We start from the raw sequence: 60,948 nt of genomic DNA, 5'->3' as shown, positions 1-60,948 counted from the left end.
TGTGCCCCCCAGAAGGGAGACCAGGCTCCCAGCACCCCAGGGACTCCAGAATGGCAGTTCATTTCTGTCCTTGGCGTGTTGTGATGGAAAGGAACCCTGTGTTCTCCCAAGAGATCACAGCAGGGTCAGAAAAATAAGGAATCATGCCTCCACTCCCACAATCCAGGCCTACAGCAGACACTGGGGATTGAAATATGATGCTCTGCCCATGGGTGTGAATTTTCATGCTCAGGTGGCTGTGACGACTTGACCACAGTTAGCAGGCATGATGACATCTGTTTGTCATCCAGCAGTTGGCACTGCTAACCAACAAGTGGCCTGGTACTGTATGGCCTTTATCATCACGTCCTGCTCCCTCTGGCTACACTGACTTCTCCTTGGCTCAGACGGAGCTCCCTGTGTGTGAGAAGACTGCAAATGGATGGCACACGTCTGTCAAGCCTCCCTTCCCTGCCCAGAGCAGACATCGCTAATCAATCATGACCTTCCCCACAGAGCCAGAGTGAGGCCTCAGTCCCTCTCAACAGCCAGCTGGTGTTGGCATGAAGTGTCCTTTAGTTGGGTACAGTAGGCAATGGGAAGACATTGAGGAGTTTTAAGTCACAGGAGTATGGTGACAACCCCTCCCCTTTCCCCCAGACTCGTCCTCTAAGCCATAGGTCTCACAGCAGTGAGACCCCATGACTGGGAACAGCCACAGTACCAGGTCCCTGGAGGCCAAGAATGGACCTGCATCTTAACCTCCATCGATAGCAAGGCTGCTCAGCTTCCAAGATGACCCTTCCCTTGGAAATAGTCTGTCCCTTTCTCTCTCTTTTTTAAAAAGATATATTTTTATTGATTTCAGAGAGAGGGAGAGGGAGAGAGAAAGATAGAAACATCAACAAGAGTCATTGATTGGCTGCCTCCTGCACACCCCCTACTGGGGATCAAGGAGCCCACAACCCCAGGCACATGCCCCGACTGGGAATCAAACCTCAATTTCCTGGATCCTAGGTCGATGCCTAACTGCTGAGCCACGCCCGGCCTGGCTGTTCCTCTCTCTTAATGACGGATGTTTGGGAGGGGTGCTTCTCTTCCCAGGACCAATGGACGGACACATGGATATTCTGGACTCAACTGCCAGGACCTGGTTTTCATCATCATCAACCACAAGGCAGAACTGTTCAGTGAGAGTCAGAGCACGTATTCTACTTCCCTGTGCCCCAGTTAAAATATGAATACATTCATCTTCAGTGTCTGCAGAAGAGAGAAACATCGCCGCCTTTCGCAAACTGAGCTTTGAAAATCCTGCCTCTCCCTGAGGGTTCCATCTCCACGTGAGCAAAGGCATGATTGTTAATCAGCATACAGGCCCAATGAGGTCTAACTCTCCTAACATTCATTCCTCTTCTCGTTCAGCAGTTTCTCTGATTTCTAGAATATGCCTTAGAAAGATCACAGGTATCTAGGTCAGTGTTGGGAGGGTGGATTTGCAGTATTTCAGGGGTCACACCACTGTTCAGAGTTGATTTCCCCTCTTAATGCTCTGCTCTCCACCCACCCAGTGCCGACAACACTCCTCCCAGAGGATTTTGGCCACCTGGGAATCCAAGGAAGGGACCCTGCGACCACTCACCAGACAAAAGCTACCCCTCTTGGGGGCATCTCAGATGCCAAGGTGGTGGGGGAGGAGGGGCAATTTAATGTGGAATGTGGCCAGGGTGGCACAAGGATGGTGGAGGGAGTGGCCCAGGAATCAAGACCTCACCAATTATAGAACCTTGGAGATATTCCTCCCAGGAGCACCAGGGCCTTTGGCTGTCAGATTCCCCCTACCTGGTTCTAGATCTTACCTCCACCACTGACAGCTGTGTGGCCACCGACAAGTCACCTGGTTCCTCTGAGCTAGGTTTCTCATGGGTCCGATGGAGAGATGGACACTGACCTCGTAACTTAGGAGGAGCTCACAGAGGAGAATATGTGACATTAGCTAACACCGTGATGGTCACACAACAGGCTGGGGTGTGAATCTGACTGTAAAAACATACATCGTCACATGGTGTGAATGACCCAGAGAAATCCTCAAAGGATCACAGGGAGGCTTAGTGTGCAATGCAAATTCAGAGGCCCAGCCCCATACCCCTGGACCAGATTCTCCCTGCACAGGGCTGGCAATGCACACTTTTAAGCATCTCTGAAAGAAATTACCAGGCACTCTAAACCTTAGAGCATAAAGTTTGACAATCACCGACTCTGCTTAGGAAATGAGCACAGTCTGCACGTGGGCTTGACTTAAACTCTGACTCTCAACGTCCACAGCTCAATCTGTCTGAACGGGAGCGTGCATGCCCTCTGTCTCCTCTAGACCTAGATAGAGACGCTAACTCCCACATGGGCTTCACACAAGGGTGCCCCCTATTTTTGTTTTCCACATAAGTCACAATGCAGTTGGCTGGCAGCACTGCCTGCAGCCAAAGCTCCACTGGCCAGGCAGACGTGGCCTCAATGTTCATTGCACACACCCCCTGGGAAATCACAGAAGGAAAAACAGCAGAGAGACCTGTGCAAGTGCATCTGATGCAAGTGCATCTTCTACCCATGACCCTCTGACCACAGAAATCTAGAACTGCTCCAGTTTCAATCTGTACGTCAGGGAGAGTATTACTATTCACCTTGGATCTGTCTTACAGTATTTTTTCACCTTTTTATAGAGTGACTTTGGAGTGGCAGACAATTGGCTTCTTTGAAGGGCAAAGGCTTTAATAGCTGAACAGCTGAGTTTTTAAGATTTGGGTTCAGTACAAGAAACATTTACCATCTAGTTTTAAGTGTATTTGCTCTGGGGGAGAAAAAATATCTTTCTGATTGTTCAAGTTATAGCTGTACTTTGTGGAGGGTTGGGGGGAAAATACTGAGGAACATAAAAGAAGGAACTGACAAGTACCTATGACCCCAGCTATAGGTAACAATCATTTTTGTGGTTCCTTCAGTTTTTCCCCCCCTATACATACCTCTTTGGTGTTTTTATTTGCTTATTTATGTAACTGGAACCCATGAGAAGGAAGCCCTGTAAACTGATCACAAACATGAGACTATGGGGTTCAGTGGCGACAGGCAGGAGGGACGAGCAACTGGAGCAGCAGAGGTAGGCAGGTGGCATTTCAGGTACAGAGCATGGTGGCAGGAAGGAGTCCTGGCAGCAGGGTCAGAGCCCCAGGGTGGTTTTTAACTATACGCCCAATTCTTTGACCCTCACTCCATTGAGAGGTGGAGTCCATGTCCCCTCCCCTGGAGCCTGGTGGCTGCCTGAATGTATAAAGTGAGGCAGAAGTGACATTTCGTGACTTTTAAGTCTAGGTTAGGAAAGGCCACCCGGCTATTGCTGGACTCTCTGGGACACTCGCTCAGAGACCTTTGGGCCAGCGTGTCAGGGGTCAGCTGCCCTGAGGCCGCCATGTGCAGAGGATGGTGCCTCAGCAGCCTGTCTGTCCAGCCCCAGCTGCAAACTCAGCCCCGACCACCAGCCAACTATAGCTGCAGGTCAGGACCCCAAGAGAGTGACAGCCACCCAGCCCAGCCTAGTTAAACCAGATTAGTGAGCAAAACGATGATTTGTTTATGAATAAATAACCAGAATTGCCTTTTCAGTCTTGAGGTAAACACACGATTGCCTCGGCAACATGCCCGGTGGGCTGGCTGGGGTCTGAGCCGGGAAGACCTGGGTCCCTGAAGCTGCCGGGCCTCTAGTCCCTGCGTGCGGAGGGGAGAGCAGCAGCCACCAGGTTTGCGCTGTCACCTCTGTGGGACAGCTCTTGTTCTTTATAGACACCCCTCCTCCAATCCCCACCCTGACTCTGCGATCTTGGTGCTTTCACTGTCACCCCCATTGCACCTGTGGGGAAACTGAGGCCCAGAGAGGGTAAACAATTTGCCCAAGCTGCCTTGCTAGTAAATGCGATTAGGCTCAGATCCCAGACCCAAGCGCTTGTGCAGCAAGATGGTGGCGCAGCACCCGTGGCCCCGCCGCCTCCCGCAACCGCATCAAAATCACAACTAAAATACAGAACCACCGTCACTCAGAGCCTCCTGAAATCTGGCTGAACAGAAGCCCTACAACCAGGGGACTGAAGCAGCACTGAGACCGGCAGGAGGGGCGGAGACGAGAGCGAGGCGGGGCTGGATCCCGGAGACTCTGGGACAACTTTAAGCAGCCCAACACTTGCATTATGGGGGTGAAAGAGGGGAACAAAGAGAGCAAGAATTGAAAACCTATTTGAAAAAATGTTGACAGAAAACTTCCCCTACCTGGTAAAAGAAATAGACTTACAAAGCACAGAGAGTCCCAAACAAGAGGAACCCAAAGAGGCCCACAGCAAGACACATCATAATTAAAATGCCAAAGGTTAAAGACAAAGAGTGAATCTTAAAAGCAGCAAGAGAAAAGCAATTAGTTACCTACAAGGGAGCATAACTGTCCGCTGATTTCTCAACAGAAACCTTGCAGGCCAGAAGGAAGTGGCAAGAAATATTCAAAGTGATGAAAAGCAAGAGCCTAAAACCAAGATTGCTCTACCCAGCACAGCTATCATTTAGAACTGAAGGTCAGATAAAGAGCTTCGCACACAAGGAAAAGGTAAAAGAGTTCATCACCACCAGACCAGCACTACAGGAAATGTTGAAGGATCTTCTTTAAGAAGAAGCTAATGAACAAAAGAATCTGACAAACTGAATAGATCCAGAGACAATGACACATGCAACAGATGGTCATATTTCAGGGGGAAGAAGGAAGGGGGTTGGGGGTTGGGAAGAGATTAACCAAAGAAATTATATGCATACATGCATAACCCATGGACACAGACAAAAACAGGGTGAAGGCCTTGGGAAAGGGTGGAAGCAAGGTGGAGGGGGTCAAGTGGGGGGAAAAAATGGGACACCTGTAATACTCTCAACAATAAAGATAAATTTTTTAAAAAGACACACAAAAAAACAAGGACTGGCACCAGTCCCTCCTCTCACACCTACACACTATCTCCGCGGAGGCGGCTAGAACTCAGAGGACAATGTGTGTCTGGAGGGGTCAGTGCCTCACAGCATTAGCACTGACCTTGCTCTTGTCTGAGGGGAAAGATCCTGGACCAGCAGCAGCAGCACCACCAGGAGACCTATTAGTAACACGATTCCTAGTCACTGTGTCACGGTTGCTAGAGCAGCAGAGGGCAGCATCTGGGTCTGACTCACGGCCAGGACTGTGCATGGCCCCCACCTAGGGCCTTGCCCACTGTTTCTCCTGCATCCACCTTTGTTGCACAGACTCAGGAGAGAGTCTGCCTGATTTTCAACGAGGCCGATGCTTCCCTTCTCCTGAAACGGAGGCCTTCAACTAGGCTGCACGTCTTCCTGGGAGCATACAGCGACCTCTACAGGCCCAGCTCCCTTGGTTCACCCTGGGCCAGGCAGCCCCTCCTTGTGGTTCTGTTTATCAAGATTAAAAGGATGCCTGGCTTCTGTTGGTTTCAACACATCTGGCACTGGCATCCCCCACTGTCCTGAGTGTGGGGCTGTGCGCATAAATCCTCAGGCCTCATCTGTTCATTTGAATCTTGCTTGCTGGGCTCAGGGGAGAGGAAGCATTAGCAGAGTATGAGTGGGAAGGCTTTATGCTCAGCAGAAAACAGGCAGACACTTTCAAGGACTCCAAACAGAGAAGGGTAATTAATAATATCACACAGTATTGATCTTCCCAGCCCCACAGCCTTGGTGACTAGGATGTGACATTCAGCCAGGTGCTGAGTGACTGGTCTCTGCGGAGAAGACGGAGGACGGCAGGGTGGCGCAGCTGGTGCACCTCGATCGACTCCAGCAGCCCTGACTCCTCGCTCCAGATGGCCCAGGGCATCTCTCCTCCACACCCACTGCTCTCTCCTGGGGCTGTCCGTAGAGCCCTTTCTGCTCATGCACAAGAATCTTCCATATTTACTGCTGTGCCGGAGACACCACCTGGGGAGACAAGTGTCACTGCAGTTAGCAGGAGAAGGCCCTGGTGACCCGTGGGCTAAGCCCAGTTGGAGAAGGCCTAGTCCACATGCTCTACCTCGCCTCGCTGGCTCTCAGTGGCATCATTTACCCTTGAGGGTCAAGGGCAGATATTTTTGCACCCAGAATTTTGCAGGAAAGAAGGGAGATGATGATACTAAAGAATCTGGATTCTCTTCATGTGTCCTACCTGCCTCACCCTAGAGAACAGCTCTGGCCTCTAGTCTGAGGCATTTTCTGCAGCCGTTGGACACAACCTGTGAAGAAACTGCTATTGCAGGTCCCACCACCCTCCCCTAACACTCACATCTCAGTCGGCCACCATGCCTCCCCTGGGAGGGCTCCTGGGCCCAGTTCAGAGAACACCCCAAGGTGGTGGTAGGCGAAGGGCATTCCCTGGGTGGTAAAGTGTCTTGGCACCATTGGAGTAGTGTAACTTCCACAACACCTTGCAGAAATCCAACTTTGCAATTACCAAGCTTACAACAGCCCCCAACAACCAGGTCACCTAGGAGGCCCCAGAGGCTCCCAAATCCAGGCCCTGCTGGCTGTGCTGACTGACATCTGTTCAGGGTGGCAGGTCAAGGGAAGCGGGCGAGGGCACTTGGCACAGCCTCTTTCCTGAGTGAGGAGGAGGTGGCGGAAAGGACTCAGAGTGTTGGCAGATGGAAGCTGCAGTGCCTGTGGTCACAGATGACATCTCTTACAAGTCCAAGGCTCACGACCTGCCTGTGTGACAAAGGCTGCATGCTCCCACTCGCGGCCTTTTCTGCTAGGATCTGCTCCCTCCTACTCTAATACTGCAGGGTCTGCCCAGCGGCCACTTCCCTTGGGGGTCATTCACTCGCCCAGAACAGCATCCCTGATTCTGAAGGAAGTTCGAGTCCGGCGCCCCAAGAAGCTGGCAGATGGAACATGTGGCTCGTGCAGCCTCAGTGCTGAAGGACAGTGCAGTTATGTTGGGGAACACGGGGCTGGCCCCCCAGCTCCCAGGGAACGGCAGCCGAGGGTAGAGCTGTGTTCCCGCCTGGGTGTCGTGTCCTCACTTTCAAAAGGAGCCGGATGGGACTGTGCCTGCCGGGTGATTAAGATTAGTGGGCACACTCCATCTGGAGCACAGGACGGGGTGTCTGTTCTCTGAGTTTCCATTCTTGGCACTCACCCTGGAGCCCGGAAGGATCTGGAAAACACTGTAACTCCCTCTGGGGTCTGCAACCAGGTTACAGGACCAGAACCTGGTGCCATGACAACAGGGGAGAGTCGCCAGGCAACCTCTCTGGGTCTGACCTGTACAATCCGCGCAGGTGTACACCCCACTGTGAATCCAAGGCACACCCTGGACCTGGGGCTTCAGAGTCAGGGTCTGAGAGGCCAGACCAGTCCTGCTCTGAAACTCAGGAGCATGAAACTCTGGCCCATTCAACCTTCCCTGAGAGCCCCTGATAACCCTGTGGAATCAGCATCACGGGGCCCCAGGCACAGGCCTGGCTGGGGTCAGGAACATGGGTTCACTCCAAGTTTGGCCACGCCATAGCTCTGAGACGCTGAGAAAAGCCCTCCTCCCCAACATTCTAGTCTCTCCATCTATGAAATGGAGGGAGGGGGACCAGGCCTGTGTTTTTTAAGTAGGGTCTAAGGAACCCAAGAAGTTGTGTGGATGCCCACAGTGAGAAACGCAGAGCACAGGGTGAGAGGAAATGGCTCTGCAGGGCAGGAGCTACAATAGGATGATATAGTTCTGAAAAAAAAAAAAGCAAAAAAAAAAAAAAAAAGCAAATAATTGTTGCAAATTCTGCACAGTGGAAGTGCAGACACTTGTTGTAATATTGCTTGTACTTTTCTACATCTTAAATTTCTCAATTACAGCAGCAGCGGGTCTTTGACTTGACAGGGAGAACATTACCCTCCCACCCCACCACATGCATATGCACAATATTGAAAATCATTCTGCAGGATGAAGAGAGTTCTAGAGACGGATGGTGGTGATGGGCGCACAATACGGATGTACTTAATTCCACTGAACTACGCACTTAGCAATGGTTAGAATGGTACATTTTGTTATTCACGTGTTACCAGAATTTTTAAAAATATGTCTTTATTGATTTCAGAGAGAGGAAGGGAGAGGGAGAGATAGAAACACCAGCGAGCTCCTGGGGATTGAGCCTGCAACCAAGGGAATGTGCTGTGACTGGGAATCGAACCCCAATCTGTTGGTTCATGGGTTGACGCTCAACCACTGAGCCATGTCAGCTGGGCTAGAATTATTTTTTTAAGTTATCATTTTTAAAAGAAAAAAAAAACAGCATTAGAATAAAGTGTGTGGCTACCCCTACCGTGCCCAGGGAGGAGCTGTGCAGCCCAGTCCTTCCTGCCAGCCCAGGTCATATCCAGGGCCAGACATCTGGGGCGGTGACTGGCCTTCTGTCCTGCTCTGTTTCAGCCCCTGTGCTCTGGGTGAAAGGTCACTGCTCTCACCTCTCACCGGCTCCCAACTGCGATGTCCAGCCACTCCCTGTCCCTCCTGCTGCAGCCCCACCCAGGGTGCCAGCCCATCCCGTGGCCAGTGTGAAGAGGTGACCACTCCAACTAGCAGGTCAGTGCCCTCCAGGGACAGGTGAAGAGGGAGACAAGGCCTGGGTAAGGGGACAGCGTGGTCCCCTGTAGTGAGAGGTATGCCAGGACCTGCCCAGGCATCATCCTGAAGCTGCAGAGGCGGTGGGGGAGGTGGATCCCCACTGCCTCCAGCAGAGGAGGGAGAGGCCTGCAGGCGCCTGGGGTTGGGGATGTGGGACTTTGGGTACCTCATTTCCCCTTCCTGGGCCTCAGTTTTCACATTCATAAGGTGGTCATTTTGATACCTGGCTAACCTGCCTCCAAGGCTGTCATGAGGATCAAATAACTAACTGGACGGGAGGTAATATACAGCTCAGTGCTCCAAGAATTCAGGGCCGGAGGTGGTGACGATGGCTCCGGGAGTGGGGTTGGGGGGGGGGTGAGAGGGAGCAGCCAGCTGTTACTCCAAGGGGCAGAGGCAGATAAGGAGGGGGAATAGGTGCCCTGCCTCTGCCCCAGGCCAGTGAGCATGACCCTCCCTGCCCGTGTCCAGAGCTTCTGTTCCATGTTGCAGCCGTGTCCAGTTCAGCATTCAGGCTAATTAAAAGTCCATTTGTCCACACAGCATGCTCCCTGCAACGGGAGTCCCAAGAGGGCCAAGAGCCAAAGGCCAAGAGCCAAAAGCCCACTCCTTTGCTCAGAAGTTTAAATATTCAGGTTCCCCACCCTTGCAGTGGCCACGCCTATCTTGGCCACTAATTTGTTTCCAGGTGTGACTGTCAGACAGGGAGTCCCTTTTCCATATTACTCAGACCTTGCTGGACATGTGTCTATTGTCCAGTCCCTTCCCCTATCAACCAACAAAAAACAGACTTGGAGGATGTTCAGTTACCAAAGCTACATCCATGGCATGCCTATAGCATCCAGCCCTTCCTTTCCTCCTTTCCTATTAAATAGTAGCCAGATTAGTGCAGTGTCCCTGGCGTGGCTCTCCGCAGGGGTGGAAGATGGTAGCAGCCAGCCTGGAGCCCGAGGAGCCTGCAGCCGCCGCCCGGAGATGGAGGCGCCCACTCCCGAGCCCGTCTACGTGGATGTGGACAAGGGGCTGACCTTGGCCTGCTTCGTCTTCCTCTGCCTCTTCCTTGTTGTCATGATCATCCGCTGTGCCAAGGTCATCATGGACCCTTACAGCGCCATCCCCACATCTACCTGGGAGGAGCAGCACCTGGACGACTGAGGCGAGGGCGCAGGGCTGCTTGGGGTGTGCCCCCATGTCCCCTGGCCACCGGCCTGCCAGCCCGCAGACGCAGAAAGGGCCTCGGTCCCCGGGGGGTGGGGGTGGAGAAGACTCACTTTAGCCTCGCCTGCTCCAGAGTGACATGCTCGGGGTGCTGCGGGGGTTCCGGCTGTGGGCAGGTCTGGGGATCATGGTGACTATGGGACAGTCACCTTTCCTGGCTCCAGCACAGACATCCCGCTGGAACTGGAGCCCCGCCCAGGGGGCCAGTGTGAAAGGGGGTGGCGGTGCCTGCCCTGGGAACCCAGGGCAGGCACAGAGGCTGCTTCCCAGCCGTATTTTTTTAAACTGAAATAGAGAGGGGTATATTTTTCCTGTTATCGATAAATGTGCATTTTAGAAATTTGGGGAAATACAGAAAAATAGAAGGAAAGGCATGAAACAGCCCTTAGAACCCCACTTCCCAGAAGCTGCCGTTCGGAAATATTCTCCCAGCCTTTTTTACACATATTTTTTATGTAGATTCACACCGCATGCGTGAAAATGTACCATTCACACTACAGTGTGTGTACATAGCCGCTCCGTCAGACTCTCTTCACACCTGTCACACCGTTGGTTGCTGCAGAGAATCCCACCAGGTGGCTAGGTCATATTTAATAATCATCTTCTTTGGTCATACATTTAATTCTTTTGCTGATTTTTCCTCACACAAAATTATTTCACCCAGGCACGTCTTGAGAGTGCACAGTCTATGACATGAGTGATGGATGGATGGATGGGGAGACCTGGGTTCTGGTCCTGTCAGCTTCTCCAAGGCTGTGTGACCATGAACAAGTCACTCCACCTCTCTGTGCCACAGTTCCCTCGTTTTATCACAGAGAGGAAAAGCCTGGGTTTTTCTGTGCATAGACCTTGTGGGAATGAAAGAATAGGAGGGGGTGCTTTGAATGAAAGGAGATGTGTGTGTGGGGGGGTAAGGTCTAAGTTATTGCTAATGAGTTTCTTGGCGCCTTTCTACCCCCTCCTCGAGCTTCCCCCCTCCCCCCCGCCTCTCGCCCCATCACTGACATCTATGATTTTGCAGGAGGAAAGTTGGAGCAGAGCCCACAAACCTGGTCCCAAGTCCCAACTCCTCTACTTCCTTGTTATGTGACCCCAAATAACTCAGCCTCTCTGAGCCCCAATTTCCTCATCTGAAAAATGAGGCAATAACATCTACCTCACAAGGCTGTTGTGAGGATGGAATGACAGAACACGGGCAAACCTTAGTGTCCCGTCTTGATTTCACCACCCCAGGAGAAGCCACAGGTCTGAGCTGGGAGGAGCCGAGGCTGTGGGTCCCCCCGCAGAGGCTGGAACCTTGGTTCTCCTCACCTTCCCAGGACCACTTCCAACAGGCCAACCCTGCCAGCCAGGGCCCCCGGTCAGAGCCATGCTCACAGCAAACTGACCTCAAGAGAGGCGGTGTCTATTAATTTATGTCACTGTGATTGTCATCAGTTCTCACTCACTAGCTATGAAGTTAAACAAGATCACCTGAAATCCCAATCCTCTGAAAGCATTCAGTCCATCCCTCCAAGGCACATCCACTGTCCATGACAGAAGAGACTTGCCCCATCACCTGTGTCCCAGGTGTGGGTCCCACTCCAACCCAGGCCACCTCGGAAATGGGTTTTCAAAGCACCATTGCCACCAGGTGACTCCTGAGAGTGAGCAAGGCCCGAGCTGTTGGTCAGCATTCCAGGGCACATCCAGCTGTCCCCCTCCACCCTGTGGGGTACACAAAGGGGCAGCTGGCAAAGGCGGTGGACCAGGCTACACTGGAGGCTCTGTGCAAGGGGAGGGTGGCAAGCAGGGCCTTGTGCATTGTCTCGGGCCCAGCAGAGGCCTTCGCTCTGCAGCCTACCTCAGAAATACCAAGTACTTCCCTGAAAAGGCCATCTGAAGCAGCTCCCAACCAGTCCTCGGGAGATCCAAGGGACAGGAGGGATCTTGGAGACTTCACCTGGAGATGCTTTAGACCTCTCAGGAGCGAAAACCATGATTCCCTAGGGCCAGGCTACTCAAATGGTGATGAAGGAACAGCAGTATCTGAACACTGAGGAGCCTGTTGGAAATCCAAAATCATGGCCCCATTGCAGACCTAGAGGTTCAAAATATCTTGGGGCGGGGGCAGAGAGGAGGCAGAAATCTACCACCAGACCCACTTTAAGGTGATTGGCATGCACCTTAAAGTTTGAGGCACTGCTTCTAGGCTCCTGTGGTCTCAAAAAATTCTTTTCCACACCTAAATTTGCTAATATTTCCCACACTATCTTGACTTTTTGTGTGTGTGTGGCAAGGGGAAATATGATTTCAGAAAGGATAGAAAATTTAATAATAAATTCCAATCCAAGCCACCACCAAAACAGTGACATTCATTATATGTATGTTCCCTTTTAATCCCTGTCTACATGCAAGATACATTTTTTTCTCATAAATGCCATCAGTTACATAATTTAAATCATAGTCTCTCCTAAAATTACATCATAAGCATGTTTCCCCAACAGTCTTCCTACATCTCATTCCAGGGACTGACTATAAGCAGTGCCACCCAGAGCATGCACACAATTATTCAGGCTCCTGTTAAGCATGTTGGTGGTCTACAAACGCTGCTTAACATATGTAGAGTGTGTAACTCTCCAGCACTGAATACACACCTTAGAGCTCTTTTAGGAAGCTTAAAGCAAATTGACATACAAAGACATCTTTTTCTTCAAAGTCCTTCTTCAGGGCACATGGAAATGTAAGGATTTCATCGACAACATGAAGTAATTCATGCTTTAGCTCTCTGCAACCTATAGAAATGATCTTTTGTACATGCTCGTCTGAATTTCACTGCAAAATGCCCTTTTCTGCTTTCTTGCATCTTCTGAATGTATTAGGTGTAAGACCGTGTTTGAGCAAGAGTTATGGGTGCGATTTTCTCAGAGCACCATTGGAAAGGGCACACTTCCAAAATCAAGTGTGGGCCTCTCCACGTGCAGGGTTTATGCCATAGCAGAGATGCTTCCCTTTCCAGGAGGAAGTCTGAAATCTCCCTTCCAGAACATGGGGTTCCCCTGGCACACAAGTTGACTTCTTCAAGGGTTGGAGGAGCCAGGTCCCCCTTTTGGGTCCTGGGTTTCGTTCTCTAGCATGGGGTTTTCCTCTTTTGAGTGGGCATGAGGCTACCCCTCCTTTAGGCTTAGGGAGTCTCACAAGTATTAAGACAGCATTTTCTACATAGAAGAGGGTGTGGGGTGGGGAACATGAATAGAAAGCTTGATGTTTTCAAAGCATTGCAGGGGCCAGGTCTCTGGTGCCTGGGAGTGGGTGCGATGCCTCCATATCAAGGGGATTTCTTTGGTAGGGGTGACCCTCCCCAGCTAGATTAAGGATGGCCTCCAATTTGGGCATCAGGTCTCCAAAGTAAGCCAGGTGCTCTTTTTCCAGCCCAGGGTGGGAAGGTGTGAGGCAACACCCTTTGGTGTCCTGGTTTCCACAGTAGAGTAAGAGGTACACATACCGGCCTTAGGGTAAAGGCCTGTTCCTTCCCTCCAAGGGGTGTTGTTTTAAAAGTAGTGCAGAGGCTGCCCTGCAGCAAGGGCTTTGTGGACCCCTTCCTCAGGCGGAGTTTCCAGAATAGCTCAAAGGCTGCTGCCTCCACAAGGGGAAGTGGGAGCTAAAACTGAAATGTGGCTCTGATTTTAGTGCCTGCAGCTTCCTCTAACACACTGCGAAAAAGCAAGGGACCTCCAGTCAGATAAGGGGGTTTCCAAAAGTGCACTGGAAGCTGCTTCTTCAGCCTGCCCTAGGGAGTGAGCCTCCTTGCTTTGTTGGAACAGAGCACCCTAAAAGCGAGGCTCCTTCCGTCCCTGGAGAGGTGTCCACCTGGGCTATGGAGAAAACATCAATATCAAGAGAAATGTCTTGCCTGGAAAAATTGGCAAAAGGCCCCATCTCCCCCTCTCTAAAGAGGGAATCCCAAGCCAGGCAGCCACCCCATCCCCAACCTCTGGAGCCTGACAGGGGATGTCAAGTGGAAAACAAAGGGCTGGCCCATGAGGCCAGAGGACAGTGCAAGCACAGCTCTAGGTCCTCAGTGTTGATGAGCCTGGGGTCAGGCTGGGCCCATGAGCATTCCCAGGCAGACTGAGCTAAGCAGTTTGAGGCCTGATTAGTACTGGATGGGAACCCCTGGGGATGCCTGGTGGTAAAAGTTTTGCTTCCTGACTTTTTTTCTCTGTCTGCAAAAGGTTCCTTTCAGACACCTGCTGTCCCTCCTCCCTTTGGTGGACCTACCAGAGACGAAATTGACCAACAAGCAATCAGAGAACAGGTGAACTTCCTGAGCTGGGTCTGCCAGGGTCCTGTGTCTCAGTGCAGAGATCCCCACTAAGCACAGCACACAAAGGTGGAAGGTGCAAACATAACACACACACACACACACACACACACACACACACACACACACGTGTGTGTGTGCCTGTGTGCCTTTTTCCTGCAGGCAAGACGAGGGAAAGAATCTGAGCAGACTCCACCTTCCTCTATTGGGGCTCCAGGATGATTGACCCCAGCCTGGGGACAGCCACCCTGGGGTGTGGATAAGGCTGTTCTCAGCACAGCGTCAGACTGTCTGCGTCAGACTCCTTTAGGCCTGGGTATGTTTTCCACCTGCGTCTTGCTCTGTCTCAGATGCTCAGACTCTCTCTCCCTGCCCCCATCTCTCTTTCTCTTGAGCTTTGTCTCTTCATCTCCAGGTCTCTCAATCTTTTGTTCTGCCTCTTTGAACGTATCTTACGCAGCCCCATGCAGTCAGACACTCCTGTTGAGGGGGCTGCCCCTGACCCGCATGCACTGTGCTCTTCCCCTTGGTGGGAGGAAATGAGGGATGTAAATACCTGGCTTTGCCCTTTGCCTTTCCCACTCGATATTTTCCTACTGGGACTGTCGTAACAAATGAAATTAGGACCCAAATCTCCCCCTCTGCAGTGTGTGTGAAATGGGGCCTGAACAGGTAACATGCACCCTTCAAACTCTCATTATCCCTAAAACCCACAGCAGATACCAGTTTGTGGAGAGAGCAGACACCTATTTGCTGAATCCCTTATGCAGCACCTTTTTCTGGGCACCACAGCTATTCATGGGCATGGGTTATGGGCCAGATATGTCCCTGCCATGCAACTACTTGGGAACTAAAGACCCCATGGCCACAACCACCAACTTCCAACTACAAAAAGATTGTGGTTCACCATGGTGACCTGATGATTTGCTTTGTGTTTTTAAATGATTTTTAGAGAAAAAGGGAGAGAGAGAGAGAAAAACATGGATATGAGAGAAAAACATTTATCCATTGACTCCCTCAGGCACCTTTATCAGAAAAAGAACCGAAAACCTGGGCATGTGCCTTCAATGGGAGTTGAAAGAGCAACCCTTTCCTGTATGTGTTGCTGTAATGGGATGTCCAACCAAGGGAGACACACCAGCCAGTGCTCATTCTGTTCTTAAAGCAGCACATGATGCACTTCAGTTCAAAACAACAAAGAGCTAGTTTTTTTCCTCTCTTCTAGACCCACTGCTGTGGGCTGAAGAGGGTAAGAAGTCCCACCTTGATGAGTCTGGAGTTTACCAGGAGGAGCGAGGAGGACACTGCCAATGTTCACATGCCTGCCCACACTGTAACAGCCCCAAGGGAGCAGCCATGGTGTCCAGTGCAGGAGAAACCACCCCCACAGGCGCATGTCCCCAGCCCTTCTGTGCCCTTGCAAAAGTAGAATCCAAGAGACAATGGGTGTTTAGAAAAATAAATTATATTTTTAGATGTGAGAAACCCTCTGCCAAAGAAATGTAAAACTAGTTCTTAATTATACAGATCTACATGTACAGGTGCACACACACATGCACGCACCCCTGTATTCACTGCCACACAGCATCCCTCTCTCCTGCTCCAGGTCTTCAGCACACACACCATTTGGTGTTTAGAGCCTTCTTCAGGCCTCAGCATTCCTCTGGCTGACTCCACTGTGTCTTCTGATCTCAGAAAACCATGACCTTCTCTGTGAGCCCCACGTGGAGTTAGGTCTCCTCTGATGCCTCAGGATAGGATGTGCAGTCACAGGGCTGCAAGGTTATCAAGGTCAGTTGCTCTGCCAAACAGATGCTGGGTTTTTCATCTCTGAGTCCATGGTGTTTGTCTTAGTGCTTATTTCAATTCAATGTCAAGTAAAAACAGATGTGAGAGTCTAGGCCCTCGAGCTGCCAATTGCTGGTCTATGGACAAGAAACTTGTGGTCATCAAGGGTCAGAGTGACATCAGAATCTTCAGGAATCTTCCCAACAGCTGATCTGGTAGAGGTCACCTCGCAGGCCCGAACTGAGTCACTTGTGACATGAAGATATTTGCACCCAACTTGATTTCTACAGGAGCCCAGGTTATTCCCAACATAATAGTCCTCTCCAGCAGACAACTCAGCTTCATGCAATCACATCTGCTTCACAGTGGCTGAGAAGATAAAGGGATGCATGTGAGAAATTTCCTAGGGGTTGTCTCCTAGGGGTGAGTGCTTAGGTGTGGGCTTTTGAGGGTGTCTCTCTAAAGATGAGTCCCTGGTAGTGAGAACCTGTGTGTGAGAACCTGGGGGTAGGTTTCTGAGAGTGAATTTCTGAGAGTAAGCTTCTGGTATCTCAAGGGCAGTAGGGCTCCCTAACACCCATCTCTGGGCACAGGTTCTACTGGGCTGACTCCTAAGGCTCTAAGGCCCCCCTTGAGGATTTCCCCTAAGTACCCAAAGTGACTATGGTGTTCCTGGTGATGGCTCATGGAATAGAGCACTTGAAAGAAGGTGTCGACACCCCTGAGTGCTTTGAGGACTGAAAAGGGCCCTGGGTGAGGAGGCGAAGGTGGTGGGTGTTTTAGCGAGAGCTGCTCTGTGGCTGAAAACCTGGGGAAGCCATGTGTAGACAGAACTGGAAATGCAAGGAAGGACAGGACACTCAAAGGGTTTGTTTTGTTTTCTGAGAAGGGGAGGAGAGATGAAGACATGGTGATCAGAGGACAGCGTCTTATTTCAGTTGTGTTTAGGTGGCAGGCTGGAGCGTGTGGAAGGAAGCACATGGGCTGTGTGAAGGGGAGTCTGGTGACACAGTACCTGAGCCGGGAGGAGGAAACGGGATGCCGACCTTGGACCAGCTTCACATGGAACACATAAAGGGGTTGGGGCGGCAGGTTCCCATGGGAGGGGGCAAGTGTGTGGGAGCAGAGCTGCTACCTGTTGTGTGGAGTGTGCACTGGCCTGGGGTTGAGGCCACAACATGAGTCATCCCAGCCTCACTGTCACACAACCAGTGTGAAGAGGGGCCACACTTCTGCATCTCTGAGCCTCCCCTGTACCCAAGTGTCCTGGCCTGTACTTGAGTCAATTCTCCCCTCAGTGATGCTGGTTCAGGTAGCAGAGCTTCCCCAGGCATCCAGGTCAGGTGCTCCAGACCCATCTCAGAGCAGGACAGGCATTTGGGAAACTGTTTTGTGAGAACAGGTCCAACATGTCCACTGGGGTCCCTGTGCTGATAATCAGCGCCTTTTGGACCTTCTTCCCAGGCTCCTGAAGTCTGGGGGGATCCCTGGCAGATCTGGGCTCAACCACCCCTGCTCTGGGACCAGTGTCCCTTCCTCAGCTTCACTGAGAGAAGCCAGACTTGAGTGTTGATGGCAGGGCAGGACAAGAGCCTCACACAGGATTCAGTGTCATGCCCACTGCCTGGGTTGGGCACTGTCCATGCCTGCCTGGCCACAGAAAGTGAGAAGGTGCCAGATTAATGCAGCCCCACTTTAGGTTATTGTGTTTTCACAAATGTCCCCCGCCCTCAGGACACAAAGGCTCGTAGCCTGTGGCCTGAGCTGGCAGCACCTTTGGCTATGTGTGTGGGCTCTGCCCCTGCCACAGAAGCATCCGGGAAACAGGAGGTGCACAGAGGTAACAAACAATACAGATAGAGTGCATGTGCTTGAATCACGCTGCCTGGGCTTCTCCTGTTTCTATTTCCTCATGTGATATAAGCTAAATTCTGAGAAGTACATGGGGAATAAGGGGCACTTGTCTCTTCACCAGGGTCAAACTGAGACAAGATTCCACCTATTTGGGATAACAATTGTGGGTCCAATTCATTGCATGCCACAGAGCTGGGTACAAGGGTACACGTGGCCACAGTCCCTCGTTCCTCAAGATGCAAGGCCATGCCAAGCCCAGCCCCCTGGTTCCCATGACCCGGGAGTCTCTGGAGGTGACTGGATGCATTCATTTTGAAGATTGAGTTTATTATAAATAATACACAAACACAAGGGTGCTATGAGTTATGACACAGGGATGCTCTCAAACTTCTGCGATCACACCACCAAGGCCTCGTAGCCGAGCCCAGAGAACTGGGTCAGTTGAGAACTCAGACCCAGCAATGTGCAGCACCAACATCTGCCCAGGAAACTTGCTCAGAGGCATACACACCCACATGGGGTAGAGAGTCCTCCTATTGCAAAATCATTTCTCAGTGAAGGAAATTCGGCCACTGTCATCAACTTACAAATATTTAAAACTTTCTTAGGGTGGTTAGTTTATGCTTCCACTTGGCAGGGCTATGGCCAGGGAAGTTGATTATTGGGCTAGGCCATGATCAGGAATGTCTATGCTCAGAAGTGACTATACCCAGGACTTTATGGTCGGGGGGGGGGGGGAGGTCCATGCTCAGGTCATTCATGCTCAGGATGTTCCAAATTCAGGTTGTCCATGCTCATTAGGGTGCTTTCAGAGGAGTTTTGTTCTTTGAATGTAGCCATTCTCAGAAGAGCTCATACTCAAGTTGGCCTAGGGTTCGGTGGGGGTTCTATGGTTGCGGGAACATAGTCAGTTGGATCCAAACTCAGGTCTACTGTGCTCAGAAAGTACATATTCAGTCTTTTATCTTGATCAATAAGGTACATGATTTAGTGGCACTAAGGTCAGAGTAGTTTATAATCAAAGAGCCCATGATCAGCATGGTTTCCAGACAGAGGTTCCATGCTCAGGATTGTACAGGTATACAGAGATTAAACAAAATCTGGGGGGCACATGCCCAGGATAAGCTATGATCAGGAAATTGATTGTTGGGGCATTCCATAACTAGAAGTGTCTGCATTCCTCACTGATTCCAAGCATAGAAATGATCATGCTCTGTGATACCATTTTCAGGAGGTTCCAAGCTCAGGAGCTTTATGCTCAGTATGTTTCACACAGAGAGTGCATCCTCAGTGTGGTGCATTCTCAGAAGTGTGTTCCTCTCAGAGTGGTCCTTGCTCAGTGAAATTTATACTCAGTGGTGTTGATGAAATGGGCAGTGTGGGGACATAGAGAGTTGGAACCATACCCAAAAGGTCTTCGCTCAGGAGAGTGGACATTCAAAGTATCTTTGCTCAGGAGAGTGCATATTCAGCATATATACATTATCTAGGGGGTACATCCTAAGAAAAGGCTATGATCATGAAACTGGCAAATCAGGTATGTCTATAAACAAGAACAACGACACCTACATGGTTACTGCTTAGAAGTGATTACACCCAGGGATTCCATGTTTGGGAGTGTCCATTTCAAGGGCACTTATGTTCAGGATATTCCACACTTTGGAGTGCATGCTAACATGTTCTTTCTCAGAAGAGTCGCATTATCAGAGGAAATTAAAAATCAGAACAATCCATACTCATGATGGCTTATGCTCACAAGGGGAATGGTGTCTATCGCCTGCTGGAACATTGTCAGACAGGTCTATGCTCAGGTCTTCCATGCTCAGAAAAGTACATATTCAGGAAATATACACAATCAATGGATTACATGCTCAAAAGCAGCTAAGATCATGATAGTATGTAATCAGAGAATACATGATTAGGAGGGTCCATAATTAGGGGGTCTATGCCCAGGAAGGTACATACAGGGGTTACACTAAATAACAAATGAACATTCTCAAGGTGAAAAAGGATCAGGAAATTTACACTTCCAGAATTCCAAGAACGAAACTCTCCACAATTCTTCAGTACATGCTTAGAAGCCATTGCGTTCTTTGATTCCATGCTCACATTGTTTGAGCTCAGGATGTTCCACACAGAAACAGTCCAAGGTCTGAGGGTTTCACTCTCTGAAGTGCATCATGCTCAGAGTGTGTCCGAAATAAATGGTTCTGTTCTCAGCAGATTGTATGCTCTGAAAACCACATGTTCAGATAAAACATATAATCAAAAGAGTACATGCTCAAGGGGGGCTATCTACTGGGTTGATTAACATCAAAGAAAGGCATGATCAGCAGAGTCTACAATTAGTGGTCTCATGCTCAGGGCAGTACAGGTATAGCAGTTACACAAAATCACAAAAGAACATTCTCTAGGTAAACAACCATCAGGGAAATTCATACTTGCAGAATTCCTTGATCAGAAGGGTCCACACTTCTTAGGTTCATGCTTAGATGTCACTGTGGTAATTGATTCCATGTTCAGGTTGTTCCATGTTCACGTTGTTTATCCTCAAGTTATCCACACAAGAGAAGCCATGGATAGGCTGTTTATTCTCATGAGTGTTCCATTAACAGTGTGGGCCTTTACTCAAACACTTCCATGCAAAGATGGTTATATGTTCAAGTATTAAATATTCCCAGGAGGCATATTCTCAAATGGCACTATGTTCAAGGGAGATTAAATTTGAAGCATATCAGGGTCAGCAGGCTCCATGAAAAAGTTTTTGATTCTCAGGCCGGTACATGTACAGTGGTAAAACAATCAAGTGAGTATCTGATCCAAAGTGGCTAAGATTAGAAAGCTGATTTTTACTGCAGTCTGTGATCATATGCTTCCATGCTTATTGAGTTGCTGTTTAGCACTAACTGTGCCAGGGAATCTATGTTCAGGAGTGTATAATCATTGAGCCCTTAGGTTCGGGATGTTCCACACTCATGAGTCCATACTCAGTTTTTTTTCTCAGAAGCTTTCTGTTATAAAGGGGCATTCAGAAAGGACTATACTGTAGATTCATGCTCATAAGAGGGGGTCTATGGTCTGAAGGTATGTACTTAGCAAGGTCTATACTCAGGCCTTCCACGATCAGAAAAGTACATGTTCAGATATTCTACATGACCAATGATATACATGATAAAGAGGGACTAAGAACATGGTAGTTTATATTAGAAGAAAGCATGAATAGAGGGGTCCAAAATTAGGGCACCCATGCTCAGGAAGGTACACGTACAGCTCCTAAAAAAAAAAATACAAAGGTACATTCTCAAGATGAACTAAGAACAAGGAAATTATTATGGAATTCCATGGAAAAGCATGCTGAGCTTCTTAGGTATATGCTTAGAAATGACTGTGCTGATTGATTCCATGTTCAGAAGGGTCCATTCTCACCACTTAAGCTCAGAATTTTTCCACAGAAAGACAGGCCATGATCTTGGGGGTACATTCTCTGAAGTGTATCATTCTCAGAGTAGTCCAAATTGAAAAGGCACCATGCTCCGCAGAATCCGTGCTCAGGAAAGTATGAGTTATTATATTACACATAATCTAGAGGATACATGCTCAAGCGGGGCTATGTTAAGGGGAGATTAATATCAAAGCAGGTCATCATCAGGAGAGTCTACAATTAGGGGTTTCACGCTCAAGAAGGTACATTTACAGGGTTACACAAAAATCACAAAAGAACATTCTCAAAGTAAACAAGGATCAAAGAAGTTAATATTTACAAAATCCCATAAACAGAAATATTCTGGTTCTTGGTACATGCTTAGATTTTATTGTGCTCATTGATTCCATGTTCAGGAGTGTCCATCCTCAGGTTTTTAAAGCTCAGGATGTTCCACATGAACTGTGTTTATGGTTATGGGGTTTCATTATGCAAAGTGCATCATTCTCAATGGTGTCCATATGCAAAAGGCTCCATGCACATCAGATTCCGGGGTCAGAAATGTACATGTTCAAATTAAACATATAATCAAGGGGTACATGCTCAAGGGGAACTACCTAATAGGGAAATTAACATGAAAGCAGCCACAATGACAAGTGTCTACAATTAGTGGGTCCATGTTTGGGAAGTTACATATACAGGGTTAAGACAAAATCACAACAGAACATTATCTAGGTAAACAACAAATGGGGAAATTAATACTTACAGTATTCCAAGAACGGCAATGTCCATTCTTCTTAGATTCATGCTTAGGTGTAACTGCGGTCATTGTTTCCATGTACAGGGGATCCGTGTTCAAGGTGTTGATCCTCAAGTTATCCATCCAAGAAAGGCCATGGATAGGGTGTTTATTCTCACAAGTATTTTAATCTTAGGGTGCGCCTTTATTCAAACGTTTCCATGCACTTAATTTTACAAGTTCAGGCATTAAACATCAAGAAGAGGGTATATTCTCAGGTGGCACGATATTTAAGGGAGATTAACATAGAAGTATATCATGAGCAGTAGGCTTCAGGCTGAGAGTTTGATGCTCAGGCTGGTACACATTCAGGGGATAAACAAGTAGGTGCATACTGGAAAGTGGCTCTAATTAGGGAAGTTGATTCTGATTGCAGAACATGATAAGAAGTGTCCACACTTATTGAGTTGATATTTATCATTGATTTCGCCCAAGGATGTCATGATCAACAGTGTATATTCGCCGGACCTTTATGTTCAGGATATTCCAAACTCATAAGTCTATGCTGTGTGTCACTTTTTCTCAGAATGGTTACATTAAAAGACAACATTCATTCTCAGAAAGGTTTAGGATCACATGGGTTCATGATCATGAGGAATGGTATATGGTCTGATGGTACGTAGCCAGCTCTCTGCTCAGCCTTCCATGCTCAGAAAACTACATATTCTGGTCTTATACACAATCAGTGGTATACATGATCAAGAGAGGCTAAGATCATGGTAGTTTAAATTCACAGAATACATGATTTGATGGGTTGACAATTAGAGCATCCGTGCTCAGGAAGGTACTTGTATGTTGTTACATAAAATCACACAGGTGTGTACTCAGGATGAACTACGATCAAGGAAATGATTGCAGCATTCCATGGATGTACAGGTCAAGGATTCCCAGGGATATGTTTAGAAATGACGGGGCTCATTGATTCCATATTTAGAAGGGTCCTCTCTCAGATTGATAAAGCTCAAGATGTCGCACAAGAAGACATTCCATGGTCTTGAGGATATATTTTCTGAAGTGTTTCATTCTCAGAGTGGTCCAAACCCAAAAGGGTCCATGGTCAACAGAATCCACGCTCAGGAATGTATGAGTTTTTATATTACACATAATATAGAGGATACATGCTCAAGTGGGGCCATGATAAGGGGAGGTTACAATCAAAGAAGGTCAGAATCCGGGGAATATACAATTAGGGGTTTCATGCACAGGAGGGTACAGGAAAAGGAATAACACAAAACCACAAAAGAACATTTGCAAGGTAAACTAGGATTAAGGGAATTCATACTTACAGCATTTCATGAAATGTCCACTCTTCTTAGATTCATGCTTAAATGTAATTCCTGTCATTCACTCCATGTTCAGAGGGTCCATGTTCCCGGTGTTTATCCTCAAGTTATCCACACAAGAGAGGCCGTGGATAAGCTGTTTGTTCTAACAAGTGTTTCTCAGTGTGTGTCCTTACTCAAACGTTTTCATGCGCAGATTTTACATGTTTAGGTATTAAACATCAAGAAAAGAGTATATGTTCAAGTGGCGGGATGTTCCAGGGAGATTGAAATCGAAGTACATCAGGGTCAGTAGGCTCCATACTGAGGGTTTTGATGCTCAGGCTGGTACACATACAGGGGATAAACTACCAAGTAGGTACATGATGGAAAGTGGCTCTATTTAGGGAAGTTGATTCTTAGGGCAGTCCTTCATCAGAAGAGTCCATGCTTATTGAGTTTCTGTGTATCACCAATTACACACAAGGATTCCATGATCAAGACTGTATGTTCTTTGAACTTTTATGTTCAGGATATTTCAGACTGGTGGGTCCATGCAGTGTGTTGGTATTTCTCAGAATGGTTTCATTATCAGAGGGCATTCATATTCAAAATTGTGTAGGATCCCATGAGTTCATGCTCATGAGGCAGTGTGTGTGGTCTGAAGATACATAGTAAGCCATTTTTCTGATCAGCCTCCGAGAAGAACATTTTCAGTTATTATACATGATCAGTGTTATACATGGTCAATAGGGGCTAATATCATGGTAGTTTAAATTCACAGAATGCCTGAGTTGGAGATAAAAAATTAGAGCGTCCATGCTCAGTAAAGTACTCTTTTGTTGTTACACAAATTCACAATGGTACAATCCCAGGATGATCTACGATCAAGAAAACTATAGAAATCCATGGACTTAAGTCAACAATTCTTAGATATATGCTTAGAAATGACTGCCATCTGTGATCCATTGTTCAGACGGGTCCTTTCTGAGATTAAGCTGGGGCTATCCCACAGGAAGACATTCTATGGTCTTGGGGATACATTTTGGAAATGTATCATTCTCAGAGTCATCCAAATTTAAAAGGCTCCATGCTTAGCAGAATCCACGTTCAGGGAAGTATGAGTTAGTATATTAAATGCAATCAAGAGGATGCATACTCAAGTGTGGCTATGATAAGGAGAGCTTACAATCAAAGCAGCTCATGATTAGGGAAATATAAAATTAGAGGTTTTCATGCACAGGAAGGTACATGAAAAGGAGTTATGCAAAATCACAAGAGAACATTCTGTAGGTAGACAACAATCACGGAAATTAATACTTACAGAATTCCATGAACAGAAATGTCCACTCTTCTTAGATTCATGTTTAGATGTAATTGCGGTCATTGATTCCATGTTCAGCGGATTCGTGTTCATGGTTTTTATCTTCAAGTTATTCACACTAGAGAGGTTGTGGATAAGCTGTTTGTTCTGTAGAATGTTTTATTCTCAGTGTGTGTCCGTACTCAAAAGTTTCCATGCACAGATTTTACATGTACAGGTATTAAACATCAAGAAAAGAGTATATGCTCAAGTGATGTGATATTGAAGGGAGATTAAAATTGAAGTATGTCACGGTGATAGGCGCCTTCATGAGGGTTTTGATGCTCAGGCTGGACACACAGAGGATGAACTATTAAGTAGGTACATGCTGGAATGTGGCTCTGATTAGGGAAGTTGATCTTTAGGGCAGTCTATAATCAGAAGTGTCCATGCTTATTGCGTTGCTGTCTAAAAATGATTACATCCAGAGTTTCCATGATCGAGTGCATATTCTTTGGGCGTTTAGGTTCAGGATATCCACACAAGAGGGTCCATGCTCAGTGTTGTTAGTTCTCTGAAGGGTTACATTATAAGTGTGTATTCATAATCAGAAAAATCCAAGATCATGAGGGTTCAAGCTCCTAAGGAGGGGGTCTATGTTCTGAAGGTACATAATCAGCCAGCTCTTTGCTCAGGCCTTCCATGCTCAGAAAGTACATAGTCAGGTTTGGTACATCATCAAGGGAATACATCCCCAGGAGCAGTTAAGATAACGGAAGTGTATAATCAGAGAGGACATGATTGTGGGGGTCCATGATTAGTGGGTCCATGCTCAAAAACGTACATGTACAGGGGTTAAAAGACATCACAAGGGCACATTCTCAAGATGAACTAGGTTCAACAAAATACAGAATTCCATGAACAGAAATGGCAAAGAGTCATAGGTATATGCTTAGAAACCACTGTCCTCATTGATTCCATGTTCAGGAGGGTCCATACTCAGGTCATGTAAGCACAAGATGTTCTACACAAATAGCTTCACTCATCTGGGGGTTTCATTCTATGACTGGATGTGTACAAAATTCCCCATGCTCAGGAAAATCCACTCAGGAATGTTCATGTTGAGATAGTACACATAATCAAAAGGGTACATGCTCAAGTGGGGCTATGTTAAGGGAGATTAAAATCAAAGCAGGTCATGATCAAGAAAGTCTACAATTAGGGGTTTCATGAACAGGTGACACAAAATCACAAGGGAATATTCTCTAGATGAACAAGAATAAAAAAATTTCTACTTACAGATTTCCGAGCACCGAACTGCCCACCCTTCTTAGGTATATGCTTAGATGTGGTTGCAACCTATGATCCCATGTTCAGGAAGGTCCATGCTCAGGTTGTTTAAGCCCAAGATGTTCCACATGTGGAGAGTCTATGGCCTGGGTGTGGGGGTTCATTCTGTGAAGTATATCATTCTCAGAGTGGGTTGTATTCAATAGGCTTCATGCTCAGGAGAATCCATGCTCAGGTATGTTCTTGTTTTTAGATATTACACATATTGAAGAGGGAACAGGCTCATGGAAGCTAAATAAAGGGGCAACTAAAATCAAAGCAAGCCAGGATCAACAGAGTCTACAATTATGGGGTTCATGCTCAGGATGTCACAACTACAAGGGTTATACAAAAAACAAAGAAACTTTCTACTGAACAACTAGGATCAGGGAAATTAGTACTTACGGGATTCCATGAATAGATGTCCATTCTTCTTAGGTACATGCTTAGATGTAAGTTCGATCATTGATTCCAGGTTCAGGAGGGTCCTTGATTAGGTTTTGTATCCTCACCTTATTCCACATGGAGAGACCATGCTCGGGGTTTTCTTTCTCATGAATGCTCCATTCTCAAAGTGTGTCCTCACATTAAAGATTCCATATTCAGAAAATTACATGTTCAGATATCAAATATAATCCAAGGGGGTATATGCACAAGTTGGGCTATGTTCATGGAGATTAAAATCAAAGCAGGTCATGATCAGGAGTGTCAACCCTGAGGGTTTTCATACTCAAGCAGGAACTTGTGTATGGGATATACATAATCAAGTGGGTACATGCTCAAAATAGGCTATGATTAAGGAAGTTGATTCTTCATGCAGTCCTTGATAAGAAGTTGAGTTGCTGTTTAGAAGTGATTATGCTCAGGGATTTCATGATCAGGAGTGTCTATCCCCGGACATTTATGTTAGGATTTTCCACACATGGGGATGCTTTCTTGGTGTTGTTATTTCTAATGAGGGTTCCATTATCATAGTACATTCATACTTAGAATTGTCCAAGATAATGTGGGTTTATGCTCAGAAGTAGTCGTCTAAGGTCTGAAGGAATATAGTCAACCTGGTCTCTGCTCAGACCTCCAAGTTCAAAAAAGTACATATTGAAGTTTTATATGGATCAATGGAAAACCTGCTCAAGAGAGGCTAGCTTATTTTCAGAAAATACATGATTAGGTGGGTCCCATATTAGGGGCTCCATGCTAATGAACTTACCACTACATGGGTTACACAAAATCACAGGAGAACATTTTCAGGATGAACTAGTATAAGAAAATATACTTACAGAATTCCATGAACAGAAATAGGCATATTTCTTTCCACATGCTTAGATGTGATTGTGTTCATTGATTCCATGTGCAGGAGGGTCCATATACAAGTTGTTTAAGCTCAGGATATTCCACAGGAACCGATTCCAAGGTTTTCAGGTTTCATTCCCTAAAGTGCATCATTCTCACAGTGGGTCCTTAGTCAAATGGTTCTATGCTCAGCAGAATTCATGCTCAGAAATACCATGTTAACATAAAACATATTATAAAAATGGTACATGCTCAAGGGCTGTATCTAATAGGTTAACAATGCAGCAAGTCATAATGATATGGCTCTATAATTAGTGGTTTCACATTCAAGACAGTAGATGTACAGCTGTTACACAAAAGCAAAACAGATCATTCTCTAAGAAAAGAACTATCAGAAAAATTAATACTTACAGAATTCCATGAACAGAAGTGTCGATACTTCTTAGAATCATGCTTAGATATATACCTGGGATCATTAATTCCATGTTCTGTTGGTTCCATGTTCATGTTGTTTATCTTCAAGTTATTCACACAAGAGATGCCATGGATAGAGTGTTTATTCCCTGGAGTGTTGTATTCTCAAAGTGGGTCCTTACACAAAGGATTTCATACACAGTAAAGAACACGTTGAGGTAGTAAACATAACCAAAGGGGGATATGCTCAAATCGCACTATGTTCAAGGGAGATTAAAGTTGAAGCATGTCATGACCATTTAGGTTCCACAGTGACATTTTTGATTCACAGGCTGGTATGTGCACTGTGGTAAAACAATCAAGTGAATATTTGCTGAAAAGTGGCTATGATTAGAAAAGTTGATTTTTAGTGCAGTCTGTGAACATAAGCATTCAAGCTTATTGAGCAGCTGTTTTGCATTGATTTTGCCCAGGGACTCCATGATCAGTAATGTATATTCCCTTGGCTTTTACATTCAGAATGTTTCACACTCATGGGTCCATGCTCAGTGTTACTTCTCAGAAGACCGCCATTATAAAGGTCATTCATACTCAAAATTGTTTACGATCACATGAATTCAGTTTAATGAGGAGGAGGTCTATGGTCTGAAAGTATATACTCAGATCTCCCATGCTCAAAAAAGTACATATTCAGGTGTTATACATAATCAATGGTATACGAGGTCAAGAGGGACTAAGATCGTGGTAACTTGTCTTCAGAGAATACATTAGGGGAGTCCCCAGTTAGGACGCCTATGCTCAGGAAGACACATATACAGTTGTTACACAGTATCACAGAGGTACATTCTCAAGATGAACTAGAATCAAGGAAATTGATACAGAATTCCATTGACAAGCCTGTCAAGCTTCTTAGGTATATGCTTAGAAATGACTGTGCTGATTGATTCCATGTTCACAAAGGTCCATTCTCAGGTCACATAAGCTCAGGGTTTTCCCACAGAAAGACAGGCCATAATCTTGGGGATGCATTCTCTGAAGTATATAATTCTCAGAGTGATCCAAATTCAAAAGGGTCCATGCTCCACAGAATCCATGCACATGAATGTATGAGTTATTATATTACACATAATTAAGAGGAGACATACTCAAGTGGGCTTATGTTCCAGAGATATTAATATCAAAGCAGGTCATGATCAGGAGAGTCTACAATTAGGGGTTTCATGCTCAAGAAGGTACATTTACAGGGTTACACAAAAATCACAAAAGAACATTCTCAAAGTAAACAAGGTTCAAAGAAATTAATACTTACAGAATTCAATGAACAGAAATATCCCGGGTTCTTGGTATATGCTTAGATTTTATTGTGCTCATTGATTCCATGTTCAGGACCGTCCATGCTCAGGTTGTAGAAGCTCAGGATATTCCACATGAACTGTGTCCATGGTTAGGGGGTTTCATTATCCAAAGTGCATCATTCTCAGAGGGGTCCATATGCAAAAGGCTCCATGCACAGCAGAATCCATGCTCAGACATTTACATGTTCAGATTAAACATAGAATCAAGAGGGTACATGCTCAAGGGGAGCTATTTAACAGGGAGATGAACATCAAAGGAAGCCATAATGAAAAGTGTCTACCAGTAGTGGTTCCATGTTTGGGAAGTTACATGTACAGGGTTAAGACAAAATCACAACAGAACATTATCTAGGTAAACAAAAAATGGGGAAATTTAATACTTACAGTTTTCCATGAATGGCAATGTCCACTCTTCTTAGATTCATGCTTAGGTGTAATTACGGTCATTGTTTCCATATACATGGGATCCATGTTCAAGGTGTTGATCCTCAAGTCATCCACCAAAGAGAGGCCATGGATAAGGTGTGTATTCTCATAAGTGTTTTATTTTTAGTGTGGCCATTATTCAAACGTTTCCATGCAAAGAATTTTACATGTTCAGGCATTAAACATCAAGAAGAGGGTATATTCTCAAGTGGCACAATATTCAAGGGAGATTAAAATGGAAGTAGGTCAGTAGGCTTCATGCTGAGGATTTTGATGCTCAGGCTGGTACACATTCAGGGGATAAACAAGTATGTACATATGGAAAGTGGCTCTAATTAGGGAAGTTGATTCTGAGTGCAGCCCATGATCAGAAGTGTCCACACTTAGTGAGTTGCTGTTTATCACTGATTACATCCAAGGAATCCAATATCAAGAGTGTATATTCCCTGGACCTTTATGTTCAGGACATTCCACACTCATGAGCCGAAATTGTATTTCTCAGAATGTTACCATTATAAGAGGACATTCTTACTCAGAATGGTGTAGGATCACATGGGTTCATGCTCATGAGGCAGGTTCTATGGTCTGATGGTACATTTCAAGCTGTCTGCTCAGGCTTTCCATGCTCCAAAACGTACATATTCTGGTCTTATACACAATTAGTGGTATACATAATCAAGAGGGCCTAAGATCACGGTAGTTTAAATACGAAGAACGCAAGATTAGGGGGGTCGACAATTAGAGCATCCATGCTCAGGAAGGTCCTCGAATGTTTTTACACAAAATCACATAGGTACTTTCTCAGGATGAACTAGGATGAAGGAAATTATTGCAGCATTCCATGGATGTACAGGTCAAGGATTCCTAGGTACATGCTTAGAAATGACGGGCTCATTGAATTCATATTCAGATAGTTTAAGCTCAAGATGTCCCCCAGGAAGACGTTCCAATGTCTTGGGAAAACATTTTCTGGAGTGCATCATTCTCAGACTACTCCAAACCAAAAAGGCTCCATATGGTCAGCGGAATTAATGCTCAGGAAAGTATGTTATTATTTTGCACATAATCTAGAGGATACAGGCTCACATGGGGTTATGTTTAGGAGAGGTTACAATCAAAACAGGTCAGGATCGGGAGAATATACAATTAGGGGTTTCATGCTCAGGAAGCTACAGAAAAAGGGGTTACATAAAATCACAAAAGAACATTCTCAAGGTAAACTAGGATCATAGAAATTAATACTTACAGAATTCCATGAACAAAAGTGTCTACTCTTCTTAGATTCATGCTTAAATGTAATAGCAGTCACTCATTCCATTTTCAGAGGATCCATGTTCCTGGTGTTTCTCCTTAAGTTATCCACACAAGAAAAGCTGTGGACAAGCTGTTTGTTCTCACGAGTGTTTTATTCTCAGTGTGTGTCCTTACTCACACGTTTCCATGCACAGATTTTACATGCTCAGGTATTAAACATCAAGAAAAGAGTATAAGCTCAAGTGGCACGATATTTAAGGGAGATTAAAATCGAAGTATGTCATGCTCAGTAGGCTCCATGATGAGGGTTTTGATGCTCATGCTGGTACACATACAGGGGATAAACGACCAAGTAGGTACATGGTGGAAAATGGCTCTGATTAGGGAAGTTAATTCTCAGGGCAGTTGATCATCAGAAGTGTCCATGCTTATTGAGTTGCTGTGTATCATTGACTATACAGAAGGATTCCATGATCAAGGCTGTATATTCCTTGGACCTTTATGTTCAGGATATTCCACACTCATGGGTCCATGAAGAGTGTCGGTATTTCTCAGAATGGTTCCATTATCAGAGGGCATTCATACTCAAAATGGCGTAGGATAATGTGAGTTAATGCTCATAAGGCAGGGTCTATAATCTGAAGGTACATAGCCATGTCGCTGATCAGGCTCAGAGAAGAACAGTTTCATTTATTATACATGATCAGTGTTATACATGATCAAGAAGAGCTAAGATCATGGGGGTTTCAATTCACAGAATACGTAAATAGGGGGATTTACAATTAAAGCATCCATGCTCAGGAAAGTACTTATATGTTGTTACACAAATCCACAATGGTACATTTGGAGGATGATCTAAGATCAAGGAAATTACAGAAATCCATGGATTTACGTCAAAAGTTCTTAGGTATATACTTAGAAATGATTGTGCTCCATGATTCCATGTTTAGAAGGGTCCTTTCTCAGATTGTTTAAGCTCAGGATGTTCCACAGGAAGATATTCCATGGTCTTGGGGATACATTTTCTGAAGTGTGTCATTCTCAGAGTCGTCCAAAATCAAAAGGCTCCATGCTCAGTAGAATCCATGCTCAGGCAAGTATGAGTTATTATATTACACACAATCAACAGGATACATGCTCAAGTGGGGCTATGTTAAGGTGAGCTTACAATCAAAGCAGGCCATGATTAGGGGAATATACAATTAGAGGTATCATGCTCAGGAAGGTACAGGAAAAGGGGTTACACACAATCACAACAGAACATTCTCTAGGTAAACAACAATCAGGGACATTAATACTTACAGAACTCCATGAATAGAAATGTTCAGTCTTCTTAGATTCATGCTTAGATGCAATTGCAGTCATTGATTTCATGTTCAGGGGGTTCATGTTCATGGTGTTTATCCTCAAGATATCCACACAAAAGAGGTCGTGGATAAGCTGTTTGTCCTCCAGATGTTTTATTCTCCGTGTGTGTCCTTAATCAAAAGTTTCCATGGATAGATTTCCATCAAGAAAAGAGTATGTGGACAAGTGGCGTGATATTCAAGGGAGATTAACATCGAAGTGTCACGGTGAGGAGGCGCCTTGATGAGGGTTTTGATGCTCAGGCTGGACAGATACAGGGGGTGAACTACCATGTAGGTACATGCTGGAAAGTGGCTGTGAAGAGGGAAGTTGGTTTTTAGGGCAGTCTATCATCAGAGATGTACATGCTTATTGAGTTGCTGTTTAAAAGTGATTATACCCAGAGGTTCCATGATCCAGGCTGCATACTTCTTGGGCTGTTGGGTTCAGGATACCCACACAAGAGGGTCCATGCTCAGTGCTGTTAATTCTCTGAAGGGTTGCATTATAAGAGTGCATTCATATTCAGAAAATCCAGGATCCTGAGGGTTCATGCTCTTTAGGAGGAGTCTATGGTCTGAAGGTACATAGCCAGCTCTCTGCTCAGGCCTTCCATGCTCAGGAAAGTATATATTTTGGTTTTATCCATGATCAAAGGAATGCATGCCCAGGAGCAGTTAAGATAATGGGAGTGTATAATCAGAGAGGACATGACTGGGGGGGGGGTCCCTATTTAGGCAGTACATGCTCAAAAACATACATGTACAGGGGTTAAAAAACATCGCAAGGGCACATTTTCAAGATGAACTAGGTTCAACAAAATTAATACAGGATTCCATGAACAGAAATGGCAATGTTATAGGTACATGCTTAGAAATCATTATCCTCATTGATTCCATATTCAGGAGGTTCCATACTCAGGTTATGTTAGCCAAAGATGATCTACAGAAAGAGCTTCACTCGTCTGGTGATTGCATTTTCTGAATGGGTCTGTACAAAATTCCCCATGCTCAGGGGAATCCACTCAGGAATGTATATGTTCTGATAGTACACATAATCAAAAGGGTACATGCTCAAGCCGGACTATGTTAATTAAGGGGAGATTAAAATCAAAGCAGGTCATGATCAAGAAAGTCTACAATTAGGAGTTTCATGCTCAGGAAGATACATGTACACAGGTGACACAAAATCACAAGGGAATGTTCTCAAGATGAACTAGAATCAGGAAATTCATACAGAATTCCTAGAACCTAACGGTCCAGCCTTCTTAGGTGTATGTTTAGATGTGATTGCAATCTATGGTCCCATGGTCAGGAAGTTCAATGCTCAGGTTGTTTAAGCACAGGATGTTCCACATGTAGAAAGTCTATGGTCTGGGTGTGGGGGTTCATTTTGTGAAGTGTTATCATTCTCAGAGTGGGGTTTATTCAATAAGCTTCATGCTCAGGAGAATCCATGCTCAGGAAAGTTGGTTTTTTTTTTTAGATATTACACATATTGAAGAGGGAACATACTCATGGAAGCTATATAAAGGGGCAACTAAAATCAAAGCAAGCCAAGATCAACAGAGTCTACAATTATGGGGTTCATGCTCAGGATGTTACAACTACAAGGGTTACACGAAACACAAAGAAACATTCTTCTGAACAACTAGGATCAGGGAAATTAGTGCTTACGGAATTCCATGAATAGATGTCCATTCTTCTTAGATACATGCTTAGATGTAAGTTCGATCATTCATTCCATGTTCAGAAGGGTCCTTCTGCAGGTTTTTTTATCCACACCATGTTCCACACACTAGAGCCCATGCTCACAGTGTTATATCTCACGAGTGCTCTGTTCTCAGAGTACAACCTCACTCAAAACTTTTCAATCTTGAGAAGTTACATGTTCAGATATTAAAGATAAACAATGGGGTATATGCTCAAGAGGGGCTACGTTTAAGTAGATTCTATTCAAAACAGATAATGATGAGGAGAGTCCATGCAGAGGGGTTTCATACTCAGGCAGGTAAATGTGTATGGGATACACGTAATCAAGTGGGTACATGCTCAAAAGGGACTATAATTAGGGAAGCTGGTTCTTTGTTCAGGCCAAGATCAGAAGCATCCGCACATTGTGTTACTGTTTAGAAGTGATTAATCCCAGGGATTCCATGATCAGGACTGTATATTCCTTGGGCGTTTAGTTTCAGAATGTTTCACATTCATGGGTCCATGTTCAGTGTTATTTCTCAGAAGAGTGCATTATAAAAAGTCATTCATATTCAGAATTGTCTTCAATCACGTGGGTTCAAGCTAATAAGGAGGGGTCTATTGTCTAAACATATATACTCAGCCAGGTCTATGCTCAGGCTTCCCATGCTCAGAAAAGTACATATTCAGGTGTTATACATAATCAGTGGTACACATGGTGAAGACAGGCTAAGATCATGGTAACTTCTCTTCAGAGAATACATTAGAGGGGTCCACAATTAGGGCACCCATGCTCAGGAAGATACATAAACAGTTGTCACACAACATCAAAGAGGTACATTCTCAAAATGAACTAGGATCAAGGAAATTATAAGGGAATTCCATGGACAATCATGTCGAACTTCTTAGGTATATGCTTAGAAATCACTGTGCTAATTGATTCCAGGTTTAGTAGGGTCAATTCTCAGGTCCCTTAAGCTCAGGATTTTCCCACAGAAAGACAGAACATTCTTTTAAGTGAATCATTATAAGGGTGGTCCAAATTCAAAAGGCTTCACGCTCAGCAGAATCCATGCTCAGGGATGTATGTTATTATATTACACATGATCCAAACGGGACATACTCAAGTGGGGCTATGTTAAAGGGAAATAAAAATCAAAGCAGGTCATGATCAGGAAAGTCTACACTTAGAAGTTTCATGCTCAGGAAGATATGTGTAGATGAGATACATATGAATCACAAGAGAATATTCTCAAAAAAACTAGGATCAGGGAAAATAATACTTATAGATTTCTATGAACAGAAATATCCACGTTTCTTACATATATGCTTAGATGTAATAGGTTCATTGATTTCATGTTCAGGGAGTTTCATCTTCAGGTTGTTTAACCTCTGGTTCTTCCTCACAAGAGAAGCGATGGATAGGTTGTTCATTTTCTAAAGAGTTCCATTCTCAGAATGTGTCCTTAGAGGTTCAATGCTCAAAAAGTTACATGTTCAGGTATTAAACATAATCAAGGGGGTGGTTTATAATCAGAGAATACATGATTAGGAGGGGGCGCAATTAGGGGTCAATGCTCAGGAGGTTACATGGAAAGGGGTTAGAAAAAATAACAAAAGTACATATCAAGAGAACTAGGGTCAAGGAAATTATTACAGGATCCATGAACAGAAATGTCAACAATTCTTAAATACAGGCTTATAAATGATTGCACTAATTGCTTTCATGTTGAGGAGGATGCTTCCCATGTCGTTTAAGCTCAGGGTGTTCATAACAAAGAGAGTTAAGGCTTTGGAGTGTTTATTATGGGAAGTTTATCATTCAAAGAATGGGTCTGTATTCAAATGTTTCCATGCTCAGGAGAATCCATGCTCAGGAATGTACATGTTAAGATAATACACATAATCAAGAGGGTCCATGATCAAAAGGGGCTTCCATTATGGTAGTTTACATTCAAAGAATACATGATTAATGGGGTGAACAATTAGGGGTTCCATGCTCAGGAATGCACAGGTAGACGGGTACAACAAAATCACAAAGGAACATTCTCAAGATAAACTAGGATTAAGAAAATTGATTATTCCAGAATTCCATCAGCAGAAATTTTTATGCTTCTTAGGTACATGCTTAGATCAGATGAGGTCATTGATTCCATGTACTGGAGAATATATGATAAGGTAACTTTTGCTAACAAAGTTCCAAAGAAGAGCATCCATGATCAGGGGCTTCATTCTGAGTAGTGTGCCATTCTCAGATGGTGTTAATATTAAAAATGGCGCTTGCCCAGGTAAATGCAGGTTAAGAGATCACACATGATCAAAGGGTTACATGATTAAATGGGGCTATGTTCAGGGGTGATTAAAGTTAATGATCATGATTAGGACGGCTCTCTTCTTCAGGGAGGCACATGTACAGGGGACATTACATAATTAATGAGTACATGCTCAAAAGCGGCTATGGTTTGGGCATTGACTCTTACTGCAGTCCATTTTCAGAAGTGTCCACACTTACTGGGTTGATGTTTAGGTGTGATTTCCTACAGGGTTTGGCATTCAAGAGAGCCTGGTTCCCAGGGCTTTAATGTTCAGGATATTCCACACTCGAAGGTCCGTGTTTAGTGTTGTGATTTCTCATAAGTGTCCGATTATAAATGTGCATTAAAACTCAAAATGTTCCACGAGCACGTGTTCATGTGCATAAGGAGGGTTCTATGGTCTGAATGAAAAGAGTCAGCAAGATTTACAGCCAGGTCTTCCTTGCTCAGAAAAGTACATATTCAAGTTTTCTCCATGATCAATAGTACAGGTTCATGAGTGGCTTAATCATGGTAGCTTATAATGAAAAATACATGATTTGTAGGGACCACAAATAGAGATTCCATGTTCAGGGAGGTACATGTACAGGCGTTTTACAATTCACAAGGGTACATGATCAAAATGAAGAATGTTCAGGGGAAATGATTAGTAGGGCTTTCCATGCACAGAAGCATCCATGCTTCTTGGGTATATCCTCAGATGTGATAAAGCCTAGTGATTGCATTCAGGACTGACCATGCTCATGTCATTGGTGCTCAGGACCCTCCACACAAAGTATCCATATTCAGTCAGGTTAGAACTGAGAAGTTTTAAATTCTCTGTGTTGAAGCTCCAAGTGGTCCATGCTCAGGAAAATTCATGCTCAACAAGGTACATGTTCAGGTGTTATACATGCTCAAATGCGTGCAGGCTCACGGGTTGTGACCATCAGGGAAGAGTACAATCAAAGCAGTGCACTATCAGGAGGGCCCTCCCTGAGGGGTTCTACGATCAGGAAGGCACATGTACAGGGAGTATAAATAAGCAGTACATGCTCAGGAGGGGCTATGGTTAGGAAAGTTGATTATTAGGGCCGTACACGTTACTGAGGGTTCACGCTAATGGAAAAGTAACTTAGAAGTAGTGAAGTCTCTGGACTCAATATTCACATGCTTCAAAGCTCAGAGATTTTTTGCTCAGGATGGTCCATACTCAGAAAGGCCACTCTCAAGGGTCTTCTCTCAGAAAGGCTCCATTCACAGTGCAAATAACTCCTCAGGAGATCATGCTTACAAGTGCCCATGCTTGGGGTGGGGGTATCTATTATCTGGCAAACATGGTCGCCTAGGTCCTTACTCAGACCTATGCTCACAAAAAAAATATATTCAGTGTTTATACATGATTAATGGGGAACATGAATCAGTGGGTTAAGATAAGGGTACTTTATAATCAAAGCATCCCATGGTCAGCAGAGGCCACAATTCAGAGCCGCATGCTAGGAAGAGACATGGACGGGGTAATGGAAAATCACAAAGATGCCATCTCAAGATGAATTTTGATCAGGGGAGTTGATTGTTTGGGCATTCCATTCTCACAGTGAACAAATGCTCAGGAGGCTGAATGCTTAGGAGAACCCATGCTCCAGAGGTTGTTCATGATCTGAAGGATCATCGTCAGCTAAGTCCACACTCAGGCTTCTACCTCTTAGAAGTACATATTTAGGGTTGATCCATGATCATTGGGGTACATAACTGATGATGACGGTATCACGGGGCTCCCAGACCCCACCAGGCTCTGCCCTCCTAAAGCATCCTTGTGAACCCACCTAACCTCCTTTCCTTCCAGCACTGAGGCTTTGTCTCTGGACAGAAGCTCCAACCTGGGAGCAGGATGAAGACCTCTTACCACAGGTATGAAAGATGCTTCAGTTCCCTGTCATAGCTGCGGGCCAGTGGCCTTGGTCAGCTGACACAGAGCTTCTGAAATTTACATGAGCTGTCCTTTCCTTCACCCCCCTCCTCCCTGGGTCTCCAAGTCCTCCACTAGCCTGTGTGTGTGTGTGTGTGTGTGTGTGTGCGCGCGTGTGTCTGTCTGTCTGTTTCTGGCTGTATGTCCTAATCTTTCTCAGTCTCTCTCTCTCTCGGTGTGTCTTGGTCTCTCTCTCTGCCTCTGTCTGTCCTTTCTCTCTCAGGCTCCTTCCACTGAAGGCCGCCCTCACTCCCACCCTTGGAGTAGTACCAGGATCCTGCACACACCTGGAAGCAGGTTAGAGGGGACACAGAGAACCCTGAAGGCTTTTCTAAAGTCCACACCTGGCAATCTATTGTCTGTTTTGCCCAAATTCCACTGACCTATTCAGAGACGTGCAGGGCAGGCTGATGGTTGGCCCAGCAGTGGTCAAGGAGAAAATCACATGATGTTTGGTCAAAACCTGATGTTGCTCTGCATATCTGAGCACACTACCTCATGTGGCATCCATGGTCTTGTTTAACCTCACAGCAGGGTCACATCATGGGCTTGCTCAGGCATCCTAGCTCCCCATTCCCTAGGCATGATTCTTGCAGATGATGGGAGTACCTTCCCTCTGGAGACAGACAATGGAAATGGAAGTGTGCCAGAAAAAGGAAAAATAATTCCAGTGGAGTTCTGGGGGAGTGTGACAATGTCAGGCCACACTGACACCCTGCTTTCCTGTGTCCAGCTTACAAGGTGGCTGATCCACAGGGCGGCAGCACAGATGCTGGAAGGAAGCCAGTGGGATGAAGCCCCTGGGCCGTTAGCAAGTGCTGGTCCACGATCCCAGGCACCAGCACCTGTTGCCTCCAGTCACAGAATCAATATTCTTGAAGCGAGATGGTGACAAGACAGAAAGAGGAATATAAATGAGTGAGCCTGGTTTACTTCTCCTCTCCTCTCTTTGTGTGTGAATTATAGTTATGAACGAAATCAGAAGCTCCAAGAAAAACAGTCTCAGAATTCAATGTATATAATTAATATATACACCCTTCACTACTTGTCATTTAGGCCACATTTCGACAAAAAAAAGACAACTCAAAGAATGGAAATTCCTCATGAACATGCATTTCATTGGTACAACTTAGAAAGGATCTCAATGACACACAGTGGCTGCAGGGGCCTGGGGACCAGTTAGCCCCAAGGAGGCAGGAATTAAAATGAGAGAGAGGTGGATGGGCTGGTACCACAAGCAACCACTCCCTGCTGTGACATGAAATGAAGTATACACGACAACATTCCTCCTTACCTGTGACAGGGACCTTGGCTCCTGTATCAGCCTCAGCTCTCAGCTTCCTGCTCTCAGCTCCCAGAAGAGGCAGCTCTTCCTCTGAGGCACCCATGACTCCTCCCTGTGGTTGGACTTCCATTGATGTGCTGGTAACATCAAAAAGCAAAGACTGTGAACCAAAGACACTGTGACCTGTGACCCTGCTCAGCAATGGGTGCAGGTGGGACATCAACAGATGTGACAGTGTAACTGTTCCTTAAAATTTCTGACCATAAGGCCCCACCTTGAGTACAATTGGAGTCACACCCCTTCTATGACTGTATTTCTATTTACTGTGTGACCATGTAACTGTGACGGTCATAAGCTAATGTGTGTTTGTCCCTGCTCCCCAGAAAATGAGAAAGGTCCAGGTACCGTGTACAGTGTGTTCTGTAGAGAGGTTTGTGAGCCTCAAGTCAAAAGCAATAGTTTGAGCCAAAGGCAGACAAACTCCTCTCAAGGAAAACAGATATGAGGGCAAACTGGAGGCTTTACAATTTGGGGGCAAGGGTGGCTGTGCAAGAACAAGAGGACGTGTCTGCATTTTCAAAAGGAAATCACAGAAAATTACATATCTTAAAACCAAACAAATACCAGCATATCACAATACCCAAAAAATAATGTTTTATATTACCTGCCTCAAACGCCTCCAATATCCCTTGTCCTATACTTTCTGGCCTTCATTTTCTTTCTTTTTTTTTTTTTAATATATCTTTATTGATTTCAGAGAGAGGAAAGGAGAGGGAGAGAGATAGAAACATCAATGATGAGAGAGTCATTGATCGAGCCTGCAACCCGGGCATGTGCCCTGATCGCCTGGATCCTAGGTCGACGCTCAACCGCTGAGCCATGCCTGGCCGGGCTGGCCTTCATTTTCTATGATGAGACAAGAAGGTACCTCAGCCCTTCCCCCGTGTTCTTAGAGGCTTGAGTGCACTGTGAACATCTCACAATGAATTCTTGTGGCTTCACATCCTGTTACTGATCCAAATTCTAAACTCTTCCTGGAAGGTATTTGTATCCCAAGAGAAGCTCTGTAACAGGAGAGTGCCCCATGCCTGTGCCCAAAACATGGCTGGAAGTGTCCTTCCAACCTCTCTGTCCCTGGATTCCAAGTACCTGAGGCCTTCTGAGTCCGCCTACTTAGAAGGCATGTGATGGATGGAACGTACTGTCAGGAGAAAGTGGTCCTGACAGGGCTCTGCTGGCCACCCACTGACATGAGCACTGGCACTGAAATTGTGAACTTCTTGGTGAGGCTGTGTGAGATTCAGGAGATAGGGGAGAAGCAGAGGAATGCAGGAAGCAAGAAGGTGGAGCCCCAGGAAGGGCAGTATCTGGGAGCTCATGGAGGAGAAGCTAGGAAATGGGACTGGTCTCTCAAGTGCACAGAAACCCAAGGAGAAGCTGGGGGAGAACACTTGGAATTGGGAGAGTCAGGGACCCACTGGAAGTTAGTGGGGTGAGGAGGTGAAGAGGAAGACGGCAGGTGGAAGAACGGGCAGGAAGAAGGGGCATCTGGAAGGAGTGGGCAGGAGGTAGAGGCCTGTTAGTTGAACTTGGGCTTCACCGAGAAGAAATAGGGGATCCTGAAGGGGGCGATGGTGCAAGTGACATCCAGCAAGGAACCATCTCGAAGCAGGGTACAGCCAGCTCATGAGGGAGGGACGGGCTAGAGGAAAGACATGATGATGAGGGAGGAATAGAGAGGAAGTGAGGAGCTCCCTTCCAAGGTTCCCCTTCTGAAGCCTGAGAGGCTGAGGTCACATGGGAAAGCAAAGTAGAGGCTTCTCAGGCAGAGCTCCGCATGTGCCCCCTTTACTCACAAGCAGCAAATGAGGCAGGGACTTCACAGCACACACCTGTCACTTCGCCTTAATGACCAGGAAGCGCCCCCATGGCCTGTATGGCACCAAGTTCATTAACACTGGTAACCCCAGAGAGCAAGCACTGGAGTTTCCACCTTGCAGAGAGGAGGCTTGAGCCCTCAGGCGATGGGATTCCTCACACCCTGAACAGAAGGACAACGGCAGCAGGGGCTTGGGTCCAAGACAAACTTTCTTTCCTTCCTCCCACCTTCTCCTCCATGGAGCAAGCTGTCTGCAAAGTGGGGTCGGGCCACAGACAGGAAAAAAGGCAGTTTAGATCTGATGTAGACACACTCTGGGTGCCTCTAAACATGATGGATGGGGGAGCGGGGACCCCAGACAACATTTGAGGGTGCTCCCCGCCCCTGCCTGAACCCTACATTTCCTTGATTTGACTCTTGACAAACCCCACAGTCAGCTGAATAAGCAGTGTGCAGAACATGTCCAAAGCCATCAACTGACCAAATCCAGACTCACAAAGCCCCCTCATCCCAGCCACATGCCCCTTGCAGCCCAGGGCAATGCTGCCTGCACCCCATGACCAATGCCCAATGCAGCCCTCAGCCATTACAACACCAATCCTAGCCTTGCCGATTTGGCTTAGTGTTCAGAGCACTGCACTGGGGACTGAAGGGTACCAGGTTCAATTCCGGCCCAGGGCACATACCTCCGTCTTGAAGGCTCAACCCCCAGACCCAATCAGGGCACATGCTGAAGCAATCTCACATGGATGATTCTCTCTCTCTCCCTTGACTCTCTTTGAAAAGTAATGGAAAATGTAACCACTGATAAGGATTAAAGAATAAAAAAACACTAATCCAGGCTTCTGATCTGGTCCTTTGAGGCCATTTTCAAAGGTAATTCAGTTCCCTTTGGGGACGAGACCTTTGATTGACTCACTTTGGAGGCATTACTTTTGTTTTTGTTAATCCTCTCCCGTAGGCATTTTTTACTTTTTTATTTTTTTGAGAAGTGGTAAGAGGAGGAGGAATAGGTGGGAAGGGGGGAGGGGGGAGGAGAAACAGTGGACAAATGCTCAGAAGGCTGCAAGCTCAGGAGTGTCTGTGCTCTAGATGTTGTTTATGGTCTGAAGGAACATAGTAAGCGAGGTCCACACTCAGGCTCTGAGCTCTTACAAGTACATGTTCAGGGTTTACCCATGTTCAGTGGGGTACATGCCTGTCAATTCAGGTGTCATGGGGCTCCCAGTCCCTACTAGTCTTTGTCTCCTTAATGCATCCTTGTGAACCTACCTGACTTCCTTTCCTTCCAGAACTGAGGCTTTTTCTCAGGACAGAAGCTCCACGCTGGAAACAGGGCACAGACCCCCTACAACAGGCAGGAAAAATGCTTCTCTTCCTTCTCACATCTGTGGCCAGTGGCCTTGGTCAGGTGAGATGACGCTTCTGAAATTTACATGAGCTATCCCATTCCCGACTGCCTTCCTCCTCTCTGTGCCTGTGAGTCCTTCCCCAGCCCAGTTTCACATTTTGTGGGTCTTCTTCTCAGTGTGTGTATCTCTCTTTGTATATGTCTACATCTCTGTCGCTGTCTGTCTCTTTCCTGGGGTCCTTGTACTGAAAACCTCCCTCACGCCCACCAATTGGATACAATCTGGAACCTGCACACACCTGGCAGCAGGTCAGAGCAGGCACAGAGAATCCTGAAGGCTTTTCTAAGGTCCATACCTGGCAATCTATCTTCCCTTTTTCCAAAACTCCACTGACCTATTCAACAGCATGCAGGGAAGGCTGATGGTTGGCCCAGCAGAGGGCCAAAAAATAAAAAAATAAAAAAAAAATCATACGTGCTTGTGTCCACATATGATCTTCCCCCCGCTTTCTCAAGTGTCACCCACAGTCCTGTTTAAGCTCACACCAGGGTTTTGTCTGTGGCTTGCTCAGCCATGTGGCTCCAAATCCTCTAGATGATTCATGCAGATGGTGGGAGCACATTCCCTGTGCAGATAGATTAAAAAGCAGAAGTTTACCCAAGAATTCTGGTGGAGTTCTAGAGAAGTATGGCCAACTCAGACTACAAAGGGCTTCCTCCTCCCTGTGTCCAGCTCACAGGGTAGCAACATCACAGGGTGCCAGCACAGATGCCAGAGGTAAGCCAATGGCATGAAAACCCCTGGGCTATTATCAAAGGCTCCTCCTGGAGCCCAGGCAACATCTCCTGCTGACTCCAGTCCCAGAATCAGTTTCCTCAAAGTGCGAGGTGATGGGATGGAAAGAGGGAGACAAATGACTGAGCCTGGTTCCCCTCCCACCACCCGTGTCCCTGTGTGTGGTCATGAATGCACTCACAAGCTCCAAGGAAAAACAGACTCAGAATTCAATGTATAATTAATATTACACCCTTCACTACTGGTCATTGAGGCCACATTTCAACAGAAAAAGGAAGACAACCCAAAGATGGGAAATCCTCCAAGAACATGCACTTGAATGGTGCTACTCAGAAAGCATCTCAGGCACTCAAAGATGGTGGAGGATTTAGTGGAAGCTACACACACTCTCCCAAAACCAAACTGGGATTACATCTAAAATACAGAAAAACCATCCTGAATAATCAACTTCAGACTAGCTGGAGAGCCCGTCATGACCAAGGATGAAAAGCTGAGACCACATAGAGACTGGCAGAAAGTGTGGATGCACGAGAGTGCTGGCTGGACTCCCACAGGCAGCAGCTTTAACTCCTGAGGGATGTTTCATCTCTGGGGGGTTCTCACTGAGGACTCTGGGGCCTAAACCCCAAGCTGAATTCCCCAGCCCAGAGCACCACAACTGAGGAAGGTGCCCACATAATATGTGACTGTGAAAAGCAGCAGGGTTTCTGTGTGCCAGGGTGAGAAGGCTGGAAAGGCAGGCACCCTCTTATAGGGTCAATGGAGAAAGTTTCCTATGTAGCCACTCACCTTGGGCTCCAGTGATTGGAGAGCAAAGTGGACTGGAGCTGTGTGAGGAGAGTCCAGGAGTGCTGTATTCTGGAGGCAGAGCTCCGAGGGCAGCCATCTGGATTCCTGTGGTGAGTCATTCTCCCATACTGCAGAGGATATCTTACCCAGGTAGGCATTTACCTTCCTAGCCACTTTTGCGTGGGGTTGTTAGGGGGTGGAAGCAATTGCCTGTCATGTTGGAAAATCTCTAGCCCCAATCTGTGGAGTTTCTACAGCCTGAGGCTCAATAAGAAACTGAATAACAGCCATGGGTGCTCTGATCTTTGCCTGATTTGCTTCTGGAACCAGGGCTTGAAACGTAGACCTTGGTATCCATCTTAGTCTTTCCAAACACACACAGCCACAGCAGAGGGAGCCACAAACTATAGATTGTGGAAAGCTTCAAACAGCATTCTCAAGGCCAGTCACAAACAGCACCTGACATTCGCTTGCACTACAGACCATCGAAAAGACTGGGAGTCATAGTGGATCTAATACATAGAAACAAATCCATAGGTGCAGCCAAACTGGGGAGACAAAAAAACAAGCCCCAAATGAAAGAACAAAAGATTTCTCCAAAAGAAGAGATAAATTAAATGGAGATAAGCAAGCTGTCAGAAAGAGAGTTTGGAAGGCTAGATCATAAGGATGCTCAACAGCATGAAAAAAGAAAAGGAAAGTATAAAGAAAATTGGGACTGACATAGTATTCAGAAGAAAACACTGGCAAAAATAAACCCAAGATTAGCAGAAGGTGAGGATCTGATCAGTAAATTAGAAGACAAGGTAGACAAATAACTCTATCAGGGAACCAAAAAGAAAAAACAACCAAAAAACAAGAGGACAGTTTAAGGGAGCTTTGGCACAAGAAGTAACATAAAAATATACACATCATAGGACTGCCAGAAGATGTAGAAAGTGGGCAATGGTTAGAAAACCAGTTTCTAGAAATAATGGCATAAAACTTCCTTAACCTGGTCAAGGAAAAAGTCACACAAGTTCAGGAGTCACCAAAAGTCCCAAGCAAGAATAACCCAAAGAGGCCCATATCCAGACACATCATAATTAAAATGATAAAATTAAAGACAAAAAGAGAATCAAAAGGCAGCAAGAGAAAAGCAATCTGTTACCTACAAAGGATCTACCATAAGACTTTTAGCTGGTTTGTTATCAGACATTCTATAGGCCAGAAGAAAAAGGCATGAAACACTCAAGGTAATGGAAAAAAAGGATCTGAAACCAACAATATCCTACTCAGCAAGGATATCATTCAAAAGAGAAGGTAAAATAGAGTTTCACATGCCAAAAAGGGTAAAGGGGTTAATCACCAACAAACCAGAATTGCAAGAAATGTTAAAGGGATTGCTGTAATAAAAAGTTGAAATAGAGAAACATTCCCATAAAGAAATAAATGGCAATAGATAAGTACTTCCTAATAATAACTTTAAATGTAAATGGGTTAAATGCTCCAATCAAAGGACATAGGGTAGGTGAATGAATAATAAAAAAAAAAGCCCCAAATAGAGGCTGTCTACAAGAGACCCACCTCAGAATAAAGGAATCACACAGGCCACCAAAAAAAATTCTAGAGCTCTTTAAAGGAGAGATTGATATCAATACAGTCATAGTAGGTGACTTCAACACCCCACTGACTTACTGAATACATCTTCAAGACAAGAAATGAACAAGGAAACAGTGACTCTAAATGACACACTGGGTCAGATGGATTTAACTGACATTTACTCAACATTTCACCCCAGAGCTGCAGAACATGCATTCTCAAGTGCACATGGACATTCTCAAAGACAGACCACATGTTAGGACACAAAACAGGTCTTTAAAAGTTCAGACGACTGAAATGATATCAAGTATCTTCTTGTACATTTACACCATGAAATACTATGCAGGTGTTAAAAAGAAAGTTCCCTTGTCCTTTGAGACAGCATGGTGGGAACTGTAGAGTATTATGCTAAGTGAAGTAAGCCAGTCAGAGAAAAAGGAGTATCCCATGATCTTACTCATATGTGTAATCTAAAAAAAAAATAAAATGAAAAAAAAAATTGTCCACGGACATAAAAGAACGGAACCAACCTCAGAGGGAAGGACGGGATGGGTCGGGAGACACTAAGCTAAAAACTTATATGCATATATGCATAACCCATGGACACAGACAATAGTGTGATGAAAGCCTGAGGGTAGGGGTACAGGGTGAATGGGATCAATGGGGGATAAAAGAAAACATTTGAAATACTTTTAAAAATAAGCGTAATTTTTTTTTAAAGCATCTTAATGACACATAGTGGCTGCAGGTGCCTGGGAATCAGTCAGCCCCAAGGAGGCAGGAGGTAATAAGAGTGAAGTGGATGGGCTGGTCCCAAGAGCAACAATCCCACCTCCCTCCAAAGCCACTGCTGTGACAGGAAGCTAAGTATCCAGGACAACCGCCCTCCTTACCTATGACAGGGACCTTGGCTTCACAGGCATCCTCAACTCTCTGCTCTCAGAAGAGGCAGCTTTTCCTCGGAGGCACTGCTGACACCTCAATGTGGTTGGACTAAGGATGATGAACTGGTGACATCACAAATCCAAGATTGTGAACCAAAGGCACTTGTCATCTGTGTCTCTGCTCAGCAATGGGTCCAGCTGGTCCCTCAACGAGATGATGGTCTATTACTTCCTTAACATTTGTCACCTGAATGCCCCATCTTGAGGAAAAATAGGCACCACACTCCTAGCATAGGTGTATTTCTATTTAAAATGTGAACATGATCAATGGAACTGTGAGGGTAAGAAGCTATTGTGTCCACCTTCTAGAAAATGAAAGGCCCGGTGCCATACATAATTTGTTTTATAGGGATGTTTGTGAGCCTCAAATCAAAAGTCATAGTTTGAGCCAAGAACAGACAAACACCTCTCAAGCAAACAGAAATGAAGGCAGATGGGAAGCTTTACAATTTGGGGGTGAGGGGGGCTGTGTAAAAACAAGAGGACGTGTCTGAATATTGAAAAGGAAAAAGGAAATCACAAATTTTGAAGTAGACAAATACCACACATCACAATAACCAAAAAACGATGTTTTAAATTACCTTCCTCTAAGTCCTCCAACATCCTTTGTCCTACACTTTCTGGGCTTCGTGTCCTCTCCTCTCCACGTGACCATTTTCCCACATCATTTTCTATTAGGAATCTAGAACGAACCTCAGCCTTTCCCCTGTGTTCTTAGAGACTTGAGTGCACTGTTAACAGCTCAGAATGGGTTCTTGTGGCTTCCTATCCTGTTAATGATCTAAATTCTTAACTCTTCCCGGGAGGAGTACTGTAACAGGACTGCACCTCATGTCTGTGCCTCAATCATGCCTGGAAGTGTCCCTTCCAAGCTCTCTGTTGCTACATCCCAAGTACCTGTGGTCTGTTGAGCATGCCCACCAGGAAGGGACATGATGGATGGAAGATGGGGTCAGGAGAATGTGGTCCCACCAGGGCTCCACTGGTTACCCACAGGCATGAGCACTGACATTCTAAGCCAAAGGCTTGTTGGTGAGGCTGTGTGAGATTCAGGAGCTGGGAGAGCTGAAGAGGAAGGCAGGAGGCAGCAGAAGGGGCCCCAGGAAGGTCAGCACCTGGAAGCTAATGGAGGCAAAGCTGGGAAATGGGACTGGTCTCTCCAGTGCACAGAGGCCCAGGAGGTAGCTGGGGGAAGCCTGGTGCGTCAGCAGAGTCAAGGACCCACTGCCAGTCAGTGGGTGAGGACGTGAGGAGGAAGCAGGCAGGTGGAAGAGGGACAGGAAGCAGAGGCACCTGGGAGGAGCTGGGAGGAGGAGGAGGCCTCTTAGTTGAACTTGGGCTTCATCAAGAAGAAACAAGAGTTGCTGGCAGGGAGATTGTGCACGTGATATCCAGCAGACAACCAGCTACATGCAGGGCACAGCCACTGTGAGATGGAGGGACTGGTAAGAAGAAAGACATGAGGATGATAGAGGAGAAGAGAAAGGAAGTGAGCTCACCTCCCAGGTTGCACCTCCCTCGGTAGCCCGAGGGCGGAGGTCACATGGGAAAGCAAATTAAAGGCTTCCCATTGGAGCTCTGCCTGGGCCCCCCTTCACTCACAGGCAGCAAGAGAGAGGCAGGGACCTCCCAGCAGACACCTGTCACCTCTTTTTACTCACCAAGAAACTCTGCCATGACGTGTATGACCCCAAGTGCATTAACCCTGAGAACCTCAGGATAGCAGTCACTGGAGTTTCCACCTTGCAGAGAAGGTGCTTGGGGGCGTAGGCCCTGGGACTCCCCACAACACCAGACACAAGGATATTGAGAATCAGGGCTTGGGTCCAAAAGAAAGTTACTTTCCTTCCTTCCACCTTGTCCTCCATGGAGCCAGCTGTTTGCTAAGTGAGGTCAGGCCACAGCCAGAGAAAGAGGCAGTTTGGATCCCATGTGATCACTCTCTAGGTGGTTCTGAAGATGAGGTGAGGGGTCCCTGGTCAGGGCCCATGTGGAAGGCACCTAATCTCACATGGATGTCTCTTTCTCTCTCCCACCAAAACCCTCTGAAAAACAATGCAAAATATACCCTCGGGTGACGATTAGAAGAAAAAAGTCTAATCCATGATTCCTGTCTGGTCCTTTGAAGCCATTTTAAAAGGTATTTCAGTGGCATATGGGGACCCGAGACACAAAACCTTGGCAAGAATGACCTTGATTTCCTTTGGAGATGCTACTTTTTTGTTTTTGTTAATCCTCACTGATAACATGTTTTATTTCTTTTAATGGAAATTGGAAGGGAAAGAGCAAGGGAAGGGACAGAGAGAGTGACATAGAAACAGTGAACAAGTGCTCAGAAGGCTGCATGCTCTGGAAAGCCTGTGCTCCAGAGGCTGTTTATTATCTGAAGGACCAAGGTGGGCTAAGTGCACACTCAGGTTCTGAGCTTACAAGCACAAATTCAGGGTTTATCTATGATAAGTGGGATACATGCCTGACGATTCAGGTATTATAAGGCTCCCAGCCCCCACTAGGCTCTGACCCCTAAAGCATCCCTGTGAACTCACATGATCTCCTCTCCTTCCAGCCCTGAGCCTTTGTCTCAGGACAGAAGCTCGACCCGGGGAGCAGTGTGCAAATCTGTTACCAGAAGCTGGAAAGATGCTTCTCTTCCCTCTCACAGCTGTGGCCAGTGGCCGTGGTCAGCTGACACAGCCCTTCTGAAATTTCCATGAGCTGCCCCTTCCCTCACCCCCCTTCTCCCTGTGTCTGCAAGTCCTCGCCTGCCAAATGTCTGTGGCTCTTTATCTCTGTGCCTCTCTATTTATCTCTCTGTGTGACTACCTCTTTGTTTATGTCTATCGCTGTCACTGTCTGTCTCACTCCCAGGCTCCTTACACTAAAGTCCTTCCACACTCACACCCATTGGTACTTTCTGGATCTGGCACACTCTGGGAAACAGGTCAGAGCGGGCACAGAGAACCCTGAAGTCTTTTCTAAGGTCCCTGGCAGATAACCAATCATCGTTACTAAAACTCCACTGACCTACTCAGCAACAAGCAGGTCAGGCTGATGGTGGGCCCAGCAGTGTTCCAAGGAGAAAAGCACAGGTGTTATGGTCAAAAAGTGATATTGTCCTGGACATCTGAGCACATGACCCCGCTTCCTCGTGTGGCACCCATGTTCCTGATTAAGCTCACACCGGGGTCCCATCATGGGCCTTCTCAGGCAACCTGGCTCTACATCCTCTAGCATCCTGTAGATGATTCATGCAGATGGTGTGGACCATGTTCCCCTTGGAGTTAGGGAATGGAAATGGAAGTTTGCCAGAAAAAGGAAAAATAATTCAGGTGTAGTTTTGGGAAATGTGGCCAGCTCAGCACACACAAGCTCCCTCCTTCTCTGTGTCCAGCTCACAGGGTGGTGGCTGATCCACAGGGTGGGGGTACAGTTGGTGGAGAAAAGTCAGTGAGATGAAAGCAGCTGGGCCATTAGCAAAAGCTCCTCTGGGAGCCCAGGCACCAGCACCTGCTTCCTCCAGTCACAGAATCAATGTCCTCAACGTTAGATGGTGATGGGATGGAAAGGAGGAGACAAATGTCTGACCGAGGTTACCCCTCCTCATTCCTGTGTCCTTGTGTGTGAATTATGGTCATGAACAAACTCACAAGTTCCAAGTAAAAACAGCCTCAGAATTCAATGTATAGTATTTACACCCTTCAATACTTGCCATTTAGGCCTCATCTCAAAAATCTCAAAAAAAAAAAAAAAGAAAAAAAAAAAAGACAACTCAAAGGACGGAAAATCCTCTTGAACATGCACTTGAATGATGCTACTCAGAAGGCATCTCAATGACACACAGTGGCTGAAGGGGCCTGTGACCCAGTCAGACCCAAGGAGGCAGGAGGTAATGAGAGTGAGGTGGATGGGCTGGACCCACAGCGACACCTCCCCCGCTCTAACAGTAAACTAAGTACACAGGACAACAGTCTCCTTACCTGGCTCCAAAGGCACCCTCAGTTCTCAGATTCAGAAGAGACAGCACTTCCTCTGAGGCACCCATTACACCTCCCTTTGGTTGATCTAAAGATGATGCACTGGTGACATCACAAATCAAATACAGTGAAGCAAAAACACTGTGACCTCTGACCCTGCTCAGCAATGTCTCCAGGTTGTCCCTCAACAGAGATGACAGTTTGATCCTTAACATTTCTGAACTGAATGCCCCATCGTGAGTCAAAATTGGACCCACACTCCTAGTATGACTCTATTTCCATTTAAAATGTGAGCATGATCAATGGAACTGTGAAGGTCAGAAGCTAAAGTGTGTCACACCCCTCTCCCCCGCAGAAAACGGGAAAGAAGCGCCAGAATAAAGTATGCAGTTTATTCTATAGGGAGGTTTGTGAGCCTCAAGACAAAAGTCAAAGTCTGAGTCAAGAGCAGACAAACTCCTCTAAAGCAACACGGAAATTAGGGCTGACTGGGCTCTGTGGAGACTGGAGGCTTTATATTTGGGGTGGGCAGGGATGTGCGGGAACAAGAACATGTGTCTGAAAACCTGACAACCACCACACACATCACAATATCCAAAAACAATGCTTTAAATTAACTGCCTGCCACTCCTCAAACATCCCTTGTCCCATACTTTCTGGGCTTTGTGTACTCTCCTCTCCACGTGACCATTTTCCTGCATCATTTTCTATGATGAGACTAGAACATAACTCAGCCTTTCCTCCGTGTTCCTATAAACTTGTGTGCACTGTGAACAGCTCAGAATGGGTTCTTGTAGGTTCATATCCTGTTATTGGTAAAATTTTTAACTCACCCTTGAAGGTATTTGTACCCCAGGAGCAGTGCTCTAACAGGACAGCACCCCATGTCTGTGTCCCAACTGTTAGGTCCAGAATTGCCCTTGCCCAATGCTCTTTCCCTGGATCCTCAAGTGTCCCCACCTGCTGTGGCCACCCACCAGGAAGGGTCCTGACAGAAGAAAGGTGCTGTCAGGACAAAGTGGTCCCACCAGGGATCTTCTGGACACCCACAGGCAGGAACACTGATGCTCAAGCCGAATGTTTCACTGTGACTGTGTGAGATTCAGGGGGTGGGGGAGCAACAGAGGAAGGCAGCAGAAGCCCCCAAAAGATAGGTACCTGGGAGCTTATGGAGAAGCCTGGAAATGAGGTTCATCTCTCAAGTGCACAGAGGCACATGGAGACACTGGGGGAGGCCCGAGTGCATCAGCAGAGTGAGGGATCCAATTCCAGTTACTGGGGTGAGAAGTGAGGAGGAAGAGGGCAGATGGAAGGAGGAGAAGGAAGCAGAGGCACCTGGGCAGAGCAGGCACAAGGGAGAGGCCTGTTAGTTCACACTCTGCTTCACCGAGAAGACAGACTACGGTGTAAATGAGAAAGAAATGAGATGCTGGAAGGAGCAATGGCACAGGGTACGTCCAGCAGAGAACCAAGGCCAAGCAGCCTGGTCTTTACTATTCTGTGGACATCACAGGTCTTCTAAGAGCTCAGGGGCACAGAAACACTACATGTGCCTGGCACAGAGTCAAGCTCACATTACATGGCAATCCTCACACATGCAGGCCCAGGTAAGCTGGCTGCTCTTTCCCTGCCTCCCTCCTTTGCTCAGCTGCCCCTCCCCAGGTCACCCCCACTGCTCTAAAGGTTCTCACCCAGTTGGCTCCCTCCAGTCTCACGTGGTGGCTGTAAAACCCTCATTGCCAGGCAGCCGCACAGAATCCCAGCTGCAGCCAACGAGCTCCTAGGCGTGCGGTTTTGTTGCCCAAATGGCCTTAGAAGGTGGACAGTTGTCCCGTGTGATCCGCAGGGGTCGCTGTCTCCCGCAGGACCGCCCGCGCCGCCTGCTGCGCCTGAGGCCACACTCCCTCCGCACCAAGGCCACCGTCTCAGGGACAGTAAGAACCCCGGAGTCTCCCCAGGAATGCCTCCGGGGGTACACCTCCGGGTTCCCATGTAGACCACCCTTGCCGGGGTCACTCCCCGCGTGTGGCTCCCGCAGGAATTCTTACACCTGGGAGCCCACGGAGAACCTACCCCAGTCGGCACAGTCTGGGTGGGGGCTGGGCTGCGGGAAGGGACGGCGCCCACCCTCCCTGGTCTCTGACGAGGGCCAGGCGTGGCCCCCTACCTCCGCCGCGGCTCCCCGTCGACCGCTCAATCAGCTGGCCTCGCGCTGCGTTCTCCACGAGCCCCAACAAGGCCCACGCGCCAAAAACCGCCGGACAGGAAACGCGGCGCACGAGCCCCAACGGCTGTACCCTCGTGACTTCCGGTCTTCAGACACTTCCGCCCTCGCCCTGCCTCTCCCTGAGTGGCACTTCCGGGACACCCGCTGTGGCGGGAGCTGTGGGAGCCCACGGAGAGCGGGTGCTGTGCGCGTGGGAGAGGACGGCGTGGGGAAGACGTGGGTCGGGGCTCGAGGGGAGGACCAATGTGTTGGCGAGGAGGCAGTGAGTGCGCAGGTGCGGGCTGGGGTTCGCGGCCTGGCCTCCGGGGAGTGGCGGGCCTTTCCCGGGCCAATCAGAAGCCCGGGCTCGGGGTGAGGCCTCCGGAGGGCGGCCCGCAGGGGTTCTCTGAGGTGATTTTATTAACCAGGGGCCCGCAGCAACTTCAGTTTGATGGAAAAAAAGATACGGCAGCTCCTCCCGGGGACCTCACACCTCAGACCTCAGCCCGCAGGTTTCCTGAGCCCCGGAGCGGTCTGTGCTCTTCACAGAAACAGTTTTGTTCCCTTAGTGCCGCCCGCGAGCGGGAGGCGGTGCTGCCGCGCCCAGGGGTGCGCTGCTGGGAGAGACCAGCTGAGGAGCCGGGAGGACAGGGAGACGGTCCCGGCGCAAACACAGCAGCAGGCTCAGCGTGTGAGTAACATTCGGGGGAAAGAGGGTCGTGGAGGGTTTGGGTCCATTAACTTACTGTCTGAAACTGAGGGAGACTGTCCATCGGGGTCACGGGGGCGCAACGCCGGGCGCGTCTGGGGAGTGAGCCTGTGACGCTGATACTGACCGTGCTGGTGACCGGGAGGCACAGAAAACTGGTCAGGTCACTCATGACGTCTGTCTCCTTTTATAAAAGGTACTTTTCAAATGCTTTTATTGATTTTACAGTGAAGGGAGGGGAGAGCGAGGTTGAAACATCAACGAGAGAGTCACCAGTGAGCTGCCTTCTGCTCATCCCCAAGTGGGGATCAGCTGGCACCCCGGGCGCCTGCCCTGATCAGAAACTTGTGGGAGCAGCGAGGACGCTCATCCCACTGAGCCACACAGGCCAGGGCCGCCTGCTTTCCTGAGCTGAAACATGGAGCAGCTCAGAAGCAGGGGGCAGGGTCCCCACTGGAACAGACAGGATCAGGAGAGAGGGAGGCAGAGGGTGACTGATATGCACCCCTCTTCCCCTGCACAGGCTCACCCTGAGCAGTTTCCTAAACCTGCTCTCTCCCTTCACCTCAGCTGCGCCTCTTTCTCAGAAGGGAACGTTCTCCCCCGTTGACCAAACTTCTTACATTTTCTAGAGTCAAACCTAAATGGGCCTTGGGAAGGTGACTTGATGGACTGAATCCTAAATTCTGTTCAGGATGCTGCTTTCACGGTGGAGCCCTGGGGACGGGGTGGGTCTGTGTCCCAAGGGATCCCAAGTGAGTCCGTTGTGCTCCTGTCCTCATGTTTCGTTTTCGTTTGTATGTGCATCACTTGTTCCTCAGCCCAGTTTACCCTGCACTTCCACCTGCCCTCTGTGCATGAAAGGCAGTGTGCCCTGGAAGCCTGGAGGGACCTAGTGACAAAGTTCCATTTTACATATTCCTATCAACAGTGTTGTTTTCATTTCCTTTTCTGGATTCCATTCAGGAAAAGCAGAAGCACAGATTACTGCCTCTAGAGAATCACAAATTGCAGAGTCATAGACCTCCAGCCTTCATTTTATGGACAACGAACGCCCTAAGTGCAGAGTGGGGACTCACAGAAGACAGGCCTCCCAAGACCAAGGTTGGGGCTCTGTGAGTTAGACTGTGTCCCTCTGGGACCACTCAAGTCCCCAAAACTTCTGCCCTCCACACCAAGATTCTCACAGCACCTGCGTCTCAGACGTTTTTCCAACACATCTCAGTTCAATAAGGCAACCTGTGAAAAATACAAATACCTGTTTTTTGTTTTTAAATTTTGACTACCTAATTACATTCTTTGGAGGCTTATGCTAATGGAAAGTGATCTTCAAGTAATTATAAGGCCAGGCCGGGCGTGGCTCAGTGGTTGAGCGTCAACCTAGGATCCAGGGGATCAGTGTTCAAATCCTGATCAGGGCACAGGTCCTGGTTGCAGGCTTGATGCCCAGCAAGGGGGGCATGCAGGAGGCAGCCAATCAATGACTGTCTCATCTTTGATGTTTCTATTCTTTCCCTCTCCCTTCCTCTCTGTGAAATCAGTAAAGATATATTTTTTTTAAAAGCAATGATAAGGAATAACTGAATCATGATCCTTCCATGTTCAAAAGAAACGATGAACTCCTCTCTCCTTGTTAACTTTCCCCTCTGTACTAAGGCCATTGGTGATCAGGATACTTATCAGACTTTTTAGTCCTCACACACATGTGATCTGTGGACAAACATGTTTCTGGAACCTCCCCCACCACTCTAGAAAGTGATACTGTGTCTTCAATTAATTTATCTTGAGGACAGACAAAATATTTCTGCCACTTGATTTTTAAAAAATCTATAGTAAGTTGTCATTGAAGCATAAGAGAAGAAAACATGGTGCAGTGTTTAAATTCTTGGTTCTCTTAAGAGAACCCTGAAAAAGGATGGCCTCCTTGCTGTTCAATGTTCTGGAAATGCCCTCCCCACAAGTGCCTGGAAGGAAGGATACAGATGACAGTGAGGACCTTGCTTAGCTCCTCAATGGAGAAGAACTGAGATCCACCCTGTGCTACTGGTGTCCAAGGGAAAGAAAAGTAGCTCCTATGTGGTCATCAGAGGCAAGTGAGCTACAGAGTCACAGCCATGGGGGGCTTAAAAGGCACTAGAGCTAATCCAGTCCAGCACCCAGTTCAACAAAATGAAGCTCTTTCTTGTGCACGAAACTTCTCCAGTGATGCTCCTTAGCTCTCAAAACCACTTAAAATATACTAAGCCAAATAGACGTCTTTCCAGCTAAATAAATGCCAAACTGCTGACAAGGTTGTTCAGAGAGTTCCTTTTCTTCCAGCACCTGGTAGAGGCCTCCAGAAACTTGAGTAAGAGCCTGCTGCCCTTCTGCTCAGGGGAGTCCGTTTGTTAAAGCCAGGGACAGTGAAACAAGGAAGAACTTCACATAGAAGAAGCTACAGGAGAGAGGCTCGGTGGTGCTGTTTTGGCTCTCTAGGAAAGAAGTGAGCCATAGCAGGCTCTGTGGCCTCACTGAGAAATAAAAGTCACAGTGAGAGAAGTGGGCCTAGGTGGGGCTGCAGTTAGCTCACTGGAAAGTCAGAGGGAAGGCAGCCTTGGAAATAGGTTCAAGGAGTTAGCTTCAGAACAGGTGCCATTGCCCACTGCTCCCCTCTTTGACCTTTAGAGTTTAGAAGAAGGAGAGCAAAATTATATATCCCCAAGAAAGTGAGGGGTGTGGGAGTGCTCCAAGGAGAGCACAGGCCAGCTTCCTTATCTTAAGGGGTTTTATCTGTTTTCTAAGGATGGGGAATTTTAGGGGAGATCTTAGGGGATCTCAATAGAATATTCATCAGCTTTCCAGGTGTCCCTTCAGGGGCATGGTTTCTCTTGATTAGTCGGCTCTAAGGGAGGAGATCGTTAGTCATCACAGCTGGTCCTGATGTCAGCGTTGGTCTTGCTCTGTCTGGTTTTGCTTTTTTTCTGGGCCTGGAGCTGAAATTCAACTGAGGACTAAATGTCATCTCTGTTTTGGCCAAAACTCTGTCTCCATGGTCAAGAGACCCGATGCTTTGCTTTTCAGACTATTTGGTTGGGTCAGAACTTCATTACCCTGAGGGCCCAATGATTAAGGTGGTGGTCAAGCAAGGGCTTCTGCTGGAGTCATATGGGGCAATTCCCTGCCCTTGTTCCCCCTTGAAGGTGCCTAAAGGCACATGACTAATGATAGGCCAGGGGAGGAAAGATTGGACGTAGTGTCCTATGTCTAATCATGTCTGTTTAACTTCTGACCACACCACCACTGAGGATCAAAACAGCAGCAGGTTGTTCAAATGGGCCTTGAGTCCCTAGTTCCCATGTCCAAATCCCAAAGCCAGGGAGAGAAGGAGAAGAAAACAGGTCTCCTGAGAACCAGACCAGCCAGATAGTCCCAGCAGAACTTATGGGAAGAGATGACTGTGGTCCTTAGGGTAAGTGGGGGGGAGGGGTAGAGGAGAGGGGAGAGAGAGAGAGAGGGAGGGAGAAGATGCCCTGGTTTCACTGTTTCCCACAATAGGATACTAGTGATAGACGGGAGGTGGGGCCTAAGCCCAGCATTTTCTCTACTGACCTAACCCAGACTGATCGCTTTTCATTCAGAGGGGATAAAAAACTTACTTTCAAACTATTTAGCCCCAAGTTTGCACCTCTTCATGTGAAAATTCATCTCTTTTGAGAACTGGAACTCCCAGAACTGGCCTCCAGCTTAGCAGCACTGAGTGGCTTGTGCTGCCCACCCTCTCCCCTCTCCCACACAGGCCCACCCTCTGCTTCAACCTGACCCCACCCACTCAGCTCACAAGGACGGAGATGGAGGGCTTGTGTGTCTCTGGATTTACCCTTAGAGTGGAGGAGATGGGGCCACTCCCAAATGTGTGAGGGGCAACATTCTTTTCAGATGGTGGGGCTCCCTCCATCACTGGGGTTACAAACTCTCTAGTGGAGAAGCAGGGGCCAAAGGGTCAGGGTGCGAATTTCTTGGAGGATCATGTGAAGGGGCACACTCCAAAGACCAGGGCTGGGCCTCTCCATGTGCAGGTTTTATGCCATAGCAGAGATGCTTCCCTTTCCAGGAGGAAGTTTGAAATCTTCCTGCCAGAACATGGGGTTCCCCTGGCACAAGTTGAGTTCTTCAAGAGTTGGAGGAGCCAGGTCCCCCTTTTGGGTCCTGGGTTTCATTCTCTAGCATGGAGTTCTCCTCTTTTGAGTGGGCATGAGGCAACCCCTCCTCTAGGCTTAGGGAGTCTCACAGGTATTAAGACATATTTTTCTACAGAGTAGAGGGTGTGTGATGGGGAACACGGGTGAGAGCTTGATGTTTTCAAAGTATTTCTGGGTCCAGGTCTCTGGTGCCTGGGAGTGGGTGTGATGCCTCCATATCAAGGGGATTTCTTTTGTAGGGGGGATCCTCCACAACTTGGTTAAGAGTGGCCTCCCATTTGGGAAGGAGGTCTGCCAAAGTAAGCCAGGTGCTCTTTTTCAGCGGGGGTGGAAAGGTGTCCGGCAACACCCTTCTCTGTCCTGGTTTCCACAGTAGAGAAAGAGGTACACACACCGGCCTGGGGGTAAAGGAGTGGGCCTTCCCACCAAGGTTTTTGTTAAAAAGTAGTGCAGAGGCTCCCCTGCAGCAAGGGTTTTGTGCACCCCATCGTCAGACACAGTTTCCAGAGTAGCACAAAGGCTGCTTCCTCCACAAGGGGAAGTGGGAGCTAAGACTGAAATGTGGCTCCGATTTTAGTGCCTGCAGTTCCCTCTAACACAGCGCAACAAAGCAAGGGACCTCCAGTCAGATAAGGGGGTTTCCAAAAGTGCACTGGAAGCTTCCTTCTCAGCCTGCCCTGGGGAGTGAGCCCTCCTTGCTTTATTGGAACAGAGGACCCTAAAAGGCTCCTTCCTGTGCCCGGAAAGGGGGCCACCTGGGCTATGGAGAAAACATCAAGATGAAGAGAAATGTCTTGCCTGGAAAAATTGGCAAAAGGCCCCATCTTCCCCTCTCTAAAGAGGGAATCCCAAGCCAGGCAGCCACCCCATCCCCAACCTCTGGAGCCTGACAGGGGATGTCAAGTGGAAAACAAAGGGCTGGCCTATGAATCCAGAGGACAGTGCAAGCACAGCTCTAGGTCCTCAGTGTTGATGAACCTGAGGTCAGGCTAGGCCCATGGGCGTCCCCTGGCAGACTGAGCTAAGCAGTTTGAGGCCTGGTTAGTACTGGATGGGAACCCCTGGGGATGCCTGGTGGTAAAAGTTTTGCTTCCTGTCCTTTTTTCTCAGTCTGCAAAAGGTTCCCTCCAGACACCTCCTGTCCCTCCTCCCTCTGGTGGACCTACCAGAAAGGAAATTGACCAACAAGCAATCAGAGAACAGGTGAACTTCCTGAGCTGAGTCTGCCAGGGTTCTCTGTCTCAGTACAGAGATCCCCACTAAGCACAGCACACAAAGGCGGAAGGCACACACAAAACACACACACACACATGCACACATGCACGTGTGTCTGTGTTCCTTTTTTCCTGCAGGCAAGACCACGGCAAGAATCTGAGCAGGCTGCACTCCTGAGACTTCACCTTCCCCACTGGGGCTCCAGGATGATTGACCCCAGCCTGGGGACAGCCACCCTGGGGTGTGGATAAGGCTGTTCTCAGCGCAGCCTCAGACTGTCTGCATCAGACTCCTTTAGGCCTGGGTATGTTTTCCACCTGCGACTTGCTCTGTCTCAGGTGCTCAGGCTCTCTCTCCCTGCCCCCATCTTTCTTTCTCTTGAGCACTGTCTCTTCATCTCCAGGTCTCTCAATCTTTGCTCTGCCTCTCTGTAAGTATCTAAGTTAGCCCCATGCAGTCAGATGCTCCCCTCTGAGAGGGCTGACCCTGACCCATACACAGTGGGCTCCACCCCTCGTTGGGAGGAAATAACAGCTGTACACACCTGGCTTTGCCCTTTGCCTTTCCCACTCGATATTTTCCTACTGGGACTGTCATAACAAATCAAATTAGAACCCAATTCTCCCCCTCTGCAGTGTGTGTGAAATGGGGCCTGAACAGGTCACATTCACCCTTCAAACTCTCAGTAACCCTAAAACCCACAGCAGACACCAGCTTCTGGTGAGTGCAGACGTCTCTTTGCTGAGTCCCTTATGCTGCACCGTTTACTGGGACCCAGAGCCATTGATGGGCATAGGACATGAGCCAGATATGGTCTCTGCCCTGCAACTGCTTGGGAACTAAAGACCCCCATGGCCACAACCACCAACTTCCAACTACAAAAAGAGTGTGGTTCACTATGGTGACCTGATGATTTGTTTTTTGTTTTTAATTGATTTTTAAAGAAAAAAGGAGAGAGACAGGGAAACATGGATGTGAGATAAAAACATTCATCCATTGCCTCCCACAGGCACCCTGACCAGGGACAGAACCGAAAACCTGGGCATGTGCCTTCAATGGGAATTAAAAGAGCAACCTTTTGCTGTATGCGTTGCTGTAATGGGATGACCAACCAACAGAGATATGCCAGCCAAGGCTCATTCTCTTCTTAACCAGCACATGAAGCAACTCAGTTCAAAACAACAAAGAGCGAGTTTGCAAAGAACCACTGCTGTGGGTTGAGGAGGATAAGAAGTCCTACTGGGATAAGCCTGGAGTTTACGAGGAGGAGAGAGGAGGACACTGCCAATGTGCACATGCCTGCCCACACTGTGACAGCCCTGGGGAGCAGCCATGGTGTCCAGTGCAGGAGAAACCACCCCCACAGGCGCATGTCCCTGGCCCTTCTGTGCCCTTGCAAAAGTAGAATCCAAGAGACAATGGGTGTTTAGAAAAATAAATTATATTTTTAGAAGTGAGAAACCCTCTGCCAAAGAAATGTAAAATTAGTTCTTAATTATACAGATCTACATGTACAGGTGCACACACACATGCATGCACCCCTGTATTCACTGCCACACAGCATCCCTCTCTCCTGCTCCAGGTCTTCAGCACACACAATTTGGTGTTTAGAACCTTCTTTAACCCTCAGCATTCCTCTAGCTGACTCCACTGTGTCTTATGATCTCAGAGAACCATGACCTTCTCTGGCAGCCCCATATGGAGTTAGGTTTCCTCTGGTAGCTCAGGATAGGATGTGTAGTCACTGTGATGCATGGTTATTATGGTCGGCTGCTCTTCCAAGACAGAGGCTGGGTTTTTCATCTCTGAGTCCATGGTGTCTGTTTTAGTGCTTGTTTCAATTTAATTTCCACTAAAAATGGGTGTGAGAGTCTAGGTCCTTGAGCTGACACTTGCTGGCCTATGGACAAATAGCTTGTGATCATCGATGGTCAAAGTGACATCAGAATCTTCAGGAATCCTCTCAACAGCTGATCAGGTAGAGGTCACTTTGCAGGCCCAGAATGGTGAGTCCCTTGTGAAATGAAGATATTTGCACAAAACTTGGTTTCCACAGGAGACCAGGTTA

General features: G+C 47.0%; 1 protein-coding gene across 1 annotated transcript; it reads left to right on the top strand.

Moving 5' to 3' along the window:
• Window positions 1-9,625: 9,625 nt before the first annotated feature.
• CTXND1 (cortexin domain containing 1) lies at window positions 9,626-9,954 on the top strand. Its single transcript, XM_087829120.1, has one exon. It carries the CDS (start codon window positions 9,626-9,628, stop codon window positions 9,803-9,805), a length of 180 nt encoding a protein of 59 aa, XP_087685246.1. The 3' UTR covers window positions 9,806-9,954.
• Window positions 9,955-60,948: the final 50,994 nt, after the last annotated feature.

The sequence above is a fragment of the Miniopterus natalensis genome, chromosome 22 (genome assembly GCF_054644295.1).
Source record: "Miniopterus natalensis isolate mMinNat1 chromosome 22, mMinNat1.hap1, whole genome shotgun sequence".
Classification (NCBI taxonomy): domain Eukaryota; kingdom Metazoa; phylum Chordata; class Mammalia; order Chiroptera; family Miniopteridae; genus Miniopterus; species Miniopterus natalensis.
Note: the sequence above shows the minus strand (reverse complement) of the source record. Positions and strands in the feature narration are given on the sequence as shown.

What these genes read in the sequence shown, in the direction of transcription:
- CTXND1 (XM_087829120.1), top strand. Translation starts at nt 9,626, where the DNA reads ATGGAGGCGCCCACTCCCGAGCCCGTCTACGTGGATGTGGACAAGGGG.